Raw genomic sequence first — 60,948 nt, 5'->3', positions numbered from 1 at the left:
GCCCAGTTAGTGGTCCCTGGGATCTAAAATTATGAGTTTGGTGGTCCCTGAGGTCCAAAAGGTTGGCGACCCCTGTTCCAAAGCAAGCTTAGAAGTAGAAGCATACATAATTTCTATTCTTTTAATGCAAATGGAACATAACATTAAATTATGTGTACATTATGACAGTAGGATGTTTTATAAATGCCAGATCCCAATCTGTTTCTTTTAAAAAAAATATTAATTTAATGTGGGATGGAGCCTCCTAAACAGCAAGAGTAAAGGGAGGTATTCACAAGTATTTGGTATGTTATACTTTAAGTTATATCATGAATGTTTATGTTTTATGTTACCCTATGAATAATTTAATGGTTATTCTATAAGGTGCCATCATGTGTCATCTGTTTTAATTAAATGTAGGCAGAATCAGAAGCAATGGAAGGAAACATTTTTTACACAGTGGACAGTTAAGCTGGAATTTGCTACCAGTAATTGCAGTAAGTGCAGCCAATTTGGATTATTTTAAAAGGGGCTAGACCAGGGGTCTCCAACCTTGCCACTTTAAGACTTGTGGACTTCGTTGCTGGCTGAGGAATTCTGGGAGTTGAAGTCCACAAGTCTGAAAGTGGCCAAGGTTGGAGACTCCTGGGCTAGAGTCTGACCAGAGGGTCACACTAGTTGGGGTCTGACCAGTGCATGAAGGCGGGGGGCGAATATTTGACCTCAGATGGATCATAGGAAAGTTAGTAAGGAAGGTCAGCATCAGGTATTGATGAGAATCATTTCAGTTATATTGGACTTATCTCTCATACTTAAAATATTCATATGGATATGTAGGATAATTAAGGTGAAGTGTAAAACAAAAAGTGCCTTTTTAACTGTTATTATGAACTATCGGAAGGAAAGGGAATGATGAAAAGCCTGAAAGTATCAGTCTGGCCCAGAAGTCTCCAAACTTGGCTACTTTAAGACTTGGGGACTTCAACTCTCAGGATTTTCTAGCCAGCATAGCTGGCTGGAGAATTCTGGGAGTTGAAGTCCACTTTAAAGTTGCTAAGTTTGGGGACCCCTGGTCTAGCCATTAGGAGACATATTACAGAGTAGCATGCAAAGTAAGTATTTTAGACTAGGGAAAGAGATGAAAGCACAGAGTCCCTTTGCTAACTATTGCCACATATAATGGTCCATTGATCAGTAGATATATAGGTGCATAAAACCAGTGCATCCCACATGAAAGATGACATGAACAGATTTGATTCAACAAGAACTCTTATTTTGATTTGTTCCGTCTCTCCCTAAAAAATTGGACCAATCTTTTAAAACCTTAATACCATGTACACCAGATGAAAAATGCTAATTATAGGAAACGGTTCTCTTTTGTGGTAAAATTGTAAGACCAATCCATGTTGTTGAAGAGTTTAGCAGGCAGGTCTAGTTGGAAAAAGGAACACAGTTTGAAAAAAGCAGATGTTTTCAATGGTCCCTTGCACAATTCTCTGTATTCAGCATTATTAATAGCAACAGAGAATAAAACTGGCATTAAAGTGTCAAGGATGACACCTTCCAGACTAAGATTGGGCAAATGCTAAACAACTCTTCTCCTTTGCATTGCTACTTGCTTGCCTGGATCTTTGTAAAACAGGAACAGATTTTGCAAGAAGATATTTGCATAAGTTCATCTAGTTAGGGCCATGATTTTTTTCCTTGCGCATTCCTTCTGTTAGTCAAAATATTAATATTCTTTTCTTTATATTTAACTTATTAAAAGTTATTACTAACAATATAAAAGCTATTACCAATAGAAAATCAGTATCATAATGTATAAAAATAGCTCATGCTAAAACACTAAAGACAGAGGTGGAATATAGAATAAAATGTATTAGCAATCCTAGCAGAAAAGAAAAAAATCAAGATCAACTCAAAATCCAAAATAGTTAAAATAGATGAGAAGATGAACTTCCTACAGCCTTGAAATTGCTGCTTTTAATGAAGACTATATTTTGTCTAATATTTTTATTGCAAATAGAAATATGTCCTAGAGCACTCTGATTATTACAAGATGTGGGAAAAAATGGAATGATTGGGATTGAGCAAAGACAGATTGGTAGATAAATAGGGATAAGTACTAGATAAATTAATGATTTATATCCGCACAAATTCTATATATTTGTAAATAATGCACAAAATATTAGTATAAGATGAATGTCACAAACTGTTGATCTTATAAGATTTATATTTTTGTTGTCTTTTTAAAATTATAAAAGATTAATAAAATTTATTTAAAGAAAGAAATATGTCCATAATTTCAGTATAATTTCAACATAATTTTGTTTTAAAAAATTCAAGTGGTTTTACTATTATAACAGAATTTTTATTTTGAATTTGCAGCCAAAACCTAGCAATGAAAGGAGATTTCCACCAAGGGATTGACAACTTTTCCAGCAGACAGAGGGAGTAGTTTCAATGATATAAGTTAATTAAAAAAAATTGTACCATTTGTTCTTATAATAAAAGTCCTTCAAACAGGAATACCCTGTATCTTTAAGCCTAGATTTTTTTTCCAGGATAATTCCTTCTGATAGTCAAAGTAATAGTCATGTTTTTCAGTTATTCAAGGGCTCTTCAATGAAATAGCTTAATCCAAGGAATAATACCAGAAGACCTCTTTAGAACCACAGTATCAACTTTTGGTTGACTATCTTGGTCTTTCGAAATCAGGGATATCAAACTCAATTTCATTGAGGGCCGCATCAGGGCTATGGTTGGCCAGGTGGGCATGACCAACTGGGTGAGTGTGGCTAACTGGGTGGGCATGACCAACTTGGCGCCACTCCCCAAACTGCTGACATGTTTCCTCTTCACATTGGGTAAACCAGGATGGCCCTGCAGGCCGGATCTGACCACATTGTGGACTGGATCCAGCCCACAGGCCTTGAGTTTGACACCCCTGTTCTAAATGCAAAAAAATAAAGCTTATGACAACTTGATGTTTGTTCAAAAGGAAATGGTGTGACGATTTTAAAGGGTAATTAGACAACTTGTGACCTGTTGGGTCATCCTTTCAGAGATATTTCCATACCTAAACAGAGAAAAAGAAAGACCATGGGCTGATGGTTATTTGTTTTGATTTTAGAATTAAAGGGGGGGGAAACCACCATTTTATTAAAAAAGAAAGATTTGTAGCAAGACAAATACAAATGCTTTTTGTTTAACAAAAGATGCTTTTGATAACAATATTATTTCCTTAACTAAAAGCGACAGGCAGTTAACCATGCTAAAATACCAATTTCTCCAGATAAAGCAGCATAATCTCCATAATCTTTGCATTGTGAGAGCAAAGCATGCCTGTATTGGAAACTGTGCCTACTGAAGAGGGGTATCTTCATCTTCTGATAAATTGAGCTTAATTCTTGGAATCATGACAAGGTCATTTTTGAATGAATCAATGTTTATCTTTGTTAGAATAAGATTCTTGTGACCTTTTCCCACTATCACCTGTGTTCCATTACAACCTTGGAAGATCCAAGTTACTCATTAAAATAATGGGAGAGGCTATCTTCAATTCAGTTTATGTGATGATAATTCAGAGAGTTCAGTTAAGGACTTGTGTTGGGAAATGAGTAGTGGTAGCTCCTTCACTCACAGCATTGAACGAACAATATTCTTTCATCACTCTGTGAAGCATCTAAACTACCTGGAACTGAATACTGGGGAGAAAGGAGTTTCCTGAAAATGGGCTCCAGCACAAGTCCAAAAGCTTGGAAGACTTAAATTTTGCTTCCGGTGACCTACTCAGATTGAATCCTGCAACATTATCCTGAGACGCTTATATTTGCTTTCATATGTGAGTACTAGAACAGCCACAACTTCCCCAAATCTCATTCCCCCAGGTTTTAGATGCATTTTGTATGTTAGCTCTTTTGGTTCAAAAATTGTTGTTGTCCAGGTAAAGGTCATGATGAGAGTTTTATAATATATAGATGGAAATCAGTTTCACTGCCTAGATATGCAGTTTTGATTTCTTCTGAATGGTCACAGGATGATTAGAGAATAAGCTCTGAATGGTTCCCCAACTGTGGGTAGATATGAAATTTTCCATTTATTTTACTTTTATAATTTTGAAGATGATGAAAACACTAAAGAGTTAAATTCTGATTTTCTAACCCAGAGGTTCTCAAACAAACATTGTGATCTAAGGACCCTTTTACATTCTTAAAAATGATTGAGGAACCCAAAGCACTTTGCTTTATGCAGTATGTATTTATTGATATTCACTGCATTAGAAATTAAAATTGCAAAAATATTTTAAAATTCTAAAGTATTTATTTGATACTGCTGACCTGCTGAATGGGGTTTTGGAAAACCCCAGACCACACTTTGAGAACCACTATAAAAGCTCCCTTTTTATGACCCTGTAATTCCTTAATTCAGGGTAGAGTTGAGGTGATTGGATCAATCTAAGCATTTACTGTCCAGATGCCCTTCCTGATACCATACAAAATTCTTTGTGCCCTAGGAGATAAGCATCTGCTGCTACCTGAACTCTCAACCTGCCATTCACACTTTGAGAGCCGCTACCTTAATCTTTATATTGCTGAAAGAGCTATAATTGGCAGAATCACACAATATCAAAAGCCAAATGGGCTACCATACAGTTCAGTGCAATATATAGACTAGACTAGTAGATCTTTTATGTGTTTCCTGAAGGTGTATTTTTATTAATCACAGGTAGGGTTCCATTTGGATTAAGTGGACAGGTTCATATCTTGACATTCACATTGAGATTATTCGATGTGCTGCAATGGTGGATGAAACATGTTAACATATGCTCCTATGAGTGGTGGCAGTTCAACACTTATATAAGGAAATTTGCACGTGTATCTTTCCCTGCATAGATCTCTCTGCATAGATCTTTATCATATGTCATATCTATGCATTTTCAGTGCATAGGAGAGAATTATTATAGACCTTTCTTTCTCAATTGTGTGAAACCCTTTTGTACAATTTTGTACAATTTTGTATGTATGTATGTATGTATGTATGTATGTATGGTATTCAGCTTTGTTCGGGTATTTTCCCACGTCATTATAGTTGTGCTTTTAAAGTTGTAGCAACGTTTCGGCAGAATCTCATCTTACTGATTTTGTCTGTAGTACCTCTTAGGTAGGGCAGGACAGCTGTTCCATAGGTCTGTTCATCTTCTAGGTCTCCATTATGTCTCAGTGTGTTTTTGTTTTGTTCTCTGGATTCGAATTCTCTGGATTCAAATTCGAATCCAGAGCCCTAGCCAATGCCACCCACAAACCCAAACTATGGTTAAGATACATCGATGACACATTTGTTATTTGGCCCCATGGAAAAGAAAACCTAAACAATTTCCTAACACACCTAAACAGCACACACTCAAAAATCAAATTCACCATGGAAACGGAAACAAACAAACAACTACCATTCCTAGATGTACTAATCTACAAAAAAACAGGTGGCACACTAGGACACACCATATACCAGAAGAAAACACACACCAACCGCTACCTCAACACCCAATCCCACCACCACCCAGCACAGATAAACTCCGTGGCCAAAACACCAATTGCCAGAACCAAACGCCTGGCAGAAAAGACACACATAAAGACTGAACTATGCATCCTGACTAAAGTACTGACAGCCAACGGCTTCCACAAAAGCAAAATCACCGGCTTGATCCACAAAAACACACTGAGACATAATGGAGACCTAGAAGATGAACAGACCTGTGGAACAGCTGTCCTGCCCTACATAAGAGGTACTACAGACAAAATCAGTAAAATACTGCACAGGCATCACATCAAGACAGAAAAATAGCAGCCATTCTTAGAAATCCCAAAGATAAAATTGACCTGGAAAACCAAGGCATATATGAAGTCCCCTGTGCATCATGCCCTGCCACATACATTGGACAGACCAATGGAAGAATAAGTATCCGCCTGGATGAACACAAAAATGCAGTAAAAAAACTGGAACACACTTCCTCACTAGTCCAACACATGGAAGCAACAGGTCATAGCATCGACTTCAATGGCACCAAAACCCTAGCCACAAAAGAAAACCCCAGCCACAGAATTATCAGAGAAGCCATAGAGATTGAAAAAAGACTGAAAGCATGAATAGAAGAGATGACTCCACCAGACTGTCAATTATCTGGAAGCCTGCATTCTCCAACAAAAAAATCTCCACACCACAAGCCAGGCAAACACCTGGGCACAAACAGACTCCCCCTGATACATACAGACTCACACACTCTGACAGACCGACCAGACAGACCGAGGACTGTCCATGGTTCTGGAACAGCCGTGGGCTCTCTCAAGAATGATTCACTTGTGATCAACTCTAGCCAGCTTAGCTCGCTTGTCAAGGAAGATGGAAACTGCAGTCTAACATACAGCCTGTTTTGCCGCCCAAAATTAAGATGACGTCCCATCCTTACCATACAAGGCTAATGTATAGAGTGTCCCCCAAATCTAATACACCTGGGAGAGAGCCCGGGCGCCCGATTCCTGTCCCTGTAGAATCGTGCTAATCGCATCTGACCCAAAGCCCCTTTAGGGACGAGCTGAGGCAAGACCCTAGTCTGGAAAAGGAGATGAAGTCCATTCCTCCTCTTCCAGTCGTTTCGAGTCCGACGAAAGGATTTTGCGCGGGACTGGTTTGGGCTGGGCTGGGCAGGACAGGGCCGGGCAGTCTTTCTGAAAAGATGATGTAACAAAAGAAAGGCCCGCCCCTCCTTCTCGGCCCATGTGCGCTCTCGCCGCCTCTCTTCCCGCCCACCGGCTGCCTTTAGGCGCAGACGTTTCCCCGCCCTTCTGGCCATTCGAAACAGGCTGAGGAGTGAGGTAGGTGGGAGTAGGGGTCTCCCGCCGACCCCAGTCGCTATGGGAAGCCGGCCGCTTCTCCTGCTGAGCGCAGTCCTCCTCCTGTGTCGTTCGGCTCCTACCGCCGAGGAGCTGCACGGCTGGCCCCGGAGCCCGGTGCGGCCAGCCTTCCCTCGTGGCCGGGGGGCTGCCCTTTGGTAAAGCCCCGCCAGCCCTTTTTCCTTCCCCGCCCTGCCCTTCCCCGAGCCTTCCCTTGCCCATCCCCTGCCCGGCCATGGGGCAGCGGGGCTGCTAGATGGGCAGCTCTTCCGGCGGTGGGCAAGGCGCGCCCTTCTCAGCTCTCGGCCTCCATGGCTTCGTAACGGCCTCTGCCCGCCCAGAAAGCATCTTTCCCCGCACCCAGCGCCGGCCATGGGGGTTGCCGCCGCCGCCGCCGCCTTCCGCAAGGCCACCCGAGGAGCCGCGTTGGTCTCCAGCCTTCTCCTGGTGAGTCACCGCCTCAGGGATGCGGGCGAGAGAAAGGAAGAAACCGGAGCGCCTCGGGAGTTTCCCTATTGCGGTAGAGGGGTAGATGGTGTGTGGGGGACGGCGAGGGGGAAGAAGCGGGGGGAGGGAAGGGAAGGAGCCGGGGAGCGGAGTCCCTCCGCAATGCTGTTGCTCGGGGAGCTGCGCCCTGAACCATCCAACCATCTTTGACTCGAGCGGTCCGTGCTCCGAAAATGAAACGCGCCGGCTCCCCCGCCCCCACCTCCCGGTATGGAGAAGCGAGCCAGCCGCCTTTGCTTCGGAAGCCTTTTGAGCCTGCCGGCCGGACCTGAGGAGGCGACTCCAGTCATAAGCTGCCCTCACGATCGGAGGCGTTGTTTTGTTTTTGTTTTGGCGGTTAACCTCAAGTGGCCTTCAAAACAAGAGAGAGGGCAAGTCGTTTATCCAAGGGGAAGGCTGGCGCGGGGAAGCCTCACAAAGCCGGCTGCTCATCCCACATGTTCCGAAAGCTAGGAAAAGGCAGGGGGTTGGCCCTTGGGTTGGGCTTCCTTCCAAAGTTCGTGGGCGAAGATGCCTCCAGGATCTCATGACTTCCATCTGCCAAAGGGCTCCGGCCACCAGACTGGTGGGGAGAGAGAGGTTTCAATTTGCTAAGTCATGGATCGGTGCCACTGCAGCAGGGAAACCTATGAATCACCCCTTGGCCAACTGGGAACTGCTCACTTCCTCCCTTCAGGCTGGGAAGGGGGGTTGGAAAGCTTATATTTGTCCAGGATAGACAGTGTCTCCTTTTCCTGGCAGCTAGGGAGACGTTTCCATAGGCTGCCTTCACGCCTTTAGGGAAAACATCCCCATCCCTGGCTTAGAGAGAGATGGCTAATGGGAGAACTGGAGGAGAGGAAGATTGTAATAGAAGAGTTCTCTCAACTCTCAGGTGTCCAACGTGGGAAACCCCAGTGCATCTTTGAACCAAACTGTAGTCCTGAACCAGAGATTATTTCATGCTTTCCACATATCATGGTTTATAACAGTGGCTTTGCAAATGCTCTCTTCTGGTGTGTCTCAGGACATCCACCCTGAGGGAAAAAGAGTGAAGAGCTGAGGTTATGAAAAGAATGGTTCTGCCACAGCCACTGTTGCTTTGTTGCCATCAGGAGACACGGGGTGGACAAGTGCGTTGTTGTTCAGTTTTTGGCCTATTATTGTTGGAAGGGACTGAGCTGCTGCTATTTTGTTCCTCTTTGATTCCAATGCTGTTTTCCGTTAAAAATGAATTAGTAGCAGTGTTCTAGATCGTGCTGTCAAATACCTGATAAACAAAGCATTGAGAATTTGAATGTATTCTTGCTGCACCAATATGCTGCTTTTCTTCATTTTATTTATTACATTTATATTTGCTGTCTTCAAGGGAGGCAAAAGTGAAATTTGCCTGTTTCTGTTTTATTCTTGAGCAATCCTCTGAAATTGACTATAGCAAGACATAATGACCTTCACGGCAGTAAGGATTTGCTGTCGTGAAGAATATTAAGTACAAAATACCAGTACAAAAGCGCCATATAGAAGTCATACAGATATTTACCTGCAGTTTTCTATCCATCATCTTTAAGACACTGCGGGTGTGCGAATGGTCTTGTTCAGATCTCTCAGTAGACTCTCTGATGCAAGATACTATGTTGCCTACAGTTTCTCATCTTGCATTTCATAATGACATTGAGTTAATTTAAATTGAAGCGTTTGGAAGAGTGTTACAAAACAATTGTTGAAGTCTTACTTAGCCCTCTTTAACAGCATTGATACTGTTGCAACATCTGGCACATAGGAAATTGCTGTTTTCAGTTACCAGGCTCCTTAGAGGCCATTTAGAACCTGGACATTTTGTTGTCTGCTAGATGCAGGAATGTTTTCCCAGTACTGGTCTAAAATGCCAAAACTTATTTCAAACATAATGCAAAGCTATAACGAGTTCTTTAGGAAGAGAGGGGTAGTTTAACAAATTCATTTGTTATTTTTTGTAAATCACAGTTTGATTTCTTGATAGGATTCTTATATAACACTTGAGGCTGGAGGAAGACAATTTTTGAGTGGCTGGCAGAAAACCTCACTTCAAAATATGGGAAAGGCCTGGGAAGATTTAAGTTTAATTGATTAGGAGTCAGATAATTTGATTGCTTAGCGTGCATTGGTTTCATCTTTCTGTGATATTCAAAATCACAATTTGGTAGCAAATTCAGAAAAGGGATCTGAAGCCATAGCCAAGGCTCTAGAAGGCATGATGTGTGCTGGGACCAGAGGTTTTGCATTTGGAAGCTGAAACAAAAATGGGCAAACCAGATTAACAAAATGTTTCAGCCTGGTCTATGCCTGCACAAGGATTGTTCAAGTTAATAATGACATAATGGGAGAAAAGAGTAGGATCCTTTGGCTCCTTTCTTATCTCTGAACAATGGTAAAGTGATCCTCATATTGTCTGTAGGAGAACTATATGATTAAGGTGATAATGACATATTTCTCCTCTTCTGTGTTGTCAGTGGGAATTTTTCCACTGGACCTCAGGAGATTCACAAAGGTTGGTACAGTTGCATAGCTACTTGGATGCGAACTGTACTGTTGCTATGGTGCTGTACATTCAGCATTTTTCAAGGACAACATGAAGTTTGTTTTTCATTTGGAGGCCTTGTGAATTTGATTCCCTTTATAACAGCTGAATTTGGCTAGCATTTGGGGTTTGGTGCAGTGTTAATCTTTTGAGATTATTGTTATAGCCAAGGGTGCTTCAACAATATCAGTTGAAAGCTTACTTCTTTGCTTCCTCAAGGAGTGACTGGTGCTTTGAGAATAATGATTTTTTTAAAATGATAATAATTCAGTTAAAGGGAACCATGTTCTCTATTTGAGGGGATGCCCCAGAGAGGAAGGGATCAAGCCAGACAAGGAATAATGGATGGAAACTGAACAAGGAGAAATTTAACCTGGAAACTTTCTGACAGTAAGAACAATCAACCAATGGAACAGCTTGCCCTTGGAAGTTGTGGGAGCTTCATCACTGGAGGCTTTCAAGAAGAGATTGGACTGCCATCTGTCAGAAATGGTGTAGGGTCTCCCGCTTGGGAGACTAGATGACCTAGAATATAACTTCCAACTCTGTTAATCTAATCTGAAAGAGCTTCTTTTATAGACATGAATGCTGAGGGTTCCAGCAAGACCACTTCCAGGAAGGCCCCTCAGTTTGGACCAATTTTGACCCAGATTAGATTATGAAATTCTCAGGATTAGGTTTAGGATTCACTTACTGCCTTTTATAAATAATATTTTTTTACATGCTAATATATCCTTCCCCAGCCTTTACTGTCTATAGTCAGAATTACACTTGCATTTTCTGTTATGTCTTTGCACGTGCTTTTATAATATAGATAACATTCATTTAATGATCATAATTAGAGCTGGCCACTTGGTTGTTAAGTGGAGTGCTCACTAAATGAAATCATGACTGTAATTATGATCTGTACAACTTTCCTTAGCTATACAGATTTTAGAGTTGTAAATGTGAGACTTGGTCATAGTTGCTTTTTCATCACTGTCATAATTGCCAACAGTCACAAAATTTGGCATTTCCTAAATAAAGCCTACCTATACTTCACTACTTCTTTCAATCTGTATATGTATCAGATTAGAAGGAGAGCTTTTTAATGCCTACATCACTTGAAACAATTCCAGTTTACAGAATTGGAAGGGACTTTATAGGTCAGTGATGGCTAACCTTTTCGGCACTGAGTACCCAAAATGCATGCGCATCCCCAAAATGCATTACACGTGCATCCCCCGTGCATGTGTCCCACCCCACATTTGCCCCTTGCCCCCCACATGCCCCCCCGCATGCATGGCAGAGACCCAAAGACCAGCTGGCCGGCGGGAGGCATGTGCACATGTACAGCAGAGCTGAGCTGGGGTAATGGCCTGCATGCTCACAGAGAGGGCTCTGCATGCCACCTCTGGCACGTATGCCATAGGTTCGCCATCATGGTTATAGGTCATCTAGTCCAAGTCTCTGCTCAAGCAGGAGACCCTATTCCATTTCTGAGAATCAGCTGTCCAGTCTCTTCTTGAAAGCCTCCAGTGGTAAAGCACCCACAATTTCCAAAGGCAAGCTGTTCCACCAATTGATTGTTCTCATTGTCAGAAAATCTCTCGTGAATGAAGATGAAAATAAGGAAAATCTCTCCTTATTTCTAGGTTGAATCTCTCCTTGACCAGTTTCCATCCATTGTTCCTTATCTGGACTTTGGGTGCCTTGGAAAATAGATTGTCACCCCTGGTCCTTGTCTTCAGTAGACTAGCCGTGCCCAACTGTTATGTTTTAGCCTCCTAAATCATCCTGTTTGCTCTTCTGTGCATTTTTTCTAGAGTCTCAATATCTTTTTTTATAGTGTGGTGACCAAAACTGGAGGCAGAACTCCAGGTGTGGTCTTACTAAGGTTTTATAGAGTGGTATTAGAACCTCACTTGATTTCGATTGTATCGATTGCAACTTAGGATTGCATTGGCTTTTTTGGCTGCCACTGCACACTGCTGGCTTATATTTAGCTGGTTGTCCACTAAGACTCCAAGATCCCACTCACAGTTACTGCTATTAAATCAGGTTTCACCTAATCTGTACATGTAATTTTGGCACACGTGTATGTGTGTGTGTGTACAATTGATGGAAGAGTGTCAAAAGAGCTTTCTACTTAGACTTTGAAGATAAAACTTCTAATCAGGTAAATGGAAAACAACAACTGATTATTAGCCTGAAAAATGTAACTTCCTCCATATTTATAATAACCAGAATGTACAGCCTAGAAATCTGATCTGCAAGCATCTTCGTGAATGAGCAGGAAGGAGAAGTCTGCTATTTCTGTACTTCAGTTTCTTTTTTATGAAATTTGGATGACGTAGCCATTTCATATCATATCATAACAATACAACCCCAAGGGAATAAATTAATAACAAAAATAAGTTTTAAGAAAAACAGTACTGTAATTTATGTTGTTATTATACATTTCTGTTGCTATTATACATTTTATGCATATCTAATATTAAACAGCATAAACCACTGATATTTTCAATAGAAGTATATTCCTCCCTTCCCAGTAAGTGGGTGAACTAGTTAAGAGAGTATAAAATATTCGAAGAGACCAGACCTGGTACTCAGTACAATCAACTGGTCCCTGTGAATTGAAATGCTCTGCAAGTATTGTTGCCTCAGTCTTAAACACAAGAATGCTATACTATCACCTTTGAATATAATACATCATATATGTTTTTAATACTAACACAAGGCTAATAGTTTCATTCAGATTTGAACTTCTCAGACTGCCACTGAATTAATCTACTGCCCCAGTAATAAAGAGTGCCAGCTGCCCTTAATTTTTATTCCTATGCATTAACTGTTGACCTAGTTATTGGTTAGCAACTAATCTACCCAGCTAGCTTTCCCTTCTCTTTTGTCTTTAATGTCTTTACCCTCTAGATTTAATAAGTTGTCGCTAATACATTACTTTTTTGTTAATAAAGTAGCTTATTTTGAGCTATTTCCAGTGCTTTCTTAAAAATAAATCTAAGCATCGAAAAGGTAAGGAGCATTCAGTTCTTTGAGTCATACCTAAGCAGTCCAACTAGTATTAGCAAATATTAAACTTCCTTAAAACTTAAGAAACATTAATAGGTGTTCACTGATTTTAAAGCTTATTTTTCAAGACAATTTCAAGTGTCAAAAATTTTAAATGTTTAAGAAATTAACAGTTGGAAAATATTGGCATCTTCAGTCTTTTGAATGTTACTCACTAACCCCTGAGCATAATGTAAAAAATTATTCTATTAAAATTAAGTTATTACCCATTGTTTGTTTATTTTATATATGTAATGGCTCTAACTTTTTATATTGTCAATGATGGCATGGATTTTTAGGAATCTTGTTACCTTGTGATAGCCAGTCATGGTCCTGGTTCTTATAGTGAGGAGTTGATTGGCTTGGTTCATGCTTTACACTTCACCCAAATTATGATTTATTTTAACTTGATGTGCAAATTCATTCCATGAAAGAAACTTAATTTTACATTTTGCCAACAAAGGCAATGTGAAGTTATTTGTTGATTATAAATCATAGCTTGATATGCCTGAATCATGATAAACTGATTTGCTCAACAGATTTTTGTCAACACAGATTTTAGCATTGCATACTGTGCAGATATTGCCATTGTAGGCTAAGCCATTGTTTTAATTATGCTTTGATGAACATGCCAGAGTCCCACAGATACACAGATTAATGATTGCCTGATTGTATAATTCCTGCTTTGGTTTTCCTTTGTCTTAACCAGTTGTTTGTCTTGAGTTGCTGTAGATTGATTAGAAAGTTTAGGGTAGAGAGGAAATCAGGAATAACCAGAAAATGCTGGTTGTTCACACATCATGCTCATTCTTACTTACAATGTATAAGCCAACAGCCAATCATAATTATTAAAAGAAATAAGCCACAATGTGTCAATATTTATATATCATGCTTAACACAATGCAGAGTGTCCTCATTTAGCAACTGCCTCAGACAGTGCCCATTTATAGTTGCAATGGTAATGAAACAGTAACTTTGAGACTAATCCTCCCATTATGATCTTTGCAGGTTTGCAAAGCAAAGGAAAACTGAAATAAGATCCTAAGCACAGTTGTGGACTTAGCAATTGCTTTGCTTAATGACTGAATTGAGGATGCCAGCTGTGGCTGCTAAATGATGTGTATGTAAATCCAGTAGTTTTTTTGCTGTTGTTCTCCCTATATGTTACCCAGTAAAGAGGCATTCATTTTGTACTGATTGATCGATATTGACTGATATTACCCCCAACCTTAAGATTCTTGATAAAACCAATACAACGTTTGTGTGCATGTGATGTTTGCTTCTGCAAGAGAAGAAAAGAAAGAAGAGAAGCTCCCTACAAGTTGAGGGAAATGCATAGTTTGCAATTTTGAACATGTCAATTTCTGGCAAACCAACCAGTAGGAATATTTCACTGGGAATAGAAGAAATGAACTGAGGAGGTAATAGAAGCACCCATAAGTAGGTTGTGATCAAACATCTGCTCTCTTACAAAGTTTGTAGCTGAGCCAGAGTTTTGGGTGGACCTGGTATTTGGGATTAGAAAGGATTCTATTAAATAGCAGATTGGTTGACACTATGAGAAGTAGTTCTCATATAGTCAGAACAACAACAACAACAACAACTAGATGCTAGCAGATCTTACTGTTGCAAAAACAAGGGGCAGTTGGAATTGGCTCTTTATGTATAGGATGAGATGGAGCATTTGAATACTGATCAAGTCGATTTGAAAACAAGGCAGAGCTGCCTGGGAGCTAGATTAAACCATCTCTCATGTCAATCATAATCTTCTATTGTAATTCCTTTGCAAAAAATCAAATAGGTGAGTTGAGGTCTTAAAAAGAGAAATATATTGGTCATCCTCTCTACATCAAGCTTTCTTGTTTTTACTGAAGTGTACACTTCTGTTGTCAATAGTGGGTGGTAGCTTTGTAAAGGTGTCAAGTGGAGATGAGCTATCTGAGCTGCAAGCTATGTTCAGAATCTCCTCCAAGATTGCCCATTTTGAAACATGGATTCTTAAGAAATGTCCCTTCCTATATCATCCTGCTTTGTGAGAAGGGTTGAAGGTTCTGTCATCAGAAATGTATGTCTATATCTGTATGTATATATCTGGAAACTAGTGAATCTGTAAACTACTGTATGTTTTGTGAATGTGAATAAATGTGAATATATGTGTCAGATTTCACCACTGAAATTCAATCTGAAACCCATATTTTAATTCACTTGCTGAGATCAAGAGAAAGGCAAAAAGACTTCCAAGAATCCAAGAAATAAGTGTCCATAAGAGGGCAAATAGTTTCTATGAAACCATAGATTTAAGTATGTATTTGGATTATACTTACTCAGTAAGTCAGTAAAGCTGTAATTTGTAATTATTTACTGTAATTTGCCTTGCAAAATGTATTTGACTTGCATTTGTGTATGTGTTTCAGGGATTTATGTTCCTGGGCACTGTGGATGCTCAGTCTGAGTTGTCATCTGAACAGAACACCATAAGTACATACACCCATCATGATCGTGCCACTAACACACATCTGACTTGCCACAAGTGTCCTGCAGGAACTTATGTATCTAAGCACTGTACCACGATAACCTTAAGAGAATGCAGCTCTTGTGCTAATGGGACCTTCACAAAGCACGAAAATGGTATAGAAGAATGCCATTCATGTAGGAAGCCCTGTGAGCAGTCAATGATTGAGAAGACACCTTGCACTGCTCGGACTGACCGTGAATGCTCCTGCCCACCTGGTAAATTTTTACATGGAGACACCTGTATCCCCTATAAAGTATGCCCCATTGGATGGGGTTTAAGGAAAAAAGGAACTGAAACTGAAGACATCAGGTGCAAACCATGCCCTCGTGACACTTTCTCTGCTGTGCCTTCTAGTGTGCTGAAATGCAAACCCTTTACTAACTGTTCACAACTCAACATGGTGGTAATAAAACCAGGGACAAAAATGTCAGACAACATCTGTGGATTGCAGTCCATTTCCAAGAATGTAGCTGGGCTTTTGTCAAGTCCAGAAGAAGATGAAAAGCACTACGAAGTTTCTTCTGCTACTTTTCTTACCAAAGGTAGGTGTAAAGCATTGGGAAGCATTCTCTGCTCGAACATGGGAAATAATGTGATGAATATGAAACTTTCTTTTGAAGTAATAAAAGCTGATAATGCTCCAGTCTGGAGTTCCCTTCCTTTCTCTAAAAGTTGCCTGTTGGGCTTCTACATTATGTTAGATCCCCTTTTTTACAGCTCTTCAATGGTTAGCCTGATTCAACTTCAGCATAATCCCTCTGGCAAGTACAGCACATTATGGCAGCAATAATTTGATCAGCATATGGCTAATGGGGAAGTGGAGGGGCCAACTATGCTGTAGTGAAAGAGAGAGACATAAAGGAGTTTTAAGTTGCATCATTTTATTGACCTGATGCAGAATTGTATTTCTTAAACTTGATCTTTCGTAGATATGTAATTAGATACCAAGTGAGTTCTTCGTTTTCCAACAATAAAATTGATTAATTTGTATATTGTTTTGTCTTCTTGCTTGATGGTTTAAAACACTGTATGTAATACATAGTGACACCTGCATCCTAGTCCACTACTTTTACTAAACCTTTCATTGTTAGTATTTTGATTTCATTTGAAACTATAGTATTAAACTTGGCTTAAAATCAGCATCTATTGCAAAATGTTTTTCATGAAGTGAGGATTTGCAGCCTAAGAACTATGCTCAGCAACTATGTTTTGCAAGACCTACCCTCTTCGTGGCTATTTCACAGCATGAGCTACTTTGGAGTAAACAACTAAACAACCTGACGCTTCCAGATGTTTGGGACTTCATCAGCTATCAGCATTTTTCTTCCTTGTAGAAAGTGGCGTCTCCGCCAAATAGGGAGGACACTTCATTGTATACCCTTGAACCAGTTACTTCTTTCTAAATTAAGTGCTCTTAGAGGTCTTTTTTGGTCAGAGCTGTATTAATAGCTCTTAGCAGACTTCCCCAACAAGGGCTTTCCAGACAGGCTGGATTTCAGCTCTTGTAATTCCCAGTCTTTTAGATCATGTTGACTTCTAAATATAATTGGTAGCACCAGCCATGGATAGATAGGGTCTATGCTTTCTGATTCATTTTTAATATTATATGTGTTTTTCAGGTGTGAATGCTTCCTCTTCCAACTTCACCACCACTCCTCCCCCAAGCACATATGCTGACATGATGGAGCCAACAGACATATACAATGAAACCTCCAAGAATGAGATTGTGGCAGCTTTGAACTATTCTAAATCTATACATCACCAGCAGCTATATTACCACAAACAAACCCCTTCCAATCTTAACTTACAGCCAGCACTGGAGATGAGTGGCAACGTGAAATCCAGCATTCCATATAAACCCCCTAAAAGAGGGCCCCCGAGACAGGCTATGCATAAGCATTTTGACATCAATGAACATTTGCCATGGATGATTGTCCTGCTACTGCTGCTTGTGCTTGTGGTTATTGTTGTTTGCAGTGTCCGCAAAAGTTCACGAACTCTTAAAAAAGGACCAAGGCAAGATCCCAGTGCAATTGTGGAAAAGTCTGTTTTGAAGAAATCTTCTACCCCAACCCAACATCGGGAGAAATGGATCTACTATTGCAATGGGAATGGTGAGTAGTTATAGTTCTTTAAACAGAAGTACATTCACAGCTAAAATAGACCTCCATCCCAGTTTAAAACACTCAAATCTCATAGCTTCTTATTCTGACATAAAAGCTTATTATTTCAGGAACCACGGGCCTTCTTTTTCATAATTATTTGTTACATTTATATGCTGCCCAGCTCACAAAGCAACTCTGGGCAGCTTACAAAATAGTGATACAGATTAACATGAAATGTATTGCTTTATATTCATGATAGAGATTATAACAGATACTCTGTATTCTGTACAGAACACAAATGTCCTCCTCAAAGTGTCCCAAACTATATAACATGTATGACTTTGCAAATAGGCAGACTGCAGCAATCATTTAGGAAGATATATGCTGCATGGGAATTATGTCGGTATGCAGCTATTTATTAATTTCTATGATGTTCAATGACTACAGTAATTCTAGGTGGCTTATGTACTAGGGTTAAAATAAAAACAATAGAGTAAAAGTAACAAAAAGACAAAACGAGGCCAAAATGAGTTCAACTGTTGAAAAGTCTGGCTACCTTAGACCTATCATATTGGACTTCCTCAGGGCTATGTATTGTGGGTCTGGCTATATACTAGTCTCCAGAGGGTGACTAGCAGCACTAGGAAGGGACGTACAGATGATTTCAGTGTGACTTCCTCCATCAGGCAGCAGATCCTCTTACGCTGCCTTAATAAAAGATCAGTTTCCCAAGCAACTTAGGACAGCACTAAAACTGTTTATTTCAACAGATTTTCCTGTCTGTCTGAAACAGAGAGGTAATATTTAAAAGAAAGTGGTCCTCTTAAATCAGCATCTTTGAATGTGCATCTTACTATGTGTTTTTGCCTGTTTTAATGATCAGAATTTGCATTCTGATTGACACTTGACATCTCTTTTCAGAAAATGCAACCATGGGATCCTCAACATTGTGATATGGATAAACTAAAACCTTTTATAGGGGCCAGTTTTCTTTTTTACTATATGCAATTTTTTGTTTTAAAGCCATTCCCCTAACTTTATTTGATTTTTGATAAATGGTTTAGAACAACAGTAGGGAACTTTTTCCAATTAGGGAAATAAAGTTAAGCAGAAGTCCACCTTCCAAAGATGAAGTGTTATTTTGGTGAAAGTGTTTTTGCTTAAAAGGTAAAAACCAAGCAAAAATCAGATTGCTGACAGTCAGAAGTGCTCTGCAGGCTGGTGGACTATATGCAGCTGATGGGTTTTCCTATCTGAAAATAAAGAATTTGAAAGAGTATCTGGGTCATTTCTACAGGGGCTAAGAATTCCTCCCCTCAGACTATTGTTTAGTGAAAGGTTTGCCACAACAGAAGTTGTAAATGTAAGTTCTGTTTTTCAATTTAAGTCTCTTCTGTGCTGAATCTTGGATCAATTACAACCTAAATCTGTTCTGTCCTCCTGTCGACAATTCATGATCTCAAGGACACTGGCATCTTTTATGACCTCATGTGTACTTGGATCAATTCAAGCGTCAGTCTGTTCCACTCTGCTACTATTACATAGGCTCTTTAAAGCAGACTATTAAAAAAAGAAGAAATATTTTAGATTCCTTTTTTTCCACTGCCATTTCTGTTTCAGATGATCTTAGGTTCAGCTCAGTTCATAATTCAGTTCAAGTATTTTATTTGCTTGCATTTCCCCCCATATTCTCATTTTTCCCTCTTTCCTTTCAGTCCATCTTTTATTCTACCCAGAGCACATGTTTGATATGATCATGTTTATTTAAACTGTATCTGTTTTCACTGTTGTTTTTATCAATAAAATCATTTCAAGTCAGTGGAGACCTGATGTTAGCCAGTGTTCTTGAACAAGACTTTTCTTGGTCTTTTGTGTGAACTATCATGCCTTGTTCCTCCCGTTTTAAGAAATTTAAATATATATTTAGGAAAATGTATGTCACAAAGATACCCCTGACATATAGTTAACCTTCACACAGTGAACTTCCCTTGTGTTTATGGTCTATCTAGACTGTATACCCTATTGGGCAACTGCAAGTGATCCCATGACCTATACCTCGGTATATAAGGTCTGAACAACAATAGGGGTCAATTTTCAATTTAGTCAAATGCTGTATTGTTTATAAGACTTATACCTTTGTGGTTGAACATTTGCTCTCTTGTTTAGGGAAATGGGGGCTGTATGCAGAGAGAAAATCAGTCCTCAGATACCCCCAAGAATCTGCTACTTAAAAGTGCTTTTTAATATAGACTTCCTGGCATTTATTTGTAGCTATCTCAATTCTGCCTGTAAGCTTCTGGCTCAGGCTGTGATTACCAGACATGGCATTTGGCATCAGAGCCTGAGTAGATCACAGGGAGCAACTTGCTTCTTTCTCCTACCCTAGCATGTAGCTTCTTGGGAATCTGTGGTGACCACATTCTTGATTGTGTAAATGTACGTAGTTTATTAATGTGTACTCCTTATTCTGTCACTTTATTTTAATAAGTTTTGATAGTATTCTGATCTATGAGAATGGAAAGAAAGCACAGCCAGGTTCTCACTTAGCACTTGGGAAATTGTTGTTGATGAGGAGAGGTGAAGAAAAGGAGAAACCTATTTTTCTTCCTGAGCTGAGGAGAAGCAGTAGAAGAAAGAAATTCTTTAGCATAATTAGTTTCTGTCAATGACAGGCAGGATTTCGTGATAATTGTCCTAAACAAGGAGCTTCAGCGAAAGAAAACAGATAAATGTAAATGTTAGGATTATAGATTATTTGTGTGTCTGAAGATTCATTCTATTTCTTAAGGTCAGTAATGCTGACCTTAAACACACAAATATAAACAGTGAATCTATCTTTCCTTTTGGCTTAAAGAGGAAGGTTAAAACTGTCCTATTTTAGTGACTACTTCTATGGCTGGCTTTTAGGCAATATCTGCTGAAAATCTTTCAACTGCAAGCTATTTTTTAATAAAATACATGACGTTTTCTAACATTCTATAAGTACAGGAGAAAGAGCAATAATCAGCAGCCTTTACCAATATGAGTATTTTTCTTTGGAGTCAGTTCAGGGTGGCACAAATTGAAAATAATATATATCCTCAACCCTTTTAAAGGTTGATTTCTCACTTTGTATAATTTCTTTATATATGCACACTGGTTTGTTGCAAGAGCACTTTAAATGGTTTATAATTTTAGTCCTGAATTATTAAGAAGCAAAATCCAAAGTCTTGGAATATCCAGCACTATCTTTTGCATTTTGATTTACATCTGGCAACATGTGACAACATAGCAAACTTTGCTTGACTGAAATTAAGTAACCTAAAGAACTTATCAAGAAAAAGCTGATAAAGCTCTGGGCTTTAATGCAATGGAATTTCTGCATGGGACCGAAAGTAAATATCAAGATTGTTCAGCTCCTCAGAACTCTAGAATTGAAATTATTGCAAAGACCACGAACAAAGTTAAATTTTAAGGTCACCTGACAGAAACCAAGGAAATAAGCAGGATTTATATGAGAGAGCGATTGCTGGATGGAAGGGATATACCATCCATGCTGCAAGAGATTGCTGAGAAGAGCTTAGGCACAATTTCACAAAAGTATGATCCAATGCAAAGGGGAGTTTGGAAGAATTGAGCTAGTAGCTACCACAACACGTTGGAAAGCCACAGAGCCAGCCAAAACTTGTGGATTCTTAGTGTATGTAGAGTATTGTTTTAGAAATGAATGGGAAACCTATTTTCAGTTTGCATCTTCAGCGCTCCATGGAAATGTAGTAAAACCGTATACATTGACTATTATATCATAGGAGGACAAGTATAAAGAACATACTTCACACTGTTCATCCTGCTTAATCTTTGCAACATAGATTCACAGCAGTTTTATCTAGCTCAACTTGGATCAGAGATATAAAAGAATTATATGTTCAGGGCACTAGGTTTCTTTGTGCTCTCCTATTGAATTCCAAGTACTGTTCCACTCTGGCTATCACTTCAGAGAATGCCCTTCTTTTTTTCCAAATAACTTAGTCCTTTCTGATAGTTTGTCTGCAATTCCAAATGAATGGCATTCTGCTGGTTTAATTCTGGGTAATTTCACTAATGGATGAAATAAGCCTGCATGATTTAAATCTGCACTTTAGTTGGGTAAGTTTCATTGAAAACTAAAGATGTTAAAAAAAACACGCTCATTGAATAAGATAGTCTGACAGCTTTTTAGATAGATGTTGGCTATCAAATCTAGTCTAGGATAATCCAAGTAATTGCTGGATGACAATAAAGAGTGGTCTTGCTGACTCTTTTCACTGCCATGTAATAATTATCTGGATATCTGTAACCCAGATAAAGTTTACCTAGGGTTGATTCACACAACATTGGGTCTTTAACTGAGTACAGGGGTTAATGGATTTTATTTTGTTTTATGTTTGCCTTTGAGTCAGTGTAGATTCTTGGCTGCCTGTATGAGTCTGCAGTTTTCCTGGCAAGATTTCAGAAGTTGTTTGCCATTGCCTCCTTCCTAGGGCTGAGAGAGAGTGACTGGGCCAAGGTCACCCAGCTGGATTTGAGTATAAGGTGGGGCTAAATCTCACAGTTAATCTTTTCCGTAGAATAGTCATTATGTAACTCTAAAGGCAGGTTTTCTTTAATGATAAAGGGAATTAAAGGTTGCCATTTTTTTTATCACCTTGTCTGGAATTGAGGGTTTACTCAATTCAGTCTTAGAGTCTCATGGACATACAGTATTTAAGATTCCTTTCTACTAACGAAACCAAAAAAAGGGTATAAATAGTACCATTGCCAGGACCAAAGTGGAAGTAACATCTAATACTATACAAGTGGAATTTTGACTCATTTCTCCCCAACTTCTTAAAATCTTCAGAAAGCTCTGGCGGTGATCCAAAGCAAAATTTGGGTCTGAGAACACAATGTTGTATAGAGTACACTGAGAAAAAGAAATCCCCTAAGAAGGAAATGGCAAACCATTTCCATCTTGCTGCCAAGAAAACTATATTTACATGTCCATCAAGTAATTAAGTTTTGAGTTCATCTTGGGTGAGGCTTGACTTTATGTTGAGAAGAAATCTCTTCCATTGATTCCATTCAGTGAGTGGAAAAACTTTGCTTGTATACAATAACTCTGTTAATAATATCCATTGCTTCCACCATTGTTTTCTTATTTGGTATCATAAGCAGTTTCTTTTTGGCACAATGAAGCATTATACTGGTTGTTTACATGATAAATATAATAATGAAGGAGATCATTTTAATCTGCTTTTGATTAAGGGAGATAATATACAAAATGCATGAAATTTGTTCAGCACAAGTCATATTAAACCTCTTGAAATTAGAATGCTGAAAATTTGACTTTCATGTTGTTACAATTTGAAATAAATCTGCATGAATTTTGAAGATTGGTTGCTGAACCACACACTGCCATTTTAAATTTTAATAAATTTTATTACAACATTTTTATCTCAGCTTTCAATATTGCATGATGTGAATATCCTCCTTCTAAAATAAATTAGCTAAATTTGTTACAACTTAAATAACAACCCTGTCAATTAGATTGGGCTAAGGGATGATTGATTGAGATTTGTTGTTTAACCACTTAGGAATTTGAATATCTTCGTCTTACTCCATCATATTTGGTTCCATTGCTTTTATTTGTCTTATTGTTAAATTCCAGGATGGAACTCAATTATTTAACTTTTAGATCTCATTGGCTTGTTGAGAGTTCAGTTTTTTTTGCATGCTAGCATTACCAGACAATTATCCAAAGAACTCAAAATACTTTAGTGAAAATACTCTGGAATCTATTGGACAGCTGGCTACATTACTTTTAACTTGCATGAAATAAGCTGCTTTTATGTGTGCAGGCATTTTAATTTTTTTAAAAATCTATTCTTTGATGTAATTAAAGTCTTTCAATTTTATTGTATTTTATATTTGCTTACATTGCTCTTTTCCAGATATTAGAATAAATAAATAATTATGTAAAATTATTTACAAATAAATGAAAACACCTTTCTTCTCAACTAGAATGTATTTTGTGAATACATGTAACCTTCAAAATCATGATAGTTGAATGAGGATTTCCAGAGAAGTGAAACCATAATTGAAATTGCTTTGGAAAAAGCAACTCCCAAGTTCCATTTTTAAAAATTGCCTTTGAAAATTATCATCTGTATTCATTCTAGCAAGACTATCAAATAAGATCGCCAATGTTGCATGCATTTTTAGAAGAGAATAACTATACTGGAGGTAGGGGGTGGGAATGCAAAGTGTCTTCTAATTTAGAGCAGTATTAGTGGGTTTTTTTTCTTCAAGCATCCCTACTGTAAGGTAAAGAAAACTTTGTGATAAGCTTGTATTTAGTATTTTTTGCACCTTACCCAAAATTCTTCTCTTAAACAGGCATTGATATTCTGAAATTGGTAGCTGCCCAACTTGGGAGCCAGTGGAAAGATATCTACCAGTTCCTGTGCAACGCGAGTGAGCGGGAGGTGGCAGCTTTTGCCAATGGATATTCTGCAGATCATGAAAGGGCTTATGCCGCTTTACAGCACTGGACTATCAGGGGCTCTGAAGCTAGCCTTGCCCAGCTGATCAGTGCCCTCCGCCAGCACAGACGCACAGATGTGGTGGAGAAGATCAGGGGTTTGATGGAAGATGCAACGCAGGTAATACCTATATTACTAGTTACGTGCATTAATATTGAACACTAATCTAGAGGCAGGGCTACAGAACAGTCTTTTGTAGCACAATTGTAGCTCCTTCTGCTGGTGTGATCCTCTCTCTCTTATTAAAGAATAAATGTGGGGGGAACAGCAACACAGATACTTGCTGGCAATGTTTGTTTTTCTTGAAATCAAGCAATTGTCTTTTCCAAACATCTTAGTATTGACTCCAGGTCAGCCAAAGTGCAAGGAATCTGAAGAAGTGGAAAGGCAACACTGTAGGGTGTTTTTTTGTAGGCAGCAAGGCTTCCTTCTCCCAGTTTTCCATCTTTTGTGTCAGTTCATCATTCTATATTCAATATGTGAAATGGGTGGAGCTGAAATAATTCCAGCAGTCATCAGTGGAACCTTAATGCCATTCAATATTCTCCATTCAATATTCTCCATTCAGTGCTGTTCCTTATGACTATCCTATATTTTTGCTTTTGTTTGATTTAAATACCCAGCAGTATAGTCCTTTCAACTGAATTTTTTAAAGAAATGCTCAGAGCAGAAACAAATGAAATAGCAGAAATAAAAAAAGAGAAATTCAAGATGATAAATTCAGCACAATTTCTTGGCTTGAAAAGTAGAACTTTATTGAAAGGAGGTATTAATGAAAACAAGTCATTATTGAAATCGTGGGTGAGTCAATTATGGCTTGTGTTCCCTGTTGCATTGCTACAGTTCAGTATTATATCTCTGCTCCCACCCCTGCAGCAGGTTAAAATACTCTGGAAATCACTGGCAAGTCAAGGGTTAAGTGGGGCTTCCTCATGTTTAGTGCTTTTTCCCGGATTATGAAGGTATACTTATAGCAAATCTGACTTCTCTTTCTGCAATTCAGGAGAAGAGTAAGACATTGCCTAACTTGATGCCTTCAACAAGTGCTTTCCAACATTGCATTACCTAATTTATACCCTTTTTTGCTGATACATAAAGTGAGCTTTTTATGTTTTAAAACTCATTCTGTTCAAGAGATTCTGTTTACTGAAAAAATGTTGTAACCAAGGAGTTGGCTAACATGGAAATATTTGATCATTTGTCCAAATGACAGAGGCGTCAACTCTTTTTCAATACTGTGGCAGAGTTTTAATTTCTCTTCCGCTTTCCTTTTTCTTCCTCTTTTCTCTGTATCAAAACAGTTTGATGCTTTGCTTTATCATTGTATGTTATCTGAAATTTGTTTTAGAAGAGCTTGAAAGTGCAGAATTTTCAGCTGTAACCTTATCACCATCTACACACTAAGAATGGTTTCTGGTTCCTTGTTTTAAATAATAAATGGCTTTGCCTCACCATGTTATACCCTGTAAACATATTTCTAGGCTCATGCAAATCATGCAAAATATTGTGGACTCCGTACACTAAAAGTAGCTAAAGTGCCTGCTCTGGTGGAGAGTCTAGGTTTAATTGCAGCAGGTCCTATCTCAAGCATTGCATTCATAAAATAACCACCACTGATAATTATACTACCAGTAACAGTAATGATCGTATCATATTATATACCGAAATAGATGTTGGCACTCTCCAGAATGCAGTAGTTTATAATTAAAACTTGTACAATAAGAGTCTCCCATTTCATTACCAAAATGTTGCAAATTCCTAATTGTTTTATTTAAATGATGTACTATCAGTATGCCAGCAATGTGAACTTTGTAGAAGTCAGAGGACTAAAATAAGACAAATGCTCAACCTCCCATGTAAAAATCTTTGTAACAAGCAAAAGCAGAAAAAAAGTTCTGCAAAATAAGAGAGGATAAATGTATGTAATTACACTCATTGCAGAATTCAAGTGATTTTGATGCAAAGCTAAAAGGAGAATGCAAGATTTGACAGAGATACAACTAGTGATAATATAGTGATTATATAGAGGGAGCACTTTTTTTTCCTCCATAAAGAAATAATACTGACAATGGATGTAATGTTTTGACAGGAATGTATCCCACTTTGCACAAATGGGTCTGTACTGGTGAGAATAGTATCCGAGCAAATACACCTGGGTTGCTGGAGAATCATGGCTAACATTTCAATTTTCATAGTTTGATAGTGTTTAAAAACGAATGAGCTTTAAGCCTCTCTTACAATAGCAATGGATTACAGGAGTCATTGCCTGAGTCCTTAGCAGTTTAAAGTCAGCTATTTTTCATCACTGAACTCTCGTATTTTGCTTTCAGTAGCTGTACAGTCAGCATGTATAAGTGACTGGTTTCAATGTTACTGAACTTCTGAAAACTCATTCTGCACAAAGGCAATAATAAAGGAAGGCATATGGCTGTCTGATATCCTGCAGAGTTACAAAAAATCATTCCCTTCTTGGCAAGAAATAAGATATCCAAGATAAAAACAATTCATTTTCATCTCTAAAATAAACACTTTTAATCAGGACAGTTTACAAATACTTCAAATACTAAATACTAAAATTGTAACATGAACAATGATTTTGGTGAAAGCACAAATCCATGGAACGAATGAAAGAACAATCTGTAACAGTTACAGTGCCAAAAATGTTATCAGAATGGTCAGCCAATTCAATTGTCCAAAATGAGGCACATTAATCACATTCCTAATAGCTGAAAAGATCAATAGTTCACTGTTTTGTACTGAAATACAGATGGGTTATGAGGTCCTGACATTATATCCCATCATGTGTTCTTGGGATATTTATTCATGTTACAGCCAGTGAGAAAAAGGAGCTGTCCATTTTTAAGCAGGAGCCCAATGTGTAGAGAAACACCTCCTTTTGATCATAATCTTGATATCCAAATTCTGCAAACTAATCATGCAACCGTGTATATTTATCCATGTCAATGGAAACATTCAATATTCTCCATTCAGTGCTGTTCCTTATGACTATCCTATATTTTTGCTTTTGTTTGATTTAAATACCCAGCAGTATAGTCCTTTCAACTGAATTTTTTAAAGAAATGCTCAGAGCAGAAACAAATGAAATAGCAGAAATAAAAAAAGAGAAATTCAAGATGATAAATTCAGCACAATTTCTTGGCTTGAAAAGTAGAACTTTATTGAAAGGAGGTATTAATGAAAACAGAAGTCACTACTGAAATCATGGGTGAGTTAATTATGGCTTGTGTTCTACTGTACCCCTTCCTGTTGAATTGCTACAGTTCAGTATTATATCTCTGCTCCCACCTCTGCAGCTGTCAAACACCAGAACTAGAAGAGAACTTGAATGTCACCATGGTTGCAAAAAAATTGTCTCCTATTTTGCTCAAATTTATGAAGAGCCATGACCTGACAAAGAAACTTTCAGAAAAGAAGTTCTTAGTTGAGATAATTTTGTAATCTCATAGTTTATTTTCAGACCAAAATGAGGAACTGGACTAACCCAGAAGCCCATTAAAGATCCATATAAATCCAATGTAATCTTAATTACCTTAATTATAATTATATTCATATAATTATGTAAAAGGCATTCATTGGCCTGAAAACAATATTGTTCCTGTAAAAAAGAGAGACTTTTAAGAATGTTAGTATGCAAGCTTTCTCTACTGCATTGCTTAGAAATTCTACTTCCCTGTTTATCCAGGAAGAATGAAATCATGTTTTAAATCTGTCGCCCTGTCAAAGATTTGTCCAATAATAGTCCAGCAGTTTCTTATTTGGTTAATCTTGAAGAGAACAGAAGTCCTAGCAGTTCTTATATTGCCATTAGATTGGGGTGGTAGTGAATAAACAGCATATAGGATACACCATCCCTACCCCCACTATGTGTCAGGGATTCCTATCTATGGGTTGTTAAGTTAGAATAAAAGACAGACATGTCAATGGAAAATTTGGAAATAATAAGAACAATCTAAAGATTGATTGATTCATGGAAATTGGGAGCAACTTTTGCTATGACTGGGCTCTACTGAATATGGCAAAGAACAAGTATGTTTATGAAAGTTAAACACTAAAATATAGGGTTCTCCTATATAATGCAATGTTATCCAGTAGTGTACCTCTTCCAACAGTATGTGAAAAAAGGGTTGAACAAATTCTGACAAATACAATTTTTGTCTGTATGGTAAAATCAAATAACATTTTTTTGTACATGAAAAGGAGTATTTTATAGCTTAATTTCCCTTAATTTTCTTTGCAGTTGATTTGAGATCTGTGATAAAAATTGATAGGTCTGATGATAACAAATTATCATTGTCAAGTGTTTGTCCGGGCCAGCATTGCCTGATTTGTGTCCCTCAGATAATAGTGTTTGTTTTTGGTTATGCTTAGCACCACAGGCATGTTAGTATTTCACAATAGAACAATGGTTCCCCATAGTCTTCTGATGCCTACATAGTCTCTTTGCTAGGTTAAACCAACTGTGGAATAAAAAAGGAAGTGGCTCATAAATACTATGATCAGGATTTGCTGAAGCTGCAGCTGGGTCTTAAGTCTAGCTATAGTGAACCAAAATATTTATCTGTGAGTCTGCTCTGTATTACATACTTCATTGGAGCTGTTTGTATGATATGGTGCCTTATCCTGAAAATGAATTCTTAATGAATTCTTCCAGGAATCCTAGTTATATTAGCTAATATTTATTCAAGCATATATTTGGAATACATGCCTAATGTTCTCAGTGCAGTGATGTCCTTAAATCTCTCCATTTATATTTCCTGAAAAGAAATGAGTACTAAATATAGTCCATTTTGGTTAGATTATGCTCTTAATTCCATTTTTGGTTCATATTCTATCACAACATTTTGTAATACTGGGGTAGCATACTTTATATTGTGTAGAAAGAAATTTGGACAACATACTGCCTGCTTAACAAAGTAGTGTAAGAAACCAAAGGAAATATAATTATAAATTTAGCATAATTTCATCATAATCACATTTCACAAGTACTAAAGAATTGGATGAGCCCTTTAAGCTCCCCTCTTTTTGAGAGGTATTTTCATTTATTGGTTAGAAAATTGTACAGTTTTTATAGAACTACACTTGCCTGTTCCCAGCAAAGCTAATTGGGTATTATGCTAGAAAATAAAGGAATTAGGTCACTAATCTCTACAGTACTGTAAACTGTCTTTAAAGCCTTACAACCTCTATTTTGCCCATCATAATAATTTCAGTAGAATACAGACATTTGTGTTCCATGATTTCATTATCTTCTAGTTCCCCAGGAAAACTGACCCTTGGTTGGAAATCTATTCCTTCTACTCATTGTCTAAGTAAAAATGTTCAGAATTTATTGCAAATATTTCTTTACCAATATTTATCAAGGATAAGTGACATGCAATGCATATTGTCCTCATCATACAATGTTTTTTGGAAACAAGTATAAGGTGTGGTCCCCAGCTATGCCTTTTGAAGTTCTTAAAAGCCCTTTATGATCACAGCTGCCAAAATTCTCCCATAGTTTTCAAACATTTTAACGGGAAATAAACAAGAGCAGTGGCTGGGCATAGTTTTAAAACACATTCACAGAATGGCACACACCAGAAAGAACCCTGCCACAAAGCTCTGCCTGTTTTGTATTTTGGCCAATGTACTGTAGCCTTGAATCTCCGAAGAAATACTAAGTGCAGACCCCTGACCACAAAAGGTCTGCTGATCCCTACCTTATCCCTTGTTCTGAAATATTAATTTGTGAGATTAATTTCGATAAATTTGCTTTTAAATTAATTTAATTTTTTTAAATTGATTGAATTAAAATGGATAGGTTTGGTCTATTTGTTAAGGTGACAGGCTAGAAAGCAGGAACACACACACACACACACACACACACACACACACACACGAATCTTGAAGCTGATAAAAGTGAGTAAAATTCTTTGAAATCTTAGTTGTGGACTCTGCTATGTGTTTGTATGGGAATCATTCAGATTCACAGAGGAGAGCCTTGTTACAACTTACGTAAATATTCTGCTCTGGCTAAGCAAAACGACTATTATACCTTTTCCAAAAGTTCAAGTAACAGCATCTTGACCTTATTTTATTTTCCATTCAGGAGCTTCCCACATCTTACTCATCAATTGAATATATAACTTCCATTGTCTGAAGGGCTGAGACAGGGCCACACACGTTGCCATTTTGCCCTGCTTGGGAGATTCAAGAGACATGGCCAATGGTTTATAAGAATGAGTTGGGCTGGGCTGGGCTGAAATATGGGTTTTAGGAAATTTTAAGTGATAAAAGTTGATAGTTTTCCCCTTAACCTTTCCAAAGTGGTGGGAGAGGGTTTAGGAAATAAAATAGTGCTTTAAGATTCTGTCAAAAAAAAAAAAAATACTACCACAATGTTTAATCCGGTCTCTTCAGGGGTAGCAATGGGATACTGAAGGATGCTGGACCTGAATATGGTGACAGATGGCTCCCATTATGCCACCATTTTTGAAATTTAGGTCAGAATACCAAATTGGCTATTATTGGTACTTGTATTTTCCCAATGATGATTCTCTCTCACTTCTCCCCCATTTTTATTTTTATACTTTAGAACACAGGTAATACCACTACAAAATGCGGTCCAAGGAACCCTGCAGGAAAGAAGATTGTAGGAACTGAATTTCTCTTTTCCTGCTTTATCTACCTCATTCAAGCAACGGTCCTAAAATCTTTCCCCTGTAATCAGGGAATCCAGATAAATAAGTGGGCTGTAACCCAGCAGGGGAAAGCAAGAATTTCCAAGTATGGGTTTGAGATAGTTGGTTTTCGCCTTGTTTGGAATGTGTCTGAGACTTTGAGGGAATGACAGACAGGGAAAGAGAATTGGATATCAAAGTCATTTTTAAGGACTGTATCACCATGTTTCTCTAGATCCAGCTTCATCATTATCCAATGTCTACAGCTATAAATGAAGTAAATATATCCTCAAGGTGATTTTGACTCCTGGTGACTAAATCCATGCAGTTTTTTTGGTACAGCTACAGAATAGTTTGCTTCTCTGAAATACAGTTTTTGGTTTCTTAGTTTTGCCAATAGTCTTGGAATTCCCAGGTAGTTGACCATCCCAAATTTACCAGAAGTAAATTCAGCTTCTGAGTTCAGACAAGGTCAACTAGCTGACTTTGGCTGAACTTTAATCCAAATAAAGTAGTATATATGACATTTATATATACACCTGCTTTTTGGACCATGTACTTTCAGGTTTTACTTTCATTTGACAAATTGTGCTGATTTTCCAATATACCCCAATATAGGGTGAAGCAGTCTTCTAAAAAACTTCATCATGAACGCTGCATCACTGACAGTAGTCTAAGTATAAGTGAGGAGATAGATGCTGTTAAAAAATTTTTTATCTCGTTATGGGTAGGAAAAAGGCACAAGCTATTTAAATCCAGTACTCCCCCCAATATTTTTATATATATATATATATATATATATATATATATATATATATATATATATATATATATATATATATATATATATATATATATATATATATATATATATATATTTGTTTTCTTAAGTTTTCGGGTACTTACATGTATGGTGTTCGGCTTGGTTCGGGTATTTTCCCACGTCATTGTAGTTCTTTTAAAGTTGTAGCAACGTTTCAGCAGAATCTCATCTGCCATCATCAGGCTTCTGTATTGTGTCCGTCTGTGGGTCAGACTTTTACAGTGGTTTCAGATTTAAATTTGGGGCAGCCTATTGCTGTGCCAGAATGGTTTTTTCTTCATCCTGATTGGTTGGGAGTCTTGGTCTGTGTTTATTGGTCTCGGAGTTTGCTGTGTTCTGCTTGATGGGTGTCTCTGATATCTTCTGTCTGTTTTTTGGCTCTTTTTGTATCTTGATTGGCTGGCAGCATTGTGTTCCTGTATTGGAGGCCTTTAGTGCAGCTTGGCTTCGGGTAAATGGACGGCTATCATTAGTTAGGAAGCTGGGTTTCATCTGGGTGCCTGGTTGGGATGTGTTTGAGCTGGAGGTATCAGGGGGAATCTGTTTGTGCCCAGGTGTTTCCCTGGCTTGTGGTGTGGAGATTTTTTTGTTTGTGAGTGCAGGCTTCCAAATGATTGACAGCCTGGTGGAATCATCTCTTCTATTCATGCTTTCTGGTCTTTTTTCAATCTCTATGGCTTCTCTGATGACTCTGTGGCTAGGGTTTTCCATAGTGGCCAGGGTTTTGGTGCCATTGAAGTTGATGCTATGACCTGTGGCTTCCATGTGTTGGACTAGTGAGGAAGTGTGTTCCAGCTTTTTGACTACATTTTTGTGTTCATCCAGGCGGGTACTTATTCTTCTATTGGTCTGTCCAATGTATGTGGCCGGGCATGATGCACAGGGGATTTCGTATATGCCTTGGTTTTCCAGGTCAATTTTATCTTTGGGGTTGCTAAGGATGGCTGCTATTTTTCTGTCTGTTTTGAAGGCAGTCCTGATGTGATGTCTGTGTAGTACCTTACTAATTTTGTCTGTAGTACCTCTTATGTAGGGCAGGACAGCTGTTCCATAGGTCTGTTCATCTTCTGGGTCTCTATTATGTTTCAGTGTGTTTTTGTGGATCAAGCTGGTGATTTTGCTTTTGTGGAAGCCGTTGGCTGTCAGTACTTTAGTCAGGGTGCATAGTTCAGTCTTAATGTGTGTCTTGTCTGCCAGGCGTTTGGTTCTGGTAATTAGTGTTTTAGCCACGGAGTTTATCTGTGCTGGGTGGTGGTGGGATTGGGCGTTGAGGTAGCGGTTGGTGTGTGTTTTCTTCTGGTATATGGTGTGTCCTAGTGTGCCATCTGTTTTTTTGTAGATTAGTACATCTAGGAATGGTAGTTGTTTGTTTGTTTCTGTTTCCATGGTGAACTTGATTTTGGGGTGTGCGCTGTTTAGGTGTGTTAGGAATATATATGTATGTATGTATGTATGTATGTATGTATATATGTATGTAAGCGAGGATGAGAAAGAAAAGGGTGTAATCCAAAACATGACAAACAGAGAGCAGATGGACTTTGCAACCTTTTCTGGTAAAAGATCCATTAGTTGTACAGGTAAGCAGTTCAGAAGAAAGAACTTAGACAATTCATAAAGACCTGGTCTTAATGATTTCACTAATAAAGGAAAGCTAAATGTTTGCTTATTTTGCTTGCAAAATTCTGTATCCTCACCTCTACTTTTCTTGGCTTAAACTTGATTAACAAAATTCCAAATGAATGCTGCTTCCTCGGTTAAGAGTTGCAGTTGACTTTTTTCCCTTTAAAAATTAACTATGCAAGATTTTTTTAAAAAGTATGCTACTGAGTTACACTATATTTATTTAAAAATAGTTTGAGTTTATAGTAGGTCAGGTTTGAATGGAAATGGGTATTTCAGAATTCATATTAGCAATCCTTAAAACCAGTCAGTCTTAGGAATTACTGTGCAGCTCTGGAAGACAGGAACAAAATTCTAGAAAAAGACACCTTTGTCTTAAGGAGATGCTGAGAAGATCCCCATGATAATTTCAGTTTAAAAATGTTCAAGTAAATGTGTTAAACAATAATCAAAGTTTTGTTATTCAACTTATTTCAGAATATCCTTTTTGTTTTTCTTAAATCTGAATAAAACATGCTAGATCGGATTCCTTTCAATTAAAGGAACTGCAATATTTACTGCAAAGTCCATTTCATGGACCTTACAATTCCCCAGATTTACATTTTTTCCTGTATTATTTCATGGTCAAAGGAGTTATAGCAATACCCTGTTATTATGCTAGGATTACTAGAAGTGGCAGAATAAGAATAAAAAATATGTCAAACTGCTCATTTTATTTAAAAAAAATACTCTGCCACACGAGGTAGCTTTTATGAGGACTTCAAAGTATGGATGTTCATAAAGTTATGACTATGTACATTCTGTTTTACAGACAGGGATCTTGTTCAGAGCTTCTGGAAATCTTCATTGCTTTCTTTCTGTCTCAGGGCTACTAGGTCCTGCTGTTTGTCTTCCTCTTAGCTCACAGTTCTTAACCTCATTTTCCTCTGCTGTTGCTCTCTGCGCCAAAATATATTGAATTATATATTGAATTAGTGGTGATTTTGTAGAATCCTCTTTTTGGGAAAAACATGTTAAGGTGAAGACAAAATTCTAAACTATATTTGCGATTCTCATCCTGTTTATTGTAAATTTAAAGACTAGTCTATTTTTACCCATACTGGGTAATGTTAGGAAACCTCTTTACATTCTTCAGATTTTAGGTTTCATTGGATACTTGAAGATCATACCATTAAGTCCATTGTTCTTTCAAAAGCAACCCTCAGAATGGATTGGAATTGGATGCGGTAGGATTAACAGAATAATAGAGTTCGAAGGGACCTTGGAGGTCTTCTAGTCCAACCCCCTGCACAGGGAGGAAACCCTATACAATTTCAGACAAATGGCTGTCCAATCTCTTCTTAAAAACTTCCAGTGTTGGAGCATTCACAACTTCCGGAGGCAAGTTGTTCCACTGATGAATTGTTCTGTCAGGAAATTTCTTCTTACTTCTAGGTTGCTTCTCTCTTTGATTAGTTTCCATCCATTGCTTCTTGTCCTGCCTTCAGGTGCTTTGGAGAATAGCTTGACTCCCTCTTTTTTGTGGCAGCCCCTGAGATATTGGAACACTGCTAACATGTCTCCCCTAGTCCTTCTTTTCATTAAACTAGCCATAGTCAATTCCAGAAACTGTTCTTTATATGTTTTAGCCTCCAGTCCCCTAATTATCTTTGTTGCTCTTCTCTGCATTCTTTTTAGAGTCTCAATATCTTCTTACATCATGGCGACCAAAACTTGATGCAGTATTCCAAGTGTGGTCTTACCGAGGCATTATAAAGTAGTATTAACACTTCATGGGATCTTGATTCTATTTCCTCTGTTAATGCAGCCTAGAAGTGTGTTGGCTTTTCTGGCAGCTGCCACACACTGCTGGCTCATATTTACGTGATTGTCCACTAGGACTCCAAGATCCCTCTCACAATTACTACTATTGAGCCAGGTACCACCTATACTATACCTGTGCATTTGGTTTTCTTGTTTGGTTTTCTTACTTTTTTCACCATTGAATTTCATTTTGTTAGATAGTGTCCAATGTTCAAGTCTGTCAAGTTTTTGCATGGTTGTTAATGTGATTGTGTAATTACATGAAATTTGGAATTAAACTGAGTTTTTGATTCTGAATTCATTAATTTTTTTTAAAGTGATAATACTTACTAGCCTTTAGAGAAAAAAAGCTGGTTTTACATCCTGGACATTAGAAAGTAGCAAAGTAGGTCTGTTTGAGGTTTAATTAAGATCTTCTCTATTCTTAGTACAAAATGAAGTAATAGAGAAAACTGTTAAGGTACCACATTTGTGACCTTTACATGCAAAATAGGTACTCTTCTGATAAACTATATTTTTGGTTTAAAACCTGGGGGAATGGGCTGAATTTAACATCACATTTTCCTGCTGAATCCAGATTTCTGCACAGTCCTAGTATTAATATATTTTGCTATCAACTGTGTCCCACAGTGCAGACATAAATATTGGCAAGCCCTGTTTTATTGCTTTCAAGCAGCAAGTATCATGCTGCATGACTAACCTCCTGTTTTCAGAGTGCAGTGAGATCCATTGCATCTCCATTAGACTCACACAGTTATCTGTAAACAAAAATTGCCATTTGTTCAACTATTCATTTTAAAAATGGACTAAATCATACTTTGATATTCTTATTTTTTTAATAAGTCACAATTCATGATAGAGAACTGTAAATCTGTTTAAAATCAGAACCCTTTAATCTTCTTCAATATACGTTGACAGGTAAGCAGCCTGTTCCCATGACAAATCAGAGGCATAAGAAAACCCCTGGTAGACTAGACCAAAGACTAGACCAAATCCATAATGGTCAGCCTGAAATGAAATGAATGTAGCAACATTCTCCCACTGGAACTGAGAGGCATAATGGTTTGAAAGATCAACTTGATGCCAGCTTTTCAACACATAAAAGTATCTTCCCAGGTCTGCTTATATTTCCTGAGTTATCACCCTCATGGCACACATTTTGAAGATTTAGATCCAGTAAAGCTGTTACTGTAATATCAATTCGGGATACTGATAGGCTTTAATAATCTAAGTAGTTGATCTGTGCCTTCTATCTATCTCCCTTCTCCTACATTCAAGAGTAGATATTTAAGTTCCATGTCCTGTACAGAATGTCTGGGGGGAAATTGTAACCACCGAGGCACCAAAATAAAGGTTTTGTGTTGGAGTATCATGAAAAGTAGAAGTGTGGGCAGGATCCAGTGATTTCATCGAAAGTTGCGTCACAGTGTAAGATTTACCCCTTTTGTATGTGTACATAATGTCACAGCACACACAGAAAATTGGCAATGCTTAAGATGCCTTAATATGACATTACTTTTGTCATTTGACTCTCTTGATCTGCATCCCATAGGTGCCATCAAATACTAGTGTTTTCGAGAACATTGTATTGATTACAATATTTCAGTTTCCCAAGCCATCACTATTGACTGTGGTTTTTTTTCTTCTGATGAGTACTGTATATATGTTAACTTTGAATTATGCACATTCTAATTCTTTAAATTGGCTAAATGATTAAATTAGAACTAGTATTGTACACATACTGTTTTGAGTTGGTTATAAATTAGTGATAATGACATTTGATGGGAGAGCTGGAATGCTTGTTACTGCCCTTAGTAATTTAAAATACTTTCCGAATATTGTATTTGGTATTATTTCTCCAACGTTATTTAATCAACTTTCAACTTTCAGAGTGAACAGTAGGGCAAACACTGAGGGCCTTATATTAAGTTATGATCTAAAGCAGCTAGCAGTTGCTAGGTTGCCTACCCATACTTTAGTGTCTTAGGGAGACAGAAATTGTCTTATAGAGAAATAGTTAAACTGCAAGATCATAATTTCATTCTTGATAATGCTACTTTGGGAACCTTTGCTTCCTGTTGAAACTAATGTAATGATAACCACATCAAATGCATGCATGATCACTTGGTTGCCAGTCCATTGCAACGTCTTGTGTTTCATTGGAGGCAGCTGTACTTTAGCTCTGGTATTCAGAATTAGACATTTTTTATGGTTGTTTCAAGGGAAGAACCACGAGTGTGCAACTATGAGTCCTGGGAAAGTGTCTTTTTATAAAGAGCTGGCAATGATTTAGTATAAATTACTGTCTAGAACGGACAACAACAGTTAGATAAGGTAGTTTGTGTGGGTTCATGGAAAGGTTTTATTAGTACTAATGGGAGTAATTGCTTTGAATGTCTCTAAGTAATACTATCTGTTATCCTTTCTGTCCCTGCCCTTCCTCTTCTGGCCTCCCATGACCTCATCCAGCTTCCCCCAGCCCCCCCCCCACCTCAAACTCCGCCTTCATCTGATACTCATCTTCAGTCTTCCTGTACAGAATGCTTGTTGTTTTCTGGGTGGAAGAAGATTTTGATACTTCAGAATTGCTGCAGCTATGTTTCTCTGCCCAAGGAAAAAAGGGGCCTGACTTTCGAATCAAACAGCTTTTATTTTATTTTATTTTTTTCTTCTTTTTTTAAAAAGTACCCCAGCCTGCTTAAGCTAGCAGTAATTGTTTTTCTTTATCAGTAATAACTGTTACTGATTATGAAACCTTTCTTGCATTTGAATTTATCTCTGGGTTTTCAGTTTTAGGTTTAGAATTTTGATTTATATTGTCATGTGATGAGGGATTTTTTTGCACGTTTATGGTACACAAAAGATCACAGATGATTCTGAGTTTAAATGTCTTTTTTGCCTTCGTTTGTCAGGAATGCCACAGCTAAGAAATTTGTATTGATCAAGAGAAGAATTAGAATCAGAATCAGAATAGAGCTGAAAGGGGCCTTGAGGGTATTCTAGTCCTGCCCACTGCTCAAACAGGAGATTCTATACCATTTCAGACAAATGACTGTCCAGTTTGTTAAAAACCTTCAGTGATAAAGCACCCACTTCCTTCCACTGGTTAATTGTCTTCACTGTTAGGAAGTTTCTCCTTAATTCCAGATTGCTTCTCTCCTTGATGAGTTTCCATCCATTGTTTTTTGTCCTGCCTTCTGGTGCTTTGGAAAATAAATTGATCCCTTCCTCTTTGTGGCATCTCTCAAATACTGGAATACTGCTATCATATCCCACCCCCAATTCTTATTTTCTCTAGACTAGCCATACCCAATTCCTGCAACCATTCTTCATATGTTTTAGTCCAGGCCTTTGATTGTCTTAGTTGCTCTTCTTTGCAGTTTTTCCAAAATCTCAAAATCTTTTTTGTAATGTGGTGACCAAAACTGGATGCAGTATCCCAGATGTGGCCTTACTAAAGCTTTATAAAGCGGTACTGATACTTCACGTGATTTTGATTCTATGCCCCTGTTTATACAACCAAGGATTGTATTAGCTTTTTTGGCTGTTGCCACACACTGATGACTCATTATTTAAGTGATTGTCCACTAGGACTCCAAGGCTGCCCTCACAGTTACTGTTTTTGAGCCAGGTTTCACCTAATCTGTACTTGTACCTTTGGTTTTTCCTGCCAAAGTATAAAACTTTGCTTTTCTCCACATTAAATTTCAGTTTGTTGGATAGGGCCCATTGTTCAAGTCTGTCAAGATCTTTTTGGATCCTGAGCTTGTCTTTTGAGGTATTGGCTGCTCTGGCCAGTTTAGTATCATTTGCAAATTTGATGATTCTATCCCCTCATCCAAGTTATTTATGACGATATGGAAGTGTACCCGGTTGCATGATGCCCTTCCTGAATTTTGGCAAACAGGATAGAAAGCAGTAAAATCTGGGTTAGCCTTAATCCTGTTCATGCCAATATTGTCTCCTTGCTCTAGAGCAGGGGTTCCCAACCTGGGGTGCCCCTGGGGGTGCGAGACGATATTCCAGGGGGTGTGAGAAAAGTCCAGGTAAATAATAGGATATTGGCTATATGTTGGCATTTTTATTTATTATTTATTTCAGGGGGTGAAATTTCTTTAGGGTGTGGGATGAAAAAAAAGTTGGGAACCATGGCTCTAGAGTGTAGACCAAGACTCATTGCAAATTAATAATAATAATAAAGCTGGAGAACTCTAGAGCCTGAAGAGAAGTTTCTCCTTGAAGATGGATAGGGTATTATGGCCTTCCAATGGTTTTTGTTTTACATTCATTTTCATCTGGGGAGGTTCAGAAACAGTCCCCTCCTAGGAAGAAAAAAAGTCACCATAGATATGGGGAATGTCTACTATAGGCGACAGAGAACCTAAATTTGCATATGGAGCATTCCTGGGAAAGGTTGATCCCTATTTAGTGTTACCATAGATCTAAGAACCTTTCCCCAAAGACCCTCTGAGTATCTGTCTAAACCAGAGGCCTCCAAACTTAGCAACTTTAAGACCTGTGGACTTCAACAGGTCCACAAGTCTTAAAGTTGCTAAGTTTGGAGACCCCTGGTCTAAACATATATATCTCTCTGTAAAATGGGGACGCGAGAAGAAGAACAGGCTAGATCTAGCTAGGTCTGTTCCTGAAACAGTGATACTCACAGGAAAATTACAGTGGGAATAGATAAAACTCTCCAAAAATAACATCAACATACTAGTGAAACAAGGGAGGGCCCTTGCCCTTAGCAAGTTCTCCCCTGCCCCCCTGCCATGACTAGTGGAGGGGGCTGTACAACACTGTATCACTGTCACCAGAATAAAGGATAGAAAGGCACGGTAGTAGATATGCATCACATTATGAAGAACTCCTCAAAAGGTAAAGAAAACAGAGTAAATCCCTTTGGCCCAGACCACCCATTGTGGTCATCTGCAGATAGGTAGAGTTTTAAACAAGACAAATCCTTTCAGTCTAAAGTTCATTCCCTCGTCACATTTTATTGTATTTGTAAACCAAGCTACTGTTGTCTTATACAAGAACAAAGGGTGCGCAAGAGTCCACCCCCAAAAGGACATCATGTGGTTATCCAGCATCCCAGTTCAAACAGCTTCTTGTGTAATAAACCAGTTCTTGCTTTCCCTCTTTTTGCATGTGGGAGATGCACATGCTCTGTTGAGTTCATCTGAGTTTTCAGACATTCTTATATGAATGCTGCTTTGTGCACATTGTGAATTGAATTAGATGGATGAAAGCTGTGTGTGTGTGTGTGTGTGTGTGTGTTCCCTTGCTTTCCTGAACCCTTGTCTCTCTTGCTTGCCCCTCCTGATGAAAACAAGGCACTGAGTGAATCGGCATCCTACTCTGAGGGTCACAGGATGATTGTTGGTGTAATAGCACCAAGCAATTTGGCTGATAGGAACAGAAGAATCCAAAGAGATTGTTGGAGCTCCAGGGACAGCAAATCATTCGCAGGCTCATATGTTGTTCCTCATTATCCCCGTCTTCTCCCCCTATGTATATAAAACATGGCATTCTTTGGTAGATAATATTTCTTTCAAAAATCTGGTGAACAATTATATTAAATATTTGTTGGAGAGTGGATTTGTGAATGCCAGAGACTGTTCTTTCTCAGAGTGCTCTTTCAGCGATGTACTAGAATTCCATTGTCCTTTTGTTAATAATCCTGTTATTCATGAATTATAATGTTTAAAAAACAAAACAAAAAATGTACTCTTTCCTGGTACTTTTAGGACTTGTAGATTTCCCCCCTCCTCACTTTCAAATTTGCACAGGGGTTTCATTAGAAAAACCACGGATAAATGACATGTTTCATTTTGGTGTAGGCAGTATTTTATTTAGCCAAGTGTGATTAGACACACAAGGAACAATGCATAAGCTTTCAAGTATACATGCAAAATTTATTTATTCTCCCTTCAAACTTTTCCAGGCAGTGTCTATCACTACATTTTTTAGGAATGAATTTCAAATTTTTATAGCATGATCTATAAAGCAGTACTTCTCTGTGTCTGTCCGTAATTTTAATTTCATAATTTCAAACCATTCAGCTTTACTGTTTTCAGACGTGTCTGTTGGAGTAGTGAAGAAAGAAATTTCTTAGCCTGCAAAACCATCCTGTTGTCATCTTCATGCTTTTCTGAAGGGACCAGTATGTCCTAATGAAAGTGAATTGGCCCAACTTGTCTCAGAACATTAGTGTGTAATTTTTTCCTCCCATATTATGTCTTCCTATTACAGCTTGAAGCTGACAAGTTGGTTCTTCCGGTAAATTCTGGACCACTCAGCCCCACTCCCAGCCCAAATCCAAACCCAGAGGCAACCATAATCCCTGTGGAACCATCTCCCTTGGAAAAGAACAAGTGCTTCTTTGTGGATGAGTCTGAACCTCTTCTTCGCTGCGATTCCACCTCCAGCGGTTCTTCTGCTCTTAGCCGAACAGGGTCTTTTATTACCAAAGGTACTGATCTCCGCTAGTTTGGAACATCAGTTGTTCATAGGGCCATTGTTTAATTTCATTCAGAATCAGATATAAAGGGAACAGATGGGGCATATTTGGAAGGCAGACTTCAGGTTTGTCCTGCAAACGTATTTCAAAAACATAGACTGCACATATGGCAAATTATTTAGAAATTGATTTTGGCTTAACACCGTATGATGCCCAAGTCTGCTTAGTATCGTTTATCATTTATACAAATAGAGTTTGTATATTTGCTCGCCACTGTATAAAAAGTTGTTGAGATTCTAGAAAGAGTTCAGAGTAGAGCAACAAAGACAATGAGGAGACTGGAGGCTAAATCATATGAAGAACATTTGCAGGATTTGGATATGTCTAGTCTAGTGAAAAGAAGGACTAGGGGAGACATGATAGTCTTCCAGTATCTAAGGGGCTGTCCCAAAGAAAACGGGGTCAACCTATTCTCTGAAATACCTAAAGGTGGGGGCTCCTGCTTGGGTGGGGGGTTGGACTAGATGAACTACAAGGTCCCTTCCAACTCTGTTAATCTGTTAAAACACTTAGGTCATTTATGGAAATAAGTCGTAATCTGAAACTTCTGAGCCCAATTTATCTGTTACAGGATAACTGGTTCTTTCTGGCTTAAACTATACTAGAAGGAGACATGCCAGTTTGGCAACCATACATGCACTTTGTGAACATAATCATCATTCACCTGCTGTATAAGTTTGAGGGTCAAATCACATTGTGCTTGGATCACAGTGGTATAGGGTAGGGGTGTCAAACTCACGTTGTCACAACAGCGTCATGTGACATATCAGGATTTTTCCCTCTTTGCTCACCGGGCGTGGGTGTGGCCAGGGTGCGTTGCATCTGGCCGGTGGGCCGGGAGTTTGACAGCCCTGGTGTAGGGAGGGTATTACTACTTTCTCTCTGGGCAACAGACTCATAGCCCAAGCAGTAAAAGAGTAAACTGCATTTTATTTTATGACAAAAGGAAAACAGCAGAGAGAAAAAAATCAGTTGTGTCATAGCTTTTTAATATAGAGGAAAGGAGACTTCAGTGACCCTGATTCTCTCATTTCATTACTCCACATTTAGGCTTTCTTCTGTTAGACAGTTGGGATATGCAGGGTCTTATGAGTCGCTGGTGTCATGATGAATGGAGAGCCATGCATCCACCCTCCCTATGATTCTGGGCAGCTTGCAAAAATGTCACAAAAATAAATATTCTACTGAAAGCTCTCAAAAGAAGAATATACATAAAACGCTACAAAAGACAAGAATTTTATGCTGAACACTGGGGAAGGGGGGGAGGAGTGGAAGGAGGGGGTTGTTCAATCCTGGTGGCAGTTTGTTCCATAATGCAGATCCTACCGTGGATAAACTGGTGTTAATTATTGATGTTTTTGTGGCAGGGCCTGCTCCCAAAAGTCCCCCGTTGATGGTCTTAAGACTGTGGCTTGGACTATGGAAACAAGCCACTCTGTAAGCAGGCTATGAAAATAGGCCAGTCTGAATTCGGCATCTGAGTCATAAAGCAGCACTGAAAAGACTGCCAAGCCTAGGGAAGGGTAGCACAGTTTGGGGCAATTCACTCCTTGCAAGTCTGTGATTAACAGACAATTTGTCTTCTCCTTTGATAGAAAAGAAAGACACGGTGCTACGCCAGGTGCGCCTGGACCCTTGCGACTTGCAGCCTATCTTCGACGACATGCTTCATCTTCTAAACCCCGAAGAACTGCATACTATTGAGGAGATTTCACAAGCAGAGGACAAACTGGACAGGCTTTTTGAAATTGCCGGCGTCAAGAGCCAGGAAGCCAGCCAGACTCTTCTGGATTCAGTTTATAGCCATCTGCCTGATCTGCTTTAGACGTGGGCCGCCAGAGGCCCCCTGCACCTACACCGTGGCTGCTGCTTGTATACGCTTGGCACATGTTAAAAGATAAGACCTGGGCAGGATATTTTGTAGAAGTCGTGGCCAGTATTTTCCTCTTAAGATTTCTTTTTCTTTTTTTTTCTTGTTTTGTTTTCTGAGAGTAGTTTGCTCTCACGTTTATGGTTTGAATTAAAAGATGTTTTCCCCTCTTCTATTACAACATTTTAATTTTTCGTTCAGAGCTGTAATTGTAGCCACTTAAAAACCATGGATTATATGCATTCGTAATTTACTAGTTGGATTTGGACTTGCATTTTAATCCTTTTAACTTTTCAGGAGCCTTCTGGATTTTTTTTTCTTTAATTTCAGTTTGATTTTTCTTTGCCCTCTCGTTACAGATACTTTGAACTCTCCTCTGCTCTTTTCATGGTTAGATAGGTCTGCTTTTCCTCAAGATGACTTTAAAGGAAAAAAAAACTACTGCTGAATGATGCACATTCACTGATATTTTACTAGCACAGCTATTTATTGTATGGTTTTCACATGGACAAACAGATCACAATAAGTGACTTGCGCTTCTCTGGAACTAGGATGTTGAAACCTTTCAACTGTAACTTCTTCAGCCTTTCAGACAATGAGACGAGGCCTGCAGCTGAATGTAATTCTGTTTTGCTTGACTTAAGGGAGAGATTGTTGCCTTGCCCCTGTAGAATCTCAGCAGGCTTAATCACTTGGGAGTAGCACCTGGAGCTGGACTCTGGAAAGTAAAGGAGAACCCTGGTGGTGCCACATTTCTCATTCTATAAGATTTATTGACATGTGCTTCAAAATTGTCCTTTTGTGGGTTTTTATACAGATGTGGCCAATAAGTATATTTCAAGGCCTTCATGTGGTCATTGAAATCCTTCCCCATCCCCACCTCACTTTTTATTAAAAATGCTGCATTGTGAAAAATCCTGCCTCTGCTATATTTGCATCCACTGTGCTCCAGGAATAAGTCGATCTACAATCATGCTTACTTAGGAGACAATATTGCAGGGTGGCAACACGATAAGAGGTGATGGAAGGAGAAGATAATTTTTTTGAAGGGGTCGGGGGAGACAGTTGCCTTCTGGTGTACTAATTTATTAATAAATACTAGGTGTTTGCCATGTGATAATGTTTCTGTTTATCCTCCATAACTAGTTGGGGACTTTAAAAGCAGTTCTTGCTGTCAGGCAGGGGTTCAAATGAAATCATACCCTGAGCTCAAGTACACGTGTCTGCGTAAGAAAGGAGCAGTTATGAAGATGGGAAGGATGATGGACTATCAAATCTGGCGCACCAGTTTGATGTGGTTAAAGCATTAGGCAAAGACTTTGAGACTATGAGTTTTAGTCTTGCCTCAGGCACAAAGCAGTGGTGATATTCTACCAGTTCAGCTCCATTCAGCCAATCCGGTAGCGCCGATGAGCGGTGGAGACACTCTGCTGTTGGGCCCACCCGCCACCTGGGTTCCCATAGTAACCTTTATTCCCTGGTTTTGAAGTGCAGCTGCTTTGCGTGGCACAGCAGATTGCCACACATCAGCTGATGAAGCCACAGGGAGAGTGCAGGATTGCAGGAGGTGAGTCGGAAAGCCTCTGTGCCTGCGCAAAGTGTGCATTTGGCGCACGTGTGCACAAAAGCCACGCCCATCTAACCAGTGGTAAAAAAAAAATTTGAAGTGCACCACTGGCACAAAGGTGGCTGAGGTGACCTGGCCTGACATTCTTTCAGCCCTTGGAAGAAGATAAGGCCAAGCCCACTTCTAGAATCCTGCCAATAAAATTGCAGGGACTAATCCATGAAGTTGCCAGGAGTCAATACTGACTCAAAGGCACTCCACCACCAAAAAAGAAAACCCCACCCAAAGAGAAAGTAATGGAAGGTCATACAGCTATTCTGGAGTCAAAAGGCTCACTGTTTTTAACTCCTTTAGACATACTGGCTGCCCTGCAGAGCTTTCATGGTATGTTATTGCACTTTCAGGGTGGATACTTACATATGAACCTAACACAGACATTCAAGTACTTCAGATTAAAAAAAAACAACAAGCACATTTCTCATGTCTTTTTCATTGGTCGAATGTTACAATTAAGCTGACTTCACAGAGGAGGAGAATTGCAAATTGGTTTACCAGGGTGTTGCAACCCTCTGGATTTGGCACAAAGGGCAGAGTTAGTACAGTTGGTAGGCACGGAGTTGAATAGTCTCAGCCCTGTGGCCTGTAGCTGAGTAACAATGATTAAGGGGCAATGTTCTTGGCACACTCTGTTTGCATTCAGGGCTTTTTGGTAGAAAACATAACTTTGACTGCTTCTTGTAAAAGAATAGCATTCCTTGATTCACAACTTACGGTAAGCAGGCTTTAAATCTCTTCTGGTAGAATCAGGCATGCAGCTTAGGGTTGCAAATTGTTTATTGCTTGGAGGATTAAAGTCTGTCTTGCACCTTTAGTCATGCTTATTCTGCCCATTTGGCTGAGGCTGTCTTTCAGCAATTTCTCAGACTCAAAACCTTTGTAAGGGATTCTCGGAAGTAAAGGAGCTGCAGTTAATCTACCTCAGATGTAGACTTGGTTAGGGTGACTCTTAACTCATCGCAGAAGGGAGAATAGTGAGACCTTTAGTGCTAAAGGCTGTGCAGCACTAAAATTACAAAGCCAAAAAATTTGGAGCATGTGGGTTGTCTGTACTCACAGAGCAGCTGTCGGGTAACTTCTTAAAGCAACTGCAGAAGGATCCTAGGGGGGAAAGGGCGCAAAGTGTCTCGTCTGCACTGAAGCATCATTTTGCTTTCAGATCCAAAGTGCTGCACTGCCTCTATAACTTTAGAATCTCAGACTTCTTTCTTCCTTGGGTGGTCCCGCAATCTGTATGAGATTCAATCTATTGGCAATCTTATCTGTTTGATTGTAGCCCTGTTCTACTCACTGAAAAGTCAACCGGGCTTTTTGCGGTTTGAATGTCAATCTGCATCTGATTGGTAGGCAGCTAAAAGAAGAAGAAGATGCCAGTTAGAATGATCAGAAATTAAGACATAATCTCTAGGAGCCAGCAAAGGGATGAGCATGTTCCTTTTGGGGAATAGATTTTACTAGAACTTCAAAATGTATCACTGTTCACTCATTTTTATGAATTCATTCATTTTTCAAGTTCATTTACAGTAGGTGAGACACTGCCAGTTAATTTAAAGGCTAAAAGCCTAAGAGTAGACCCTAGTGGAAGAGAGACATAACATACATTTGGTAAAGTCAGCAGTTGGGATGGAAAAAATGGAAAGAGCTCCTTTAAAACTGCATGTCACTTTAAAAATACTTTATTTTCAGTGGTTCTCCATGCCACAGTGGAAATTCATATCAGGTAAGAACAGCTACTTGACATTTCTGCAAATATCAAGTAACAGCAATGAGGTCTAACCTTCCAAGAATGTTGACCTTTACTCCGGAAATGTTTCCCCATTTGAGTTGGGCACAGAATTAGCCATTTACATGGTGATGTCACGGTAGTTACCTTGTATAGATCCCCTGCTTGCCCTCATTTCCTATAGGTGTTCCAGCTGCTTGCCTTCAACAGTAAAGTTCAAGACATTGATAAAAGATGCAGCAATTAGCTACAGAGATTATTTCTGAGAAAAGCATTGGGGGGAAATGGAAGAGTCTGAGAAAAGCAGACTCTCCTCATTCCTGATTTGGTTGTAGAAAACACATGGATGCTCCTAAGTGACTGCAAGAGCTGAGCTTTGGGTGGCTTTGGGTGTCTGTAAAGAAAGGAAGGCTATAAGCTGTGGTCATATTTAAAAAGGGAACAATCTACTTGGCTGGATAGAAACTACATCTGCAGAATTCACTGCATTTTGGAAACAGGACTGCATTCCTCATAGTGTGCAACCCTTTGAATTGTAATCTTTCTATAGCAGATATGGCTGTTTCCTTAATGGATAAGGCAGCCTTCACAAGATTTTTAACTCTTTTATCCAAACATCTGCTACATTTTTTATCTATTAGTTCTGCTAATTATTCCTTACTGTGTCAATTGGATCCCTTGGCATGGAAACTGGAATGTGCCCCAAAGTCCAACTGCAATACTTTATATTTTAGCCTAATTGCAGTAAATGTTATTCCAAAGCAGGGTTTAATAGAAGACACAACTGGAATTGTAAAAAAAAATAACAGCTGATCAAACAAATTATCTGCCTAATGGGTGGAGAGAGTATTTCTACACCAGAGAGCTTCTCAAATGATTCACTGTATACATGACCAAGGTTTTCCAAGATGAGGAACCTTTGGCTCAGAAGCTGTGAACACATTTGTACAGTACGTGAGCAAACACCTTCCCTTTATAACAAGGGTCTCCAAACTTGGCAACTTTCAGACTTGTGTACTTCAACTCCCAGAATTATCTAGCAGGGCTGGCAAATTCTGGAAGTTGAAGTCGACAAGTTTTAAAGTTAACAAGTTTGCAGACCCCTGCACTAAACTACTGTGTGATTTTAGGTAATTGGAAACTTTGTTTAAGCTCCAGGCCTCAATGAAAACCACACTAGGATGAAGCCAAGAACAGCTTTTCAATCAACCTCTGTGGATATTTTTTAAATTTCCAAGCAGAGGACAACAACCTCCAACTTAAAGCAATATCTTTTTAAAAAAATTAATTGACATATTTGTCCATATATTGGATAGCTTATAGTTCATGTTAACATATGTTCATTGGCAATACACTTACAGATTTAAATACATTATTTTCTGTTTATGGGAGAGGAATACCAATATTATCTTCCAAACAATGCAACTTCTATTGCGTTGCTCATGTGGCCTTAAAGCTATCCATTCTATTAGGTGCTGCCTGGTTTGCTGAAAGCGTTTCCATTCTTCATTTAAGAAAATTCTTTGTCATCTGTGTTTATTGACTGTTCCTTCAAACCATTTATGAAAGTTAGTTTGTTAAATACTGAATGATGCAAGGCTGATAGAAGTTTTAGGTGTGACATCATAGCTTGAGCCTAATCACTCAACAACCTTTGAGAATCAAGTGGAATGAAGTGATTTCCCTGCTCCCATGTTTTACACCAGGGGTGTCCAACCTTGGCAACTTTAAGACTTGTGGACTTCAACTCCCAGAATTCCTCAGCCAGCAAAGCTGGCTGAGGAATTCTGGGAGTTGAAGTCCACAAGTCTTAAAGTTGCCAAGGTTGGACACCCCTGTTTTACACCATAGAAATTATACTTCCAATTTTTTCAAACAAAGGCCACCAGCATGTGCTTCAATAGAATGTTTTGCATTGTCTCATAAATAGAATGAGCCTGTTAAAATACTGGTCCTTTGTTCTTAGAAATGTTGAATACTCCTGAGACAGAATGGCTCTGCAACCTTTGCTTTATATAGGGGAAAAGCCTAGAACACACTTATTCCAGATTTGATTGTCTGCATCTCAAGGGCACCTGCTGCACATATGTCAACACCAAATTTCAGTGTCCCCGACTCCCGACCGTCAGCAATATTAGATCTCTGCCTCACCCTGTAGTGTTTCTGCCTACCCACTGATTTCTCTTGGAGGACTTGTCAGGTCAAAGTGTTCCGAAAGCATCAGACTTCACTCTGTCCAAAATAGAAAAGGGAAGATTTGCCTAGTGTAGCAGGGGCATTAAAACAATTTTAACTGTATGAGTTTAGTCCTCAATAGCTAGGCACGCTTCTCAAAAACACACATTTTTCTCAAGAATTTAACAAAGGCCTATTTTCCCCCCCCAAAAAATATGGAGATTAATTGGTAATAGTGGTTGTGACTTTCTAAGTGACCTATACCTCTTCTTGTTCCTGTTCTTATCTAGATCAGGACAGGTCAATGCAGTTGACTCAGGCTATTGACAAAATATATGGGCTACTGCAATCAAGTAGGAGTCATTTGGTTGCTGCTCTCTCAAAATGATAAATACGTTCATGTTTTATACTTAGAGATGACAAAAGTGCATTAGGGCTATGCCAGGTTTGGAAAAAGATTTGAGGACGTGCCTCAGACCTTGCACAAGGGCAGAAGGAATGCCAGAGGGGGCTGTTCATCCCTTCGGTAGTAACTTCTAGTTAGAGTAAAGGGTTAAAAAATTCAAGCACTGAACAGGCCCATCAATCAAATATTTCCTTTTGAATAGCCATCTTGTGTCCTGCTAATCAGATTTCAAGGATGTGTTTTACAATTGATAAAATATAATAAAGTTTGCAGGTGTTTCTGAATGTTACAATGAAAATAATAGTAAAAGAGTAACTGAGAAAGTAATAATAAAGAGTAACTGAGGATGGAAGAAGCTGGGACACTGTCTCTCTCTGAAGATGGTTAACCGGCATTTTCTCCACTGGAAGTTGGAACCAAGCAACCCCACTTTCTCTGGGCTTCAATGCAAACTTGAAAAGAACTAATGCTTTCGGTAGTTTACTGATTTACATTAATGCAACTCTTACAGCAGCTACATTTTTTATCCAGTGTCATAATAAAGCCTGGAAATGGACAGATCTAACAAATTAATCAGAGTTGGAAGGGACCTTGTAGGTCATCTAGTCCAGGACAGGCTACTTTAAAGAATAAGAATGCCTTAAAATGATTCGAAGAAGTCCCTTACACCCCAAACAGCATAACATCTTTTCACTAATGTATACAGTACATTAAAGTGGATATGTTGTTTATCTGATTTCTGCATACAATGTGCTTGGGGAAAGGTGCACCTGTTTCAGTAAGTGAGATCATTAAGCAATGACTTGTTTCACGCTCAAATGGAAGAGCTGTTTGCTTTCAGAAACAAAAGAGGGTTGGTGTGCTTGCTGGTGGGGGCAAGCATTTCTTTCAAATAATTTTTGATGGCTGCACAGTCCGAATATGCACATTTCTAATAATCATCTGTATAAATTGGAACAAAATTTGGCACAGTTAACTGCCAAAAATTAGCAGATAAATGAATCAAAGCACTTAAGGTTTTAGGTATTGTGGCAAATTTTGGAATATTATTCAGTGGGTTTAAAATTCAAGCTTCTCTTTGATTTTGTCAATGTATTCATAATTAATGTAAAGTGACAGGGCTTGAGAGAGTACAAGAATTCTGGCCTAAATTTCCTGCTCAGGCCTCCATGGAGGGAACAGGACACTTGGGTTTCTTTCATCTGCTTTCTTTCTCCATTTCCTGACACCCAGCTGAGTTTCAAAGAAACCCACCCTTGGTTTCCTCCTGTTTTAGACAGCTTTTTGTGAGCCACAGCTTGTTACCTCATTTCCTGTTTTCCAACACTAGCAATAGGTGTTTGTCACAAAAGGAGATTGTTTGTTGTTATAAACCTATCTGATGAAAATTGTGTTAAACCATGGGTGTCAAAACTCATGGCGTCACATTGCCATCGTGTGACGCTTCAGAACATTTTTCCCATTTGGGGAGCTGGGGTGAACGTGGCCTGTTTGCCACTCCTGTCAGTTAAATCATAATGCCCTTTTTAAAAAAAATCCCCTCTTCATCACCATTTTTCTTTAGATGAAAAGCCTCAAAAATGGTGAATGTTCCTCAAATGTATCTAACACATTCCCTTGCTTTTATCTACTGTACTATACTGTGATAGATTTATGGTATTTCAGGCAAGACCAAACCACAGAATTCATAAATACTGTACATACCAAACTGGACATTTTATTGTATTCCAATTTACCTTTCTATCTAATAGGACCTCAAGATACCAGAGGGTAAATACATGTTCATGCTAACTGTGGAGAATGGAAGGTGGAAGCCAATATCTATCTTATCATACATACAGTATTTAGTTTAGACATCTATTCCAGGAACTTTGGGAAAGATGCCTCTGAAGCTTTTTGCAGAGCATTTGTTTGCATCTAAATAAATTTGTGTCATTTTCAGCCTAGCCCCCTAATTGCTCTCTATAACTCCAGATAAGGTTTCTGGAAGAATGTGCTTGATTAGATTGCCAGGTTCATAAACTGAAATCCAAGCATGTACAATATGGAATGCCTGGATTAGCGAATGGATCATAATTGGTCCACTAAATCCACCAGCATCTACTTACTGATTAACTGGCCTTCTGCTTTTCGAGCATTAAAAGTATAACAAGATTATTTTTATCAAGGACAGCTGCAATCTGAATAAAACAGACAAGAAAACTAGAGAAATGCTGCAGCACACCAAAATGTTTATGGGAGAGGAGTAATCAATAGTATGATTGGAAATAGCATCTAGAAGTAAAGATTGAAAGAAAAATAATAAAAAAGAACATTGTATCTTGGAAGAGTTATATTATTATTATTCATCTAATGGCATTTGCTAGGCATATTAAAGGCATTTTATTCCACAGTTCCATAATTACAATCTTCTTACAAGTAGTTTCATGCATCAAAGAAAAAGATCAGCATATTGTGATTCCATGCAGCAAATAAAAGCAGTAAGGATCACCGTTATGGTCTTTTTGCTGAAAAAAACACACCTTTAATTTATGGTTTTGATGATTAGAAAGGGTAGTTTATGAAAATTATGATGCAACCAGAGAGAGAGAGAGAGAGAGAGAGAGAGAGAGAGAGAGAGAGAGAGAGAGAGAAATGCACTTATAACCACTGTCAGAAAGATGGGAAACCTTTTCTTTTTCTATTTTCTTTCATTTATTTAATATTCTTTTTTTCTTTTCTAATATTGTTAATATTTTTATCTTGTTAAAAGTTTTTCATTAAAAATTAGAGAGAGAGAGAGAAGGTAAAGGTAAAGGTTCCCCTTGCACATACATGTTAGTCGTTTTTGGCTCTAGGAGGCAGTACTCATCTCCGTTACAAAGCTGAAGAGCCAGCACTGTCTGAAGATGTCTCCGTGGTCATATGGCTGGAAAAATGTACATGATATCATAAACCAGGTCTTCTTTTGATAAAGTTAGTAAGGATCTCCACTTAGCCAAACAAAAATGCGCCACTTTGAACTCACAAGATACTTTCAAGGCTTATGTAAAATACTTATTGTGGACAAATGTCAACTTTGTTCAAGCTGTGGCTTAAAATAGTTTATGGATCCCTTGGCTCTACAGAGCGGCTGCTACATACCTTGCAACTTGCCATCAGTACTGCTCATCTATCTTCTAACCTACTAAAATTCTCCAGTAATGTTAGGTTCACAATTTCCACCCCATAAGGCCAGACATGTCGACTGCAGAGTCTCTGAGAATTATGGTCCAGACTGAGCTATCTGCTCCAAACAATGGTCAAAAGTATTTAGTTAAGGAATACTAGCAGATTGAATAGATAGAAACAGTGGACACTTATTTTTCTGGTTTCCTGACTCTATTTTTGTTCTTATGGTCCAGAGGGCTACCTCTAGGAATGGAGCTGGGCTTTTTCCCACTTGGCCATTTAGACTTTGTCCTAATTCTGGAGTCTGCCAGTAATGCTAATATTTGTCAAGGCTGCTGTGCATGCGAAGCCTTATAATTATTACTAGATGCTTGCTAGCAAAAAACTGCTTGAAGGAATAAGACACACTGCCTGATTGAGGAAGAAACTGTTTTGCTTTCCATAAACAAGACAGTGCTTGGAAAGTGAAAACTCTCATTTGTGGGACACAGAAGGTGCCAAGTAATAAGGTTGCTTTCACCTGCCAGCAAGTTTTTTCTAGGGTTGTTACTCCACAAAAAGCTTTTTGTTTGCTTCACCTGGAGACAGCCCAACCAAGTTATCCAAAATAAGATCACGCTGACACATCAATGAGAATTTGAAGTAAAGCTGATGGTTCAGTATTCTTTGTTCATGTTCAGTTATGGGACATGAGATTCTATGGACCAAAAAGTGACATTTATTTTTTTTAAGTTTTAATGTTATTGCTCATGTTACATCATAGAGCACGTAAAGTAAGATCTAAAACAATTGACAAGATTGCTTATCCTGAAGATTAATATGAACAGAAGAGTAGATCTCATGTCAGATCTCATATTGGACTAAGAGTAAATTAAAAATATTTGGAAACCAGATGAATAACAAAAATATTTGGGTACATACTAAATGGGGTATATTGGGACACTATATATTTATCCATAGAATTGACTCTAATTATGACTGACTCTAATTTTCTTCTAAAAAAAAATATAAGGGTGATATCAGAGTCCATGAATACTCAATAATCTTTCTGAATATTGGATTTCCAGTTGCATGGAGAAATGGAGATTTTATAAAGAAACATGAATTATGTTAAAAGATCCAAATCCCATAATTAAGTAATGTTTATGCTATGAAAAAAAAAAACCAAAATACTGCAAGAAGTGTGTAGAGGGTTAAATTCTCCAGAATATACCAGTTAGAGGCATACAAAAAAAGAAGGAATGGTGGAAGTAGTTCCCCAAATTAGGTCAGATTGCCTAATAGTAGAATCAAAATAAATGTGGTCATTACAAATGAAATTATTGGGAGATGTTGCAGATATCAAATTACATCTGACATTATACCATAATGAAGCAGTGGTCATCAATTCTCACTCCAGGACTTTAATTCACACTCATTTTTCATTTTATATTCAAAACATTCAGGAAGGAGCTAGTGATATTCACTCTTGACATGGATGGAGATGAACTTTTTTCAGAATTACATTTTTTTTAACATGTCGACAATGCTCTTTCAGCTGTGCCTCCACTATTGCCTTCTATATTCCTCTCCATTCAGGGTGTCCCTTCTTAATTCAAGGTTGATTGAAAAAAATGCTGTTCCTCTAGGTAGGCTTTCAAGGCATCCAAGGTTAACAAGAAATGTGTAGATACTTAGACTGGCCTACATTTTTGTGTGCTTCTAATCTAAATAGTATTTAACAAAACAAAAGCATATAGTGTTATTCTTTTTTTCTTGTAAAACAGTCTAAATGTGAAAAGCATTTCAATGGCATGTAAATGATGTGAAAACTTGTCATCACCTCAGAAAAAAATATATTCAGAGAAGAAACTGGTTGCAATTCTGAAACAACATCAGAAAAGTTTCCTATATATATAAAACTCTCCTCATCAGGCCATGCAATAATAGCATACCTGATAGACTTCTCCCTGCAGACTACCAGGACTTTCATCAATGTTTCAGATGTGATCTACAAATATTCAATATTTAAAACAAAAGACCTGCATTAAAAACGAATTTTAAAAGCAGCTCTTCTGATATTCAGATGGATGAAGTGAAAATTAAATAAGCTGAATTTAAATACTCAATAGTTCCTGAAGTGGGGCTTATTTACATTTACTTTCTTATGGAAGGTGATAAAATATATAGAAACAAAAGTAGAGCAGTCCACTACATGAAGTTGCAGATCAAAAGGCTGAATTGTTCCCCACCTCTATCCCTCATTTCCTCTTTCACAGTCATTTATCCAAGGATCTCAAACTAGCACAGTTCTAGTTGAGGGATTATAATATTCTTGGATAACTACAGTTGTTTTCACCCTACTGCATATTTTAGATAACTTGGAAACTCTGTAAATTGAAAAAGTGCAAAGGAACAAAAAGAATCTAGCATGTAGCTTCATATAATAATGATGGCCACACCAAATGGGAATACTGTAAATATTTCTCAATATGAATGCTAGCAATTTGGTGGAATTTTTGTCAAAGGTGTTTTTAAAGAGTGGTTTGACAAAACTGTGCGTCCTTGCTTCTAAATTTTTCATAGAAATTACAAATTTTAATATTTCCAGACTTTGCCAACAAAACTAACTGGTTCACATTGATTTTCCATCTCTGTCATTTTTATTTATAGCCAGAAGTAAAAATAAACATCTTCACATTCATATACATCTGGTGTGGGCCCAGGATTTAAACTAGATATTTTGTGCATTTCTTCTGAACTTGATTGCTCTTTAGTTTGGCTTCAACTTATGTTAATTGTATACATTTGACAGGATTCCTTTGTTATAATCGGTATTAGAAAGAGAAAGGACTTTTGAAAGTTTCTTTCTTTCTTTTCTCCCTCCTTACATAAGCACTTAAAAAATGTTTACCACAAGACATTAAAGTAATATTGCAATTCACAGGCAAAAACACTTGCAATATTGATGATATATATTTTTACATCTACATTTTTTGTATTTGGTTAGTCAGTTTCTAAGGCTATCCACAAACCAATGCATCTTGGCTTACAGCGGGTTAAAAATAGGTAAGAACTAATGAAATAACAATGTGAAAACAATGGCAATCTACCACAATTAATAGGTTCACATCAAAGATGGTATTCAGCAAGTTTGTGATTACCTGAAGTGTAACACAAATGTAACAAAATCCAAAACGTAAATAAATGTCCTTTAATGCCTCCAACTTGGCCCTACTGTTCAGTAATTCTCAGTTGGAGATAAAACTTATTCAAAAATAGTCTTTGAAAGAAAGCAATACAGTCCAAACTTAATGAGCAGATAGAGGTGAAATAAAAAACCAAACAAACTACAATGAAGAAATGTCCACAATGGACCAGAATAAGTAATTACCAAATTCAAGGAGATAACAAGGCACAGTCTGTTGGAAGGATGGCAACCAAGATAACTTCAGTCCAAAATAAAACACGTTTTGCTTCTGGCAACGCTGTGTTGTAACCGTCTCTCTTATATACTATTCTCCCCAGCGGCAACTAATGAGGGGGATCATGGCTACTTCCTCTCTCGTACGCTAAATTGTTTCCTTCTCCGTTCCTCCCTGCGTGTCCTAGGATGAAGAGGGAATGGGCCTGGTTCTTCCTCTGACTGCCCAACCGGCCTCTGCCCTTCTCCAGCCTCCCCCACAACCTCCGGAGCCACACCTCCACTCCCTGTCAGCTGTTCCTCCTCTCCTTCAAGAGTCTGACTCTACCAAGGGCATGACAAGGTTCTGACCAGTTCTGGAGAACCGGTAGCGGAAATTTTGAGTCGTTCGGAGAACCAGCAAATCCCACCTCTGACTGGAGATTTTACAGTATCCTTCCCCTGCCCCACCCACCAAGCCCCGCCCATAGAACCGGTAGTAATTTTTTTGAATCCCATCATTGGTTCACATACTATCATCAACTCTGTCCCTGTGCAAAAATGTAGGTTTTTTTAATGCTGTCTGAAAGGTCAACGGGATCAAGATTGTGTGATTGCTCAGGGATTGCTTTTCCAAAAAAAAACCCAGACAAAAGTAGGCCTCCTGGGTCCCATGAGTGACACTGCTTTATGGATGGGATATGGGACAGGCAGTCCTGTCCAATCTTATGTAACTGCATATATACTGACACTTTTTAAAGTAATTGGGCATGTCATATCTTGGCACTCAAGGTAAATTTTGCCTGTTGGAATGTGATGAGGTCATGCTGATCACTACAGCAACCTGACCTTAAAGTTCAGGCGGGAGATATATGTGCCAATCATTTGCAGTATTAAGAGTCTGGCCTTTACTGTCTGGGATAATTATTGACCAGGCTATTAATGGCATGAAAAAAGAACTGCCAGAAATGTTTTTCTTTTTTTCTTTTTTTTAAATAAAGTTTTATTTGGGTTTTCACACATACAAAATACAAGTAAAACATCTTTTTTGAAAATAGCATGGTCCCGGGTTGAACTTCTTTATACAGACACAAAACTCAATTTCATGCTCCTTTTTGTATTCTATTCCATATCTTATACTATTCTACATTTTCTATATAGTTTTTCCCCTCTTTTAATTTTCTCAATTTTATTTTGATTATCTCATCTCAATTCAAATCATTATATTTATACTTTTGTCTGTTCTGTTTCAATTTCATATTATCTTTTCTCATTAAACAAATTTTCTCCTGTAGTTACTAATTGGAGTATGACACCTTTATATCTTTTAATTACATCCATTCAACTCTTATTTAAACTTCAATATATACCTTAAGGTTATGACCTTCAATATAATACATAACTTCCAATCGAATTCTGCTTGGTACATTCTTATAATACACACTATATTCTTTTAAAAAAGGATTATAAATATATGTAATTATAAACCCCCATTCCATTCCAATTCAGTTCTATCATTAATAATCATTAAAATCTTAACATCTTTAACATTTCTTTTCAATTAAATATCAAAGAAATGGTTTTCTAAACACCTGCCAGGTCATTCAGATCATTCCCCCTCAAAGATTTATTTTGATTTGATTAACCAGGCAGGGCTGGCCTATTTTAAGGTTGTTCACTCATCAAAAGCTACTCCAGCTTTAAGGCTGCAGACGATTTCTGAGCAGATGTGCAGTTCATAAGGGTTTGGTTTCTTTTCTGTTTAATCAGACAGGGATTGATTTCAAGAGCTCAGTCTATTTTGTAACATGAATCCTGGAACAAATTATCCCTCCTAAACATTTTAAACTCCAACAGGAACATCTCATGATAATTTGAGATATTGCCCTGTGCAACACCCCTTTCCTTTTCTAATCCTGTTGAAAATTTTGTTGGCTTTGCTGTTGAGAAAGGAGACAAGGGTGACACTCAGCTCTTCTAAAGACAGCAAGGCTGTTCATCAACAATGGAGCTGCTAATCCACATCAGCCTCTTCTCTGTCCATTTCTCTGTGGAGCAGAGAGATGGCATCCAGACCAGATTTTCAGCATGACAAACCAATCACTACAGATTTCACTAGCAGATCATCTACTCTCAACTGCTAGTTAAGATGATGCCACTATTTGTCTTGGTATCTTACCATTGCACCAGTGGTGGGATTATTATTTTTTTACTACTAGTTCTGTGGGCGTGGCTTGGTGGGTATGGCAGGGGACGGAGACTGTAAAATCTCCATTCCCACCCTACTCCTGCGGAAAGGTTACTGCAAAATCCACATTCCTTCTCCACTTGCGTTCCAGCTCTGTTCTCCCGTGCAGGGCAAGAAAAGAAGAGCCAGCCGATCAGCTGGGACTCGGGCGGCATAGAATAGATGGGGGCGGGGCCAGTCAGAGGTGGTATTTGCCGGTTCTCTGAACTACTAAAAATTTCCACTATCGGTTCTCCAGAACTGGTCAGAACCTGCTGAATTATATTAATATAATATGTTTTGCTGCCAGTCCAAAAAACAAATCACTCTCCCTCCGAACACAAATGGCTTAAACTGGTTAATGAATCTGTTGTGACTGTCCTGCATTTTTCACCTACCCTTCACCAAGAGTAGCAGGCTTACAGAAGAGAGGTGGGGCAAGTTGTTTGGAACCAATGATTTCGGAGAAAGAATATTAGTGGTACAACATACAGTTTATCTGTAAAAGGTCCCATGGTTGAATTCTCGCCATCTTCTCATAAGATTATTGGAAAAGATCTAAAATCCCAGAAGATCATTGCCAATTCTAGACAACAATATTGGTGTGTGTGTGTGTATGTGTGTGTGTGTGTCAAATAAGTGGCACAAGAGTATGGAAAGATACATATTCTGCATTACAAGACAAGATAGAAAGACCTGCCCATGGATTAGAGAACAAATGAAAGCATGCAATATTATCAAGAGAGTAAAAGAATTAAAATGGAAATGGGCTGGTCACATAGCAAGAAGAACCGATGGCAGGTGGACCAAGGCAGCCATAGAATGGATCCCAGTTGGTAAAAAGCATTCATGAAAGAGGCCTAAAGCGAGATGGATGGACAACATCAGAAAGTATTGCAGGCCCAATTGGCAAAGAAAACTCAGGACCTTATTAGTTGGAAACACGTGGAAGAGGCCTTCATCCTTTATATATATATGACAACTTTATTTCAAAACCTGTATAAAGGACAAATATGACATTTGAATATTTCAAAACTCACACACAGAGACATATATAGGTTTTGAAATACTCAAATGTCTTTTCTCTCTCTTTTATTTACACCTGGTTTCGTAACAAGTGGTTATTTGGCCAAATGATCCCAAATCACACCAAACATTATGAGAAAATGCCTTTGATGAAATTTCTGGATAAACAACAGAATCCTTTTGACTTGTATCCATCCCCCCTCTAGTGTCTGGCGCTGGAACAGCAAAAAAAAAGGAGGAAAAGCAATGGACAAAGAGTTCAGCCAGTTGCATTCTGCAGATCTGCACATAAGGTAACCTTACACATAGCCTAATGTTCTGGCATGTGATTTTTTTTTTAAATCATTGTAACTGTAATTCACTTCTTGTTATTCTTTGGAATTCATTTCAAAACTCAATAGCATGTCAGGCATCTGCAATTATTTCAAATACGTTCCCCAGAACTAATGTCAACTGCAAGAAATATCCTAACTCCAAAGAGAATACAGAGAGATATGGCCACATTGGTTGGGGGGGGGGTGTCCTTCAAGGCAGCCTCTGGGCCATAATCAAGAAATGGGACAGAACCAGGACAATCTAAACTGAACACATTCTTAACTAGACATTAAATACAAATACAGAAATACGAATGTTCTGCAGAAACCGCTTTTCTCTCTGTCATGCTGGCTAACAAGCATTGCTTTGAGGAGAGAACTGCACCATTAAGCAATGGCAGCATTTCAAAAGAGAAGTGTGTTTTTAAAAAATATCAGCATAAATAATTAAATTACCCCCCCCCTTTCCCACAACAATCTCTAATTGCAGTTCTCCATGAACAAAGCACAGCCTTATACTGACTCCCACCAGGAGAGGATGGCTGAGAATGCAGAAGCCATTTGAGTCCAGAGGTTGCACAAGCTCTTCTTACCTAAGTACATAATGGGGTGGGTAGCAAGGATGTTTGTGCATTTCTTAATTTTGAAGTTCCTTTGAAAAGAATCTGGTTTAAAAGGAGTATAAGGAGGCGGAGAGAACACGGCTTTCAAGGTAAAATAAATGATTAGATCAGAGGTCTCCAAACTTGGCAACTTTAAGGCCAGAGGTGATATTCAGCAGGTTCCGACCAGTTCTGGAGAAATGGTAGCGGAAATTTTGAGTAGTTCAGAGCAGGGGTCGCCAACCTTTTGGACCTCAGGGACCACCAAACTCATAATTTTAAATCCTGCGGACCACTAATATGAATTTTGACTGACAGTGACTTGCTGATGTTTTCCCAGGGTCTCTGCAGAAAGCAGCAGAGACCCTGGGAAAATCCCCCAAAAAGTCTGCAGGAAAATTCCCCACCCTGTTTTCCTACCAATCGATCATTTTTTATTTGGGATTGCAAGATAACATCTCCAGCTCTGTTCTTAGGGACAGAGACACAGAGAGAGAGAGACTGACTTTTGGCTTCATGCAAGGAAAGCAGCAAAAGCAGCAGAAGTCTTTCTTTCTCTCCCCCAAACTCTGCCAGAAATGAGTCTTTGTGAGACTTGTCGTGCTGGCACAGCCTCTTGGAGTAGGATGTCTTGCAGGGTCCCAAAGACTCATTTCTGGCAGAGTTTGGGGGAGAGAAAGAAAGACTTTTGCTGCTTTCCTTGCATGCAGCCAAAAGCAAAAGAAGAAAGAAGCGGAAAGAAGCAGCCCGGTGGCTAGGCCAGGCATGTGGGGTGAATGGGGCAAGCTCCCCCCCTCGCCCTTTCCCCCCGCTCCTCACTACCTTGTGTTGTTTGAAATGCAAGCGACACAAGCTTTGCGTTCCCATGAGCCATGTGGGCC

At 38.5% G+C, this 60,948-nt stretch overlaps 1 protein-coding gene across 1 annotated transcript; it reads left to right on the top strand.

The window, feature by feature from the left end:
- Nucleotides 1–6,735: 6,735 nt before the first annotated feature.
- On the top strand, nt 6,736–44,555 carry TNFRSF21 (TNF receptor superfamily member 21). The gene is made up of 6 exons (XM_026679087.2): nt 6,736–7,316; nt 15,375–16,017; nt 17,095–17,589; nt 23,974–24,239; nt 41,301–41,520; nt 43,164–44,555. The coding sequence occupies exons 1-6, from the start codon at nt 7,242–7,244 to the stop codon at nt 43,391–43,393; spliced, it is 1,929 nt and encodes a 642-aa protein (XP_026534872.1). The 5' UTR covers nt 6,736–7,241; the 3' UTR covers nt 43,394–44,555.
- Nucleotides 44,556–60,948: the final 16,393 nt, after the last annotated feature.

Source organism: Notechis scutatus, chromosome 1 (genome assembly GCF_049901735.1).
Source record: "Notechis scutatus isolate UNSWTSFEM ecotype Mainland chromosome 1, rNotScu1.2, whole genome shotgun sequence".
Classification (NCBI taxonomy): Eukaryota; Metazoa; Chordata; class Lepidosauria; order Squamata; family Elapidae; genus Notechis; species Notechis scutatus.
This window is presented reverse-complemented; position numbering and strand designations above follow the sequence as displayed.

What these genes read in the sequence shown, in the direction of transcription:
- TNFRSF21 (XM_026679087.2), top strand. Translation starts at nt 7,242, where the DNA reads ATGGGGGTTGCCGCCGCCGCCGCCGCCTTCCGCAAGGCCACCCGAGGA. An exon ending in TGGTCTCCAGCCTTCTCCTG is followed by an intron (nt 7,317 to 15,374) that starts GTGAGTCACCGC and finishes TATGTGTTTCAG; the next exon opens with GGATTTATGTTCCTGGGCAC. An exon ending in TGCTACTTTTCTTACCAAAG is followed by an intron (nt 16,018 to 17,094) that starts GTAGGTGTAAAG and finishes TGTGTTTTTCAG; the next exon opens with GTGTGAATGCTTCCTCTTCC.